The sequence below is a fragment of the Coenobita brevimanus genome, chromosome 92 (assembly GCF_032717465.1).
Source record: "Coenobita brevimanus isolate Jiangsu-jjx chromosome 92, ASM3271746v2, whole genome shotgun sequence".
In the NCBI taxonomy this organism is placed as follows: Eukaryota; Metazoa; Arthropoda; class Malacostraca; order Decapoda; family Coenobitidae; genus Coenobita; species Coenobita brevimanus.
In genome coordinates, this window is record NC_137045.1 from 546,941 (window position 1) to 619,029 (window position 72,089).

At 40.4% G+C, this 72,089-nt stretch overlaps 3 protein-coding genes across 4 annotated transcripts in view; 2 read left to right on the plus strand and 1 right to left on the minus strand.

The window, feature by feature from the left end:
* The first annotated feature begins 5,420 nt into the window (after nt 1-5,420).
* LOC145412055 (uncharacterized) lies at nt 5,421-30,472 on the plus strand. The gene is made up of 11 exons (XM_080281972.1): nt 5,421-5,472; nt 7,628-7,829; nt 13,890-14,049; nt 16,594-16,749; nt 18,972-19,118; nt 20,073-20,172; nt 22,477-22,616; nt 23,231-23,446; nt 26,020-26,135; nt 28,987-29,249; nt 30,231-30,472. Exons 1-11 carry the CDS (start codon nt 5,421-5,423, stop codon nt 30,470-30,472), a joined length of 1,794 nt encoding a protein of 597 aa, XP_080138098.1.
* A 2,760-nt stretch (nt 30,473-33,232) lies between these two features.
* On the minus strand, nt 33,233-42,904 carry CycE (cyclin E). Its single transcript, XM_080282064.1, has 9 exons — nt 42,885-42,904; nt 41,577-41,700; nt 39,671-39,762; nt 38,286-38,487; nt 37,437-37,548; nt 37,003-37,133; nt 35,550-35,711; nt 33,713-33,991; nt 33,233-33,373 (listed from the first exon to the last, which is right to left on the minus strand). The coding sequence occupies exons 1-9, from the start codon at nt 42,902-42,904 to the stop codon at nt 33,233-33,235; spliced, it is 1,263 nt and encodes a 420-aa protein (XP_080138190.1).
* A 13,781-nt stretch (nt 42,905-56,685) lies between these two features.
* Nucleotides 56,686-72,089, plus strand: part of AP-2mu (adaptor protein complex 2, mu subunit) — a 24,877-nt gene continuing 9,473 nt past the window's right edge. Inside the window, exons 1-10 of one of the 2 annotated variants that reach the window (XM_080282158.1) lie at nt 56,686-56,747; nt 58,638-58,824; nt 61,004-61,087; nt 62,292-62,370; nt 64,412-64,527; nt 65,381-65,483; nt 66,813-66,926; nt 68,344-68,488; nt 70,207-70,342; nt 71,197-71,294. In XM_080282158.1, the coding sequence (XP_080138284.1) occupies nt 58,648-58,824; nt 61,004-61,087; nt 62,292-62,370; nt 64,412-64,527; nt 65,381-65,483; nt 66,813-66,926; nt 68,344-68,488; nt 70,207-70,342; nt 71,197-71,294 (1,052 nt within the window). In that variant the 5' untranslated portion in view covers nt 56,686-56,747; nt 58,638-58,647. The remainder of the gene's footprint in view (nt 56,748-58,637; nt 58,825-61,003; nt 61,088-62,291; nt 62,371-64,411; nt 64,528-65,380; nt 65,484-66,812; nt 66,927-68,343; nt 68,489-70,206; nt 70,343-71,196; nt 71,295-72,089) is intronic. The other variant, XM_080282159.1, reaches the window with a different exon arrangement.

Consider the following 72,089-nt stretch of genomic DNA (forward strand, 5'->3'; position numbering starts at 1 on the left):
TTTTTTTTTTTTTTTTTTCCCGGCCACCCAGTTGGTCGCTGCCTCTTGAGTAGAGCCAGCCAAAAGTTTTCTGAGTCCGTGACTGATATTTCTTTTGCACCGATGCTATGATCGCTTCTGTCGAAGCGATTAGGCAGTAGGGGAGCCTGGAGTAAGCTCGGCAAGGAATACTTAGCTCATCAAGCACCAAGCCTTGACGGGGCCAGTCATTCCATTCTTGTGTCACTCTTTTCTTCATAGTAGCTCAACTCTGCTGTACAACTTTTTCCAATGATTCTTAGCCTCTTTTCAAGTTATTTCAAGCATCGTTCATGCCCTCCTCCCGTAATTCATTGTCGGAATTGGTAGTGTGTATTGTCGGCAACTTTACTCCAAGACTTACATTCCTGGCTCCTGATCTCGGTGTCTTTGCCACATTCCATGCATGGTGCCTTCCTCCATTCAGCTCATTCTTGGTCCTACGGTCTTTTGTACTCGTATACTACCGTGTACCATAGAATGTCCTCAACTTTCCTATTTATTCCCAGTGGCGTAGCCAAAGGGGTGGCCAGGGTGGTCCTAACGACTCCTAAAACATGCCTAGCCACCTAAGAGGCCACCCCAAATTTCCGAGGGAGTACCTCTGAACCTCCTTGAAGAGCATTCCTTGAACCGTCCCATTAGTGAGCTTGGCAACGCCATTTTAAGAATCCTAGCTACGCCATTGTTTTTATCTGTAAATGTGTTGGCTTATATCACTCTCCATTTGCATGCCTCTTTCCAAACATCATCTTGCTGTTACCCCACATTCACCTTTAGACTCTCTCTCTCTCTCTCTCTCTCTCTCTCTCTCTCTCTCTCTCTCTCTCTCTCTCTCTCATGCACACACATACATGCATACAGACACACACACGCTACCAGTTTATTTTTACCAGACCTTGCAGATTGTTTTTTTCCGTTATGATTGCTAATGAGGTGTGTAACCCTTCCCATTCCGTCGTCTCTTTTCATCACATTTTGCTTCTCTCTCAGTGCTCTTGCCGTCTTCTCCCTTTGCCATATTGACTAGGATCATTGGCAGTCGTGGTTATTTGGAAGGCCTCTGCTTTTCTCCCACTCCAACATTTATATTGAATTATTCTCGTCGACATGCCATCCACTTTCACTGCTGTCTTTGCTCTATCATACGTACTGTTCCATGAATGGCATTCAGAATGATACATTTCACTTTATATACTCTTAATACATTCCACAACTCTTGCTTATCTGTCCTCTCTGACGCATGTCTTACAGATTTTTTTTTTTCCAGACATCTTAGAGCACGTATTTAATCTGTGCATCCTGTCTTTCCTGGAGTCACGCTGTTCTTTCGTGTGTTTGGTTGGTCTTATTCTTTGTTGAGATTCTCGAGAGCCCTCGATCATTTTCCTTCCATAACCAATGGTGTAGCTAGAGTTTTTAAAATGGGGTGTCCAAGCCCACTTTTGGTGTGGCCCAAGGAGAACTGTCCAGGGGGTGGGGTCTGGATGTATTCCTCCAAAATTTTTGGTGGCCACGGGTGGTCAGGCATGACGGAAGGGCCCAGGGCCACTGTGGACACCGCTCTGGCTACGTCACTCCCCATAACTTTTTTTTTTTTTCTCCAGGGAAAGCAAGAGACTATGAAGCACTTTTGAACTTTCCCAGTCTTACAGCAACAGTGTTTGGTTACAACGGGGACGTGATAATACGTCTGTGAATCAACGCCCTGCTGTTAGATTCACAAACTAGTCAGTTCTCCCCCTCCTGACTACTTTTTTTTTTTTTTGGGGGGGGGGACGAAGCAAAGACGGTAAAAAAATCATCTATGTACATCGTTCTTTTTGCAAAAACAAATGTTTATTAAAATTACTCTCTTATTCTTCTTGCATATACAAGCGAGTTACGAGAGGGAAGTGATCATGATTTTTTTTTTTTTTTTTTAATCCTGGCCCTATTTTTTTAAATCACAAATTTTGCTGTAAGTAAAGGTAAGATATGTGTTACAGGAAGGTTTACAATGAGTCGTATTACGAGAAGGACATTTTTTTTTTAATCGATGCCTGATAACTTATCTTTCGCCAGCAATTGACACTGTTAGATGAAGCCCAGTGAGCAGAATACTCGTGTTTTTTCTAGTCCTGTGCGCAAAGACATCGGTGGTATGTGTCGTGTTTTACTGGTGCCGTAGGGGGTAAATAATCAAATTAAAGAAGTTGATGAAGGCAGTTTCTCTCTCTCTCTCTCTCTCTCTCTCTCTCTCTCTCTCTCTCTCTCTCTCAGGCCAGTGTCGGGCGCAGAAATAAACGAAAAACGCACAAGGTTTTAGAAGACTGTACTTACCCAGATTACTAGATACTGAGACCTGGAGAAGTGTTTATAAAGTATCCTAACAAAATTTTACGGCAAGCGAGTCTCCATAGCAGCAAATTATTATCAAAAACCATGTTTGGGGGTCATATTTTTCACCTGTTCCTTCCAGTTTGACTTTTCGGTGTTCGGTAGCCGTGTATGAAGATGCAAGTATAAACATTCTAACTCACGACTTATGCTTAAGAAAGTTTATGAATAAGGAGCAACCTATCTTATACATTACTTATGCTTAGGAAAGTTTTATGAACACGGCCCCTGGTATCGTATGCTTAGGGTTCTGAGCATAAGCCGTGTATAAGATAGTTTTTACTTTTATCTTCATTTGCATGGCTACTACACGCATAAAAAAACAAACGAGTGAATAATAAGTAGAAAGCACAAGACTAAATTCTTTTTTATAATAATTGAGTGTTGGCTTCGTCATGTAAAAAAAAAAAAAAAATGGTTAGGCTCTTCATGAATGCGGCCTCAGGTTTCATTTTGCTTCATCCCCGTTGAAAGTGTCTTGACTGAAAAACGAGTTACACTATAAATTTACCCATTAACCCTAACTCAGGGATTCCCTAAGTATGGTATATATTAAATATGTTATTATTGTAGTAAACTATTTTCAAGCTGATATTACAAGTTCGTTAGAATATGTTAAATATAATTTTGTTTAATTTCTTGTATATAGAATGTTCACTTTATATGTGCCTAAGTCACCCTGATTTATTGGTAGGTCTGGTCTCTGGCAGCCACATATATTTATTATAGATACGGGAGCGGAGAATGAATTATATCCAAAGTGGAAAAAAATCCTCTCTGATAACTTGTTGCTAAGTAGATTAGAGACGTTACTTACTCTTACCTGTATCACGCCAGTAGTGTAGGTCATGTAGTGCAGTGTGGAGGCAAGTCAGTGGTACCCTCACCCTTACACCTAAACCTAGCCCTAGCCTCTTGGATCTGGTTGTAACCCCCACCCCCCTCCGACTTAGCGCCCTTCCTGCTTCAATATCAACAAAAATATAATTCCTGAATAATTCACTGTGACCTCACTGTAATGACTCCCCCCCCCTACACCAACACACTTATTCATATCCTGCACCCCACTTTCTCACCGCAAACAATCCATTAACAGCTTATGAACAAAAGATTTCTAGGAGCGCCTCGTTGATTTAGCCGCTTTCCTGCATATTGAAGTCCAAATGAACCTGGAGCGGCAGCAACAACAATCCCCACTTCCCTAGTCTCCCCTCCCCCCCAGTGAAGGATCCACTGCCTTTGACTCAATACTGACATTTTTGTGCAACTGATGCAGGGACCTAAAGTTCTGTAATCCTAGTTCTGCTAGTCTTCCAGTGGCACTGCTCCGTGGTGCTCCTCTAATAAAAATTATCTGCCATTGCATCTATCACTACCCTAGAATTTGCTCTTGATTTGTTTTACTGATGAAACAGTGTGATTAACGAAAGATACGTAGTAAAAGAATCTGCTGATAACAGGACAGAAGAGTGTCTGCTGAAGCTAGAGGTAGCAGAGTAGGAGAGAAATGAGTGATGAAATAGTAAACTGAAACATGGGGTGCAGCAGTGAACTGAGAGAGGATGTGAGAGGTGGCTGGAAAATCTGAAAAGGGGTGGATGATGGGAACTGTGTTGTAGAAGTAGTAGTTCTTGTAACACCAGGTTCATTTGAATGTAAACCCAGTAGACAGCCGGCTGAAGTCGCTCTCCTCCTCTAGTCCACCATCCTCCTTTTGAGGGATAGAGAGGGATTCTGTAAATAGAAGGCCACCTCGTCCCCCACCTCTTACGAGACCTTCTCGAGCGGGGACGGAGGAGGAGAGGAGGTCACTTCAACCCCTGCCACTCCTGAAACCCTCATGAACCAGAGCCCAGTCGGAAAAGGTGGTGATGGCTTTTCGAAGGTAGAGACAAGGAGGGCACGGAGGAGGTAGGCCAGGCCGCCGCATACCCCACCCCCCTTCGGGGATGAAGGTGAGGTTGATCGTGATGTGCTTTCATGCAATGGGGAGCCAGCCAAGATGGGTAATACTGTTTTCTTCACAAATAAATCCATGTGGAATAGTTTGGAATAAGTTTATGTCCTGCAGTGGGATGTGTGTGTGTGTGTGTGTGTGTGTGATGTCATTACAATTAAGAAAATCATTAGAACTGTCACTCATTTAAAACCACCGGAAAAGGAAAGAAGAGTCGTAAAAAGTGACGGGAAAGATGCAACAAATAGGGAGAGAGGAGGGCAAACAGATAAAAATAAAGGAAGACGTACATTAGGTAGCACTACTTCAGATGAGTGGATGATGGTCTCCACCATCTACCACCAATATTAATGTATTTAAAATAGATAAATACCAATGAAAACAATGACTCCCAACCCGAGAGGTCACATAACACTGTCCTGCTTGAAGGTTTCCATTTTCCTGTGTCCCTTCCATGCAAAATATTTTGATAAAGTTAAGGTCACGTAAAGTGGCGAGAGGTTAATTGTCAAAACATGATTTCTCTAATGACAGTTAATGTTTAGTTTAATTTATTAATTCTCGGTGAAAGTGGCGACTGCCATACCTACCTTTTTTTAAATACAGTACGCTGGTTTAGTTAATATCTCGGAACCAGTTGATTTCTGTGGGCTGTTAGCAGAAAGCTTGTTACGATTTCTCGGTAGTGTAATGCAAACTTTATTATTATCATTATTATATTTTTTTGCTGAGTTTGGTGGAAAAGTAAAGAAAAAAAAATTTGCTCGAGAATGGAGTCTGATCCGGATTTTACTTTCATCTCCGTATTTTTTTTTTTTTTTTTTAATGGTTTTATTTCACATTCTTCATTTTAACTGATAATGTCTTACGACTAATTTTCCCTTGGTTGCCCTTATGTTTCTTCATCATTTTTCACTTTCTGCTGAGGAGGATTCCGATTCTGTCGTACTGGCGTGGTCGTAGAGATGAGACGAGCTCCAATAGGAAGAAGAAGAACCTAGCACTAGTAGGTGGGTCAAGAATTCGGCAACTTTCTTGTATTTTGTTGCCTGAAATATCTAGAAACATGAACAAGGCCACGAGGAAGAAGAATGCACAGCAGATAAAACCAGTGAATGGTATGTTTAGTCCGGTTTCTATGTATGTCAGCCTCACTTAACATGTAGCGCAAGTCCAAGACGTATACTGTATTTAAATGTTAGGCGGCTTAGGCCGACCAGTTTATTTGTTCGAAGTTTTTTACTTGGCGTAGTCAGAAATTGAAATTCTTTAGACTTTAGTATTAAAATTTGCGTAATGGTAAAACAACTACATGGGCGTGGAAGTTTCACCAGATTTCTTACATACTACAGTCATCACTAATTTTAGTACGGTATGCAGTAGCCAACAGGGAACAGCCAGTTCATTTTAGAGTACAAAACATACCGTATAGAACAAACGAATTTTAACTATTTTAGGGTATTAAGGAAACGGCTTGAACAGACGCGGATGCGCGTTAACTGACTATCGCGTCACGCAAACCAAACTTTAACGGGGGGGGGGGGGGCTTCGTCCCTCCAAACACCCTATGATGTTAACCCAAGGGTTGTCACAAAATCTAACGCTGGAAGACCCTAATTCCAAACATACCAAAACCCCAAACCTAACCTGTCTTAACCTGTGAAGGAATCATCTGAAGAAATTCTGAAGGCTGCGCCATTATGGTTAAGTAAACATCCCTACGTGTCAAGTGGGGTTGGTGGAGGATTAGTGCCCCTCCCTGTAAAACAATTAACTCTAAGCCCTTGGCCACCCCGTTTGGGATATATGGCGTCTGGCAATGAATGAATGAATGAATGAAAAAACCATAATCTCGAGGGGTTTAAGCAATGTGTATTTTGGTTGAGAATGAATAATGTGGTTTATGCCAGTTCCTACAAAATTGCTGCTCAAGTGAATCTTGAAGATATTATCTTTCTGCATTAGGAATCTTGCAAACAAGCCTAGAGAGGCTTTTCTGATGATTTCTTTCTTGAAGTACAGTAAACCAGAATATGATTCATACTCCGAAAATAATTGTAGTGCCACAAAAGTTAAGATTTTTGCTAAATCTGTACAGGAAAAGGTTGCTGTTGAAGGGATTCTGGTAAGCAATGCTGAAGTCCAACTGATTTGGAGGATTTTACCAAGGTTGTATGCCTACTTTGTGGCATAAAACTGCCATTCCTCCATTATGAATGGTGTGCTGTGATGAGATATACCACTGAATATTGTGCTAATCACATACAAGTACCATGGAAAAGGATGTAGAGCCATACCATAGTATTATTCTGGAATGGGGCAACGGGAAGTAAGACACAAAAGGCTGAAAATCATCACCTGGTTAAAATGAAAGCTGTAGGTGTAAGCATAGAATATGGTGCCAGTATAGTATATATTTCATGAAAGGAAGATAAAGCTATGAAGTTATTAATTTTGTTAATTAATATTCCCATTACATTTAATGCATTTTCTGCAAGAAGCCCCCTTTACAAGCTTTGGTGGAAGAATGAGGCACCAAATACGAGAAAGAATGGGAATGTATGTGAAACAGTATCTTTATTGCATCCAGTTCAGTATCCTTTGCTGCTATGTATTACCAGCCAAAATTGATACCAACATAATACAGTAGTGAGCAGGGCTTTGTATGTAAAAGGAAAATTTTTGTTTAAAAGTGCAAGCCAAGAGTGAGAAAAATGAAAAAGTGCTGAGAGGAACATGCAGAGTCACATGGAGAGACAGGCAGACAAATGAGGAAGTGAAGGAGCATTATGGTGTCAGTGTGGATGTAATTGAAAATGCTTTGAGATGGTTTGGCCATGTGGAGAGGATGGAGAAGGAGAGACTAACAGGAAGAGTGTATGTGCGTGAGGATGAGGGGAACAAGAGGAAGGGGAGGCCAAGGATGAGATGGTGGGATGGAGTGGAGAGATATATGAGGGAGGGGTGTGTGAGTTGGAGGGAGGGCAGCCAAATGGCTGAGTACAGATTGATGTGGAGACAGTTTTTTTGTGGCTGTCCCATACAGGATTAAGGTATCCTGCAATAAATAGATATTGCATTGTAGACCTTAATAGACTGCATGATACCCAAATCACAAAACAGAAATGCTGAAATGTACTGGGTAGTGAAAGCATCACTAGACAAACTACATACTGTATTACTATGACAATTGCTATTAGTAGCTCCAATTACCTTGAAAGAGTATAGAAGTATACAGTACTTAAACAGATTCAACAGCATTTTCTGTGTTAGTCAGTCCATTCAAGAAGGCCATTTCCTTAGTTCCAGATTTGTTTAAAGAGCAAGATATAAAGCGAGAACTTCAACTTTTGGATGACATAATTGGGCCCTTTATCAAAATGTTGAACACTAAAATTGAGCCAGCACCAGGTCCAGTGTACCACATCATTGGGAAGCCAAGATTGGAACCCTACACCCCAAGTGATGCTGATGGGTGAGTTGTGAGTTACATATTAGGGATGAAGATTCTGGTGTGACAAGTAAATGATGACTAGTACTGTACAGTATTCTTATTATCCATAAATTTTTATGTGCAGTATACAAGTACAAACTTAATGGTAGATAACAGTAGCTGATACTGTAATTGTATTCATGAATTCTGTATTTTTAGCAGTTATGTTCACTATGCTCTGTGTATATCTCTTATGCAATTTACTGCAGTTGAAATTTGCCGTTAATAATTGTGAAAGATAATAGCCTGCAGTATATTATGGTACATATATGGGTATGAAGTCACCTGACTTTATGCATCCTATTTGTAGGCAAACTCAAGATTCATTGACACTGAAGAGGTACACATATAATGCACGAGCATGCATTCATGCTTGGGTGGGTGTACGTCTGAACTGTCTTCACAGGAGTGCTGTCTCCTCTTGAGAAATAACAGGGTCTTTAAAATCTTGGAACTAGTCAGGGAACCAGAGATCATATATAAAGCCACTAAATGACAACAAAATCCACAAAAGCAGCTGCTAGTCATGAAGAACAATAAAAAGTTGCATTTTGATATAAAAATCCCCTTAGTTTCGTTGACTTCTAAGTGTAATTGTCGTTCCTGCATTGGAGAGAAAAAAAATCAGGAAAATCATTGCTCTCATTTGCGATAATAGCTCTAGTTTGGCAAGCAAAGGCAGAGTTCCATGACCAGTCCCTGCCAGTGTTAAACAACTAAGCTGCAAAGGTGCTTTGTCATGCCTGGTTGCGATACTTGAAGAGTCAGTAGACAAGGGGGAGTTACATCTGAACTATGTGGAAAGAAGGAGAGTAATATAGTTGCTGGTTAAATGATGGATTTGATGTAGAGCATATGTTCTTATTGTTGAGGCCCCAGGCTCATCTGGAAGTGAACCCAGTGAACTGGAGGCTGAAGTTCCTCTTCTACTGCCCTTCATTCTCCTTTCTGAGAACAAGGAGGGAGTTAAGGGATGTTTCTATAACCAGCTATATCATTGCCACCATGTGAAGTTTTCCCATACCAAGATGTCATAATCACAAAGTAATGCTTCAAATAATGCCATGTTGTGCTATTGAAAATACAGTTAAATTGATTTGGGATACTGAAAGTGTAACTGCGAGAGACTAGAGTACTGTGGGCCTCTAGTGGTGAGGCTTGTACCTGATGCAGGTTATTGCTCTTGTAACTGAAGTATAGTCATTTCTCCCAGGCTGCACTGTATCATGGCTAAGAAGAAAAGGTAGAGTAGTAAGACAGCAAGTGCAGAAGGGAGAACTAGGAAGGGAGGGATGGTTGAAGAGATGAAGGTATGCCTGTTGAAGATGGCAACTCTAACACTTACATATGGTGACATGGAGGGAAGGGGAGTAGCATCTCTGTGAGTTGTACATCATATCTACAAAGTCCAGATTGGATTTATGTACATAATGAACTTACACACACACACACACACACACACCTCTATAATTTGGGAGTGGAAAAATTTGTACCAAGAGTAAGAGGGAAAGAAAACAGGAAAAAGGAGTGGTTTAATAGAAGGTGTATGATAGCCAAAAAAGAGAGAGATAAGGCGTGGATCAATTGGAGAAAGAGAGGTAACGACAGAACAAAGGAAGAATATAAAAGAACAAGAAACGAATACACAAGAATACGTAGGGAAGAAGAAAGGAATTTTGAAAAAGGTATAATTGACAAATGCAAGGATGAACCCAAACTGTTTTATAGATTTGTTAATGGCAAACTGAAACAAAAGGAAGGAATCACCAAGCTGAAAGTAGATGGAGAGGTCTTTAATGATGCGGCAATGCAAGCAGAAATAATGAACAAACGTTTCCAGTCAGTTTTCACTAAAGAAAAGGAGCTTGTGGAAGGGGAGGGAGTGATTAGAAATGTTCCGGTGATGAAAGATATAAAAGTGGAGGTGCAGGAAGTGTATAAATTACTGGAAACTCAAGATGTAAGGAAAGCCCCAGGACCTGATGGAATTTCTAATTGGGTACTGAAGGAATGCAGAGAACAACTGGCGGATAAAATTCACAGCTTAATTGTATGCTCACTGGAAGAGGGGAAAGTGCCAAAAGAATGGAAGAGGGCAAATGTGGTACCAATTTACAAGGGAGGAAACAGGGAAGAACCCCTGAATTATAGACCAGTGTCTCTAACCAGCATGGTCGCAAAATTGTGTGAGAGAATCCTGAAAGACAGATGGATAAAATATCTGGAAGAGATGAATATTTTGGCTGAATGTCAGTTTGGATTCAGAAGTGGAAGGTCATGTGTTTCAAACTTGTTGAGCTTTTACTCAAGAGCGATTGATGTGGTACAGGAGAGAGATGGTTGGGTGGATTGTATGTACTTAGACTTAGAGAAGGCCTTTGACAAGGTACCTCATAAGAGACTAATGTGGAAACTAGAATATATAGGAGGACTAAAGGGGAAACTTCTGGAATGGATGAGAGACTTTTTGAGAGACAGACAAATGAGGACAGTAATAAAGGAAAAGATGTCTGGATGGAGGGGAAGTAACAAGTGGAGTCCCTCAAGGCTCAGTGTTGGCGCCAGTAATGTTCCTGATTTATGTAAATGATATGGTAGATGGAGTGAACAGTTATGCGAGTCTGTTTGCTGATGATGTAAAGATCTTGAGGAAGATAGAGGTTGAGGAGGATTGTAAAATACTGCAGGAGGATTTGGATAGGATACACAATTGGAGCCGGACGTGGGAAATGAAATTTAATGTAAAGAAATGTAAAATATTGGAAATGGGTAAAAGTACCAGGAGACCATCACTGAATTATTTTTTGGGTAATGAATTAATCACAAAAAGGAAAGAAAAAGATTTGGGAGTGCTGGTCCAAGATAGTTTGTCACCAGAAAAGCACATTAACAAGATAGTTGGAGAGACTTATAAGCTCTTGACTAACATAAGAGTAGCATTTCATTATATGGATGAGGAAATGATGAAAAAAATTGATAGTGGCCATGATCCCAGGTTAGAATATGCAGCGGTAGTGTGGTCCCCACACACAAAAGAAAAGATATAAACAAGATTGAGAGAATACAAAGAACCGCAACCAAGCTGGTCCCCAGTCTGACAGACCTGTCATACAGAGAGAGGCTGGAAAAACTGGATTTGCCTTCGTTAGAGGAAAGGAGAAAGAGGGGAGACATGATTGCGGTGTTCAGGACCATGGTGGGAGTAGATAAAATTGACAAAGAAGATCTGTTTGTATGGGATAAGAGAGCAACAAGAGGACATGGAATGAAATTGAAAAAGTCAAGCTGCTTGAAGGATATCAAGAAATATAGCTTTCCTTACAGAAGTATAGACTTATGGAATAGCCTGGACAAAGAGATCGTCCAGTCTAAAAACATAAACGAGTTTAAAGTTAAATTCGACTTATTGAGAAACAGCGACGGAAACCCACGAGCATAGTACATTCCGTGTATATCACAATTAGGTATATTCTTAAATATTTGGAACGACTTAGACAAAGAGGTGGTGCATGAGAAAAACATTCATGTGTGTAAAGGTAGACTTGATAAATGTGGATATGGAGACAGGACAACACGAGCATTGCTCAATTCCTGTATACTACAAATAGGTAAATACAAATAGGTAAATACACACACACACACACACACACACACACACATACTGCATGTACAGTATACAGTATATATATATATACTGTATACTGTATGAGGGGAGGAAAGGGCAGACATCCATGAGCAGCACTACATCAAGTGAGTGGATGGTGAGCGTCCCCACCTGCCCTAGTACAGTATTTACTTGAGAAAAATACCTCTGGTCTGTAAACACAACCTTCTCTGATTCAAGAATTCCACCACCATTAAAGTAATCAGTGACATGGTTGCACCTCATATATCCAGCACTAGCAGTTGATGGAATGATCTTTACATCACAAGGGATCACATGAGTGGCATATGAAGAATATACAGTATTTATATGTATTATTGCCTGTGAGGTGGAGCCAAGAATTTTGCAAGCCTGATAGTTTGCCTGTACTTGTATGCTCCTCATTTTGTATTCCAGGATCCTGCCTACCAAGTTTATTAGAGGGAAGAGGTGTGTGGTAATCACAGGGTCATTCATCCTCTTAGTGTAATAGGAAAAGTATGTGATAGAATACTTTGACAAAGTTAGGGAAATAACAGAGGAATTAGTTGGAGAAGAACAGGGAGGTTTCAAGATCAGATATTCATCCTACGATGTTTAATGGAGAAGTTTATAGAGAAAGGAAAGAGGTGTTAGGGATCCTTATAATTTCATAAGAATGTAGCCTTATAGCTTTTATCCTGAGCCTTGTTAACTCTGTAATGCCTTGCAACTGTTAAGATTTCAAGATGCAGTTGAAATTGCGGTTGAATAGAAAATCCTCAGTGTGTCGAACTAATTATGGGAAGACATGTAGTGCTGCCTACTTCTTCCTTTGCCTTTATCATTCTTTTTCTGTGTCTGCCTTCCTTTCTTCCTATTTCTCCCATCTTTCCTGTCACTTTTTATTATTCGTCTTTCCTTTCCAGGTGGCTTTACATTGAGTGACAAGCCAGATGTTTTCCTGTAAACCAGGAAGCCATTTATAACATTGGGTAGCAACCACATGCATGTTGCCTACATGTCAACAAGTGGGTTGGTGGAGGGTTAGTGCCCCTCCTCATAAGACAGCTAACTCATTGGCAAATGACCACCCCTTAGAGGATTATGGCATCCAGCTTTAAGATAGAAAGATGGATAGAAAGAAGTTGTATATGGCCTTCATGAATTTGGAGAAAGCATACGACAGAGTGGATAGACAAGGAATGTGGAAAATATTAAAAATATATGGAGTAAATGGGAAGTTGTTGAATGTCACAAAGAGTATACAGTATATGAGGGTGCCAGGGCTACATTGCATGTGGTTGGTGAACTGAGTGAATTTTTCTGTCTGAATGTTGGATTGAAACAGGGATGTCATGTCTCCATGGTGTTTCAGTTTGCATTTGGATGAAGTTATGAAAGAGATACAAGGTAGAGCAGCGGATGTTAGAGCGACCCTAATGAGAGAGGGCAGTGTTTGGAAACTTCCTGTTCTGTAGTTTGGAGATGATATTGTCTTGTTAAATGAAGACAAAAGGAAGCTGGAAGTCTTTGAGAATGAGTTTGGAAGAGTTTGTAAGAAATGGAATCTAAAAGTGAATATAGGGAAGAGTAAAGGTGTGGTCTTTGTGAGAAATGAAGCCACTGGATGTACAGGGAGGCTAGATAGTGAGGAAATGGAAAATGTGAGTGCATTTATGGGTGGTGTAATGAGTAAGAATGGAAGTTTAGAGGATGAAGTGCATGAAAGGGTACAACAGGGAAGAAAGGTTGCTGGTTCATTGAAAGCAGTGACAAGAAATAGGGAAGTGATTATTGAATTATAAAAGTCGCTGCATGATGGTACTGTATTGTGATAGCTACCCACTCCAGTATGGAAATGCAGCTTGTACTTTGTTGGAAGGACACAAGTCAAGAGTGAGAGCAGTGGAAATGAGTTATTTAAGTGGAGCATGTGGAGTTACATGGAGAGACAGACTGAAAAATGAGGAAATGAAGGAACGTTCTGGTGTGGATGTGGATGTGATTGAAAGTGTTAGGAGAAATACTCTACATTGAGGTGGTTTGGCCATGTGGAGAGGATAGAGCGTAAGAGACTAGTGAGGAGAGTGTATATGTGTGAGGTGGAGGAGGGGGGAGGAGAGGGAGAGGGAGACTGGGAATGAGATGAAGGGATGGAGTGGAGAAGTATATGAGAGAAGAGGTGTAAGCTGGGGTGGGGGGAGGGCATCGAATTGGTAGGGGATAGGGCAACATGGAGGCAATTTGTTTGTGGTCACCCCTTATGGGATTAGGGTGTCTGGCTGTAGAGAGATAGATAGAAGTAGGTTTAGGTTGATAATATTGATGGTGATTATTTACATACTTGAACTGAACGTTCTCTATAATATGAAACGACTTACACTATTACCATATTTAAGTGTCCATTGTGTATTCAGGGAGCCAGAAGGAGTGGAGGATGTTTGTCAGAAGAGTGGTCTGAGCAGAGAGATGGGGGTGAAGCTCCTGCAGGTGCTTGGGAAGGAAGCAGCTTTACTCACCCTGGATGCTATATCTTTCCAGCCAGCTGTCACTTTCCTTAGAGCAAATACATTAAAGGTAAGTAATGGTTGTAATTCCTAAATTTCTTTTTTGTGACAGGCTCTAAATCAGTGAAAAAAAAAAAAAAGTGGACCATCATAGTTACCTTCTGGCATACCTGTGTGATTGATATTTGTTTGAATCAGTGTAGTGTTGCAGTAGATCCTTGTGTAGCAAGTACCTGCACCTTATTCTGCATAGATGTTGTTCATTCGTTCATTTGTAAAGGTTCCAACATCCTTGCTTGTGATGGCCTTGGTTACCTATTGGCGGCTGTCCACGCCAGTCAGTCTCTGGCAGCCTCTGTATTCTGTCCCTTTTCCTTGAGGTCACACACTGTGACTTCATCCCAGGTCTTGTTTGGTCTGTCCCTTGTAACCCCATCCCAGTATTCACACTTCTCACCTGCATCCAGTTGTCATGCTCCATCCTCTCAACATGCCTAGGCCATCTCAGTCTACCCCTTCTCATCACAGTGCAATACATTCAAGCCCCATCCCTCCTCTCAGCTCTTCAATAGCAGTCCAAACCCCCCCCCCCAGGCCTTACATTCAAGGATGCATAACACATCCATCATTGTCATTTTTGTATGTTTTACGCAAAGATTATCTTCTTTTACTGCCCAGGTCTTTCTGCCATACAACATTATACTCCTAACACATGCCACATGCAAAGATCCCTTAGCACAGAGGGAGCATCCTCACATTGTTAGGAGAGGCCACAGCTCCCTAAATTCCTCCAGCCACTCCTTACTCTAGCCACAGAACTAGCTCCTGTCCCACCTCCAGCATAGTGTCCCCCAAATAACAAAATTTACCCACAAACTCAAGAGACTCTCCAGCTAGATCAATCCTTTCACCCCTGATAGTTTCCACATGCTCACCCCAGCACACCTCATACATAATATCAGCTTTGTTTTGCAGCCTACTTCTAATACTAATACATCTCTTATACACCCACTTATCACAAACACTGCACAAGATGGAGTTACATCTGAGACCCTTGTGGCAAATTGCACATTGGCACACTCCCTCTGCTTTGACATTACCACCACAAGCCCTTGATATTATCATTTTTGTTTTATCTACATTTACTCTCAAACCCTTGTATCCCATTTCAACCCTCCACTTCCGGAATATTTCCTCTGCTTCCCACTCATTCTCCACAGTCAACACTGAGTCATCATCATACAGCATCTCTCATGGAAGTCCATTTCTGAAGTCATGTGAGAGAGCTTCAAGCACTGACAAACTATAAGGGGCTCAAGATTGACCCCTGATGCACACTAACATTCAGTGAAAATTCATCACTCAAATCTCCATTCTTTCATCCATCTTTCTTGTCACTTTTTATTACTCTTCTTTCCTTTTTAGTCCTTTTCAGGCGGCTATACATTGAGTGACAAGCCTAATGGTTTCCCGTAAGTCAGGAAATGCTTACAGGAAACCATTTACAGCACTGGGTGATAACCATATAACCATCCCATACATGTTCCCTATATTTCAACAAGTGGGTTGGTGGAGGGTTAGTGCCCCTTCCTGTAAAGCAGCTAGGCTAACTAAAAAACAAATGGCCACCCTTTATGGGATTATGGTATCTTGCAGTAGATAAATAGGTAGTTCATTGACACCATTTAAGTAAAAAAAATGTTGAATACTCCAGCTTGAAATCAGAGTGCTTGTATGCTGGCCATGTGGAGATAATGGAGATTCAGAGATTGACAAGGAGACTGTTGTTGTTGTTATTTAACCCTGGTCTGTCTGGAGACCCATCTACCGCAGGCACACAGTCACCCCTGCAGGGCTGTCTCATGCAGTGAACTGATATTCCCTTACAGCTGACAGCACCTCACTATAGCAAGATGTGGGGAAGAGTGTGAAGGTTTGGTTCCTAGATAGACCCTGCATTTGCATTTCTCCACCCATTTAACAAGGGGATCATTTTAGGCTCCACATCACCGCATTCTTTAGTTATGTGGTTACCACCCAGCTTGGTAAATGGTTTCCTGGATTATAAGAAACCATTAGGCTTGTCACTCTCTGTAGAGCCACCTGAAGTGGAGAGAAGAGTATGTAATATGTTGTGACAAGCAGGATGGGAGAAAATAGGAAGGGGGGAGGGGGGGCAGACACAGAGAATGAATGACAGAGATGAAGGGAGAAAATAGGCAGAGAGGAGAGCAGACAGAGAAAAAGAATGATAGAGATGATGGGAGCAAATAGGAGGAAGAGAAGAGGACAGACACAGAGAAAGAATGAAAGGTGCAGGAAGAAGCAGGTAGCATTATATCAGAGTCAGTGATGGGCTTCCCCACCTACCACCACAAGGAAACTATGTGAGTTAGGTTTATGTGGAGAGGAGGAGGGGGAAACCAAGGATGAGATGGAGGGATGGGATGTTGTGACTTGGAGGGAGGGCAGTCTGATAGCAGAGAACAGGGTGGTGTAGAAGTGCTGGGTTCATGGCTACCCTTTCTGGGATTAAAGCATCAGTCTGTGGATAGATGCAGATTATACTGTAGTATGCTGTACTCCACTTTCATTAGTATGTTCTAATGAACAGGGTTGCAGGAAGCAGATATGGCAAGACCTTGAAGCTAGTGGTGTAAAAGCCTGGTTGCCTAGATGGTCCTGTACCAGCATCCTGGTGCTGTCACACCCATGCACCTTGGAGTCCATGCTGTCACAGATAATCTCTCAAGGATTATGTATACAACAGGTGAGCTTGTTTTATATTAGAAGAATCCATCCAGCCATGTCATTGAATCCTTTATTGCTGTATCAGGAGTGTTGTTTTTGGTGCTACCCAGGTTTATCTGATCATGAACCAGAGAACTACAGGAAACCGACTACTCTGAGAGACCTTTGTTAGGTTATGTTAAAGGATTGTCCATGTTGCGATAATGTGGTGCATGAGGTGAGTGTGATGTAGAAATTGTGTTGGACTGTGGTTATAGTTGATTTGTGTGTGTGTGTGTGTGTGTGTGTGTGTGTGTGTGTGTGTACTATAGCGTGGAACGATGATGGTCGTATCGCAGTCTGGCTTGATACGATTGTGTCTCTCTGGATAGGGCAGTTTCAGAGGGGTGAATGTCTGATGGTGGTTTCAGTCAGGTGCTATTGGGCTGGAGGTTTTGGATGCATGGTTTTAGTTGCCATGTATTTGTGTATGTGTTTGTGTAGTGTATTGTTGGTTGGAGGAGGAAGGATGTTATTGTAGCACTTTTTGTAGTATTATACAGTTGTTTGTTTTTTGTTTCATTGTAGAGAGGGATGATGCAATGTAGTGCTGTAACCAAACAAATTTGGCGAACTGATATATTGCCGATTTGAGCATTCTTGCAGATACTGAGCCAATACCAATGCTTGCTCTCTGAATCAGATAATCGGATATGAGAAAATGCCCTTATATGTCTCCAGGGTATTAATCACTATCTGGCCTTTGTGTGTGTGTGTGTGTATGTATTAGTTGTTGTTGTAGTATACAGGATTTGAGCTAAGCTCATGTTGTCCTGTCTCCATATCTTAAAATTATCCAACCCATTTTTAAACACACAGATGTTCTTTGCTTGCACCACATTGTCTTCCAGACTGATCCAGATGTCTTTACTTCTGTTTGGGAAACAAAGTTTCGTCCACATCATTAAAGCATCTAATCTTCTTCAGAATATATTCATGTCGTCATGTCCTTCCAGCATCATCCACAAACGGATCTTCTTTAACCACCTTTTCCAGTTTTCTACTTCCATTAAACATGATAATCAGATCTCTTCCCCCACTTCCCACACTGTGCATTGGTAACGTCAGCTTCTTCAGTCTCTCTTCATAAGATGATTCTCTCAAACTTGGTAGCATCTTAATCACCATCCTCTGTGCCTTTTCCAGCTTTCTTAATACTGTACTTCTTTAAATGGAGTGACCATATCACTGCTGTATATTCTAATTTCATTCTTATCATGGACACAGTTATCTCTTTCAGCATTTCCTCATCCAGACAGCTGAAAGCCACTCTAATATTGGCCATCAGTCTATATGCCCCTGCAGTGATGTTATTTATATTCCTCTCTGATGATAGATTATCCTGTATGGTCACTTCTAGATCTTTCTCATCCCTTGCTTTGCTGATCTTCGCTCTTCCCATTTTATACCCATATCTAGGTCTTTTGTCTGCACATTTTTCCCATTAAACTCCGTTTTCCAAGTCTGGCATAAATTGTACAACTTATCCAAATTATTGCAATGCCTCACAGCTGTCACCATTCGAAATTTGCTTCACAATTTTTGCACCATCTGCAGTCTTATTCACATAACTGCTTAAATCTTCTGGAACATTATCTGTATTTACATACAGTCGACCCTTGCTATAATGGACCAATTGGGGGAAACCAGGTTCGAGTTGCACTAATTCACACACAGAAATTTCTCTCTTGTTTTACTATCCCATACAGCACTGTTCACTGCATACTTGCAGTGTTGTTTGGCAGTGGCAATGGCATTGTGATGGCCTTATGCAAGTGACAATGTTTAATAACTTGGAGAACAAAAGGGAGACAGTCACAGGCACAAGATATGTGAGCAAGTGGGTGAGTGAGACGGGGTCTTCAAAGTGGTGCCACAGAGGCCGCCACCTGTGCAGAGGCCCAAGATGGGGGTTCTGCACGTGTAAAAACTGGACAGCCTTGTTGTGTCAGACATCTGGCTGTTGGGTTGCTTGCATCACCGCTTCCACATGAAATTCTTAGAGGCGGCTTTTGCAAATATCATTGTAGTGAACTCATGATCATCTTGCCATCGGTATTCCGAAAATGGGTCTAACCTTTCGTCCATCGTTATAGTGATTTATTGCATAGTGGAGAAACGTATAGTGAGACTCTTTTATATACTGTACTTCATAGATACACTGTACATATACATGTCATATATTGTTCCTTTTCTTTCCAGCATGAGCGACAGTGGCAGCGAGTTGAATCTACATGGGTTGGAGAAGTAGCCCCGGGGTCAGATTGGTTTACTGATTTAAGAACCAAGTCTAAAGATGATACTGCCAAAAAGAAGGTTCAACCTGTCTCAATATTTCACAGTGCAAAGGTAAAACTAGCATGATATATTGCATATTTGTTAGTATCCATTATCTAATGCAGTGTACTGTACTTGTACAACATTTATGTTACTGTTTCCATATCCAAGGACCAAAAAATTAAATAAAGTACAGTGGTCCCATCATTTATGCCTTACTCTTTTTAGTGCAGTTTTTATTGCATGTGAGGTAAAATGAGTTACCACACCATTATAGAAATGAGTCCTCAGGGGCCCTCAAGGAGGTAATAATGGATTTGCTGTGTTACTGCTTTTACATACAAATGTAAGAGAAATATCGAAAATGTGCCCAGTGAAATGAACCACACATATTCAGGCTCTCATAATCCTGGCTTTACAAGCACCGTATATCTGTGTGTGTGTGTGTGTGTGTGTGTGTGTGTGTGTGTGTGTGTGTGTGTGTATATACTGTATATATATATATCACTTATCTTAAATGTCGGTACCAACTGCCTAGTCCTGGGCTCCTGCGCTCCTCGTGGGGCAATGTAGGATAGGATGATGTGTATATATATATATACTGTATACTGTATATATAAAGGCACATAATTAAATATCCACATGTCGTAATTAAAAGCCACCTTCATGTTGATCAGTAGTCTGTATACCAACTTTTAATTGTCCTGTTGGCTAATATGGTTTTTTGGTAATAGGCCATCTTGTACAGGTATACCTGTAATCACTCTTATTTCGTTCTCTTCTTTTGCCTTACTGATCCTTTCTTTTCCTATTTTTTGCCCTCAGCTAAGTCTTTAGTCTCTCTCCCATTTCTAAGATGTGGCATTTTTTTGTGTGTGGGAAGCCATTTTCCAAGTATGTCTTCAGTTATGTAAAATGTCTGATTCATTTTGTATTTGTTTCTCATTTAATTATTGGTATTTAGCATCATTGACATGCCTTTCTTGTGCTGGTAGATATATTTTTATTTATTCTCCCCCCCCTCAGGGAAGTATAAGCTCTCTTGTCATTCTTGCACTGGGAGCTAAGGAGGGTGATGATGTGCTGGAGCTGTGTGCCACGGCCTCGGGCAAAACTTCACATATTGGTTAGTCGTGATTTATATTTGGTAATCTCAGGTTCTGTATAATGCAGTAGACCATTATATGATGAACCGATATGTGATGAGTTGCACATACAGTGATAAAAAAGTTAGGACCTTTTTTGATCTATGATAGTATTTTCACTCATGTAATGCTTAGGATCCCATTTGAAGTCTCACTGGTCATTATAAAATGGCGATTTTACTTATACAATTGCCATCACAGATGTTTACAGTCATTTACTTGTTCCAAGATGGCATTTGCAGTCATCATTATTGGGTGTGTTGCATCATTGATGAAACAGTAGTGTGGTGTTGGAGTTCAAGCAGCAAGTGAAGTGCAGTGAAGTTATAAAACTACCAGTTTATGTGAGCTAAAAACTTGTTTTGAACTTTTGTTTTGTGGTAAGCAGCAAGTGAAATGCAGTGAAGTGAAGTAACAGCTAGTTTAGGTGAATTGGAAACTTGTTTTTAGACTTTGTTGGGTGGGTTACCCTTGACCAAAAACATATCCCCAATGAACCCATGTTATAACAGACTCACCCACAGAAAATTGTAAGTCAGTTATGTGTACAAGCAGGTGTAATAGCATGGGATGTTATCTCAGTCCAAGAATACCTTCGTCATCATCATCATCATCATCATCATCATTCGTGTCATCATCTTTGAGGCCTTCTTCCCTCCAAGGAGCCCTCAAACAGGGAATGGCCCTGACAGAAACACTTCCAGACTACCTTATCCTTACACACCTCTCTCACCTTCAAACTTTTCTCCTCCTCTTACTTATCTTTCACCAGTATACTGCTTTATTCTCTTCATCCATACCATATAAGGTCTGTCTCTGTCAGCACTACTCTTGGGCTCAGATGCCAGAATGGGGCATGAGCTGGACTCAGAAGTCTGGCTTGAGATGGTCTCAAGTCCAGGCTCACAGTTTCTGAAGTCGGGCTCAGTCAGCTTGACATCGCCATATGCTGAAGCAAGTCCGACATAACAAAGTCAGGTTCAAGTTGCATATTTTTGGCAAACTTTTGACTATTTTCAAATCAGCCAGTGACAGTGCTGACTTTTGAATATTTTGAAATTTAGCAAATAAGGCAAGATAAGCCAAAAGGTACTTTATTGGAACTTTAGATAACTGATAACTATAGTCAGTTGTCATCATCTGCATTGGTATTTCCTTACTGAGGGTTGGTTAGGTCATGTTTTATTTTCAAACATTACATAAGCATGACTGTAGCCTATGTGACTACTTTTACCCAGTAAGTCACAAGAATTTGTTCATTCATATTGTATCATTTATAAAGGTTCCAACACACTTGCATACTTCATCCTCGGTCACCTAATGGTGGCTGCCCATGCTGCTTGACCTCTGGCAGCCTACCTATTCCGTCCCTCATTTCTGAGGTCACAACCCAGGTCTTTTTCAGTCTGCCTCTTGCACCCCTACCCCTGATGTTCACACTTCTCACTTTCTGTACCCTGTTGTCATCCTTAATCCTCTCCACATGCCCAGGCAATCTCAATGTACCCCTCTTTATTAAAATCCAATACACTCCAGTCCCATCTTTCCTCTCAACTCATCAATTGTAAATCTGGTTCCCCAAGCCTTGCATTCAAGGATGCCCTACACAACCATCTAATCATTATCATTTCTGTATGCCTGAGCTAACAAATATCATCTTTTACTGGTTAGGTCTCATTACCATACAAGCATTACAGTCCTAACACATGCCACATACAAAGATCCCTTAGCACAAAAGGAGAGTTCTCTCAGTGCCAGGAGAGACAACAGCTCTCTGAACTTCCTCCAGCCACTCTTTACCCTAGCCACAGAGCTAGCTTCAGCCACACCTCCAGCACATATGTCCCCTAAATGAAAAACTCTTCCACGCACTCAAAAGACTTACCAGGAAGATCAGTCCCTTCACACTTGACAATCTCTACATGCTTTCCCTGACATACCACACACACGAAATCAGCATTATCTCACAGTCTGCATCTAATACAGTTCCACTACATCACTTTTGCATCCATTTATCACAAATACCACACAAGATGGAATTACTTCCCACACCCTTGTGGCAGACCACACATGGCCACTGTCCATCTGCTTTGACAGTACCCCCACCTGCCAAAGATGGCACAACACTATTCTGTGTAGCTATACTGAATCTTGCTAAGGCTAACTTCATTCAAGACTAGAGTGTTGAGATTACCAGGAGCATTTTCATTCAGTGAATCTTGTGGAAGATTAATAGAATTTTAATTGTGAAAATTTTTCATTCATTCTGTAATTTTTTTCACCAGCTGCCATGATGATGAATTCAGGAACACTGGTGGCCAACACTTTAGAGCTGTGTGAAGCAAAATATCTAGAGGATAACCTTAAACAGATGGATATTAAAAACTGTGTTGTGACTTGTGTGCCTCCTGCTGCCATTTCCCAGGTAAGGTGCCACATTTCATATGCTAACCTTCTCTTGAAGTATCCAGTCTTACTTGCCATAAGTGCTTGGGATAGATTAAAAGCATCTACTCACCAGAGTGCCAGGGGGTTATCTCACCCTCTTGAGGCCCACAGTAGGGGCAGAGGGACATTGGTTATAAGATTATGACAGTGTGAGATAACTTTTACCTGGCCATGGCGTAGCGGATTGCTGCCTGGCTCTCGTCTGAGAGTCCCGGGTTTGATTCCCGGCATAGTGGTAATATATTGGATGATTTTTCCTGTGTAAAGTACGGGTTTCTCTGTTCAGGGTAGTAATATGATTAGTTTTTTTTTTTTTAGGTAAATTGTTCTGTAGCAACCCTACAAGACTCACATACATTACACTACATATATAGCAGTAAGTTTTTATACACTTTAGAGTTATTCTTTATCCTCCCATGGATTCATTTGTTCTTACTTCTGCTTTAGGAAATTTGAATAAATTATAACTTAGTTTTATTGCATGGAGGAGTACATATATATATATATATATATATATATATATATATATATATATATGGAGCTGTCCCTTCCCATCAAATATATAATGCTTATCTCAAAACATTCCTGCAGAAGAAGAAACATTCTTTCTGCCGGGTGTTGGTTGATGTTCCAAGCTCTGGTGTAGGCGTGGTTCCTAAGTCCCAGTTGCATCATCCCTGTTTGTCATACCACCATCTGACTCAACTCACTAGTATCCAGAGGGAACTGATTATCAATGGAGCAGACTGTCTGAAGCAGGATATTCATCTCAACTCTTATCTGGTGTACACAACATCCTCTCTTCTGGTTAGTTGAGGTTTTGATTGGCAAACTTACTAGGGCTTCACCTCCCCTTCCTCAAATCCCACAAATACTCAATGAAGTCTACAGATTTAATATAAAGAGATGTGTGTGTAAGTAGCTTTGGAAGAGTAGAGTAGATGGATGTCTAAATGAGTAATTCAATGTCAGTGATTGAGGGAAAGATGTGTGATGTGCTCATGGTTGTCTGGTACAGTATATAACTTTATTATTGATGTATGTACAGTACAGTACCTATATCTTTATCCACATTAATATATGTTTGTCTCTTCCATGCAGTTTTCATCCTTTAGAGATAAAATTAGGATTCATTACAAGTGTATTTCTTATTTATAATTATTATCTGTACAAACCATGAGTTTGATGTGAGGAGTGGCCATAAGTACTGGTTATTTTTGTTCAGACTGGCACTGTTTATCTGCTGATCAGAGTCCCCTGATTGTGTGTGTGTGTGTGTGTGTGTGTGTGTGTGTGTGTGTGTGTGTGTGTGTGTGTGTGTTGTATCACTGGGTGTTGTTGACAAAAAATAAAGACCGATAGAAAAGCAGTGGGGTCAGCCTAGAAAAAAAAAATGATGATCATTGAAGTCTTTTCTGTTAACTCTTGGACACTATCTATCTATCTATCTATCTATTGCCAGACGCCTCAATCCCGTTTGGGGTGGCCACAAACAAATCGCCTCCAAGTCGCCCTGTCCCCCGCCATTTCACTGCCCTGCTTCCAACTCACACCCCCCTCTCTCATATACCTCTCCACCCCATCCCTCCATCTCATCCACGGCCTCCCCCTCCCTCTTTCCCCCTCTTGGACACACTGCAGCATATAAATTGTGACTCTGTATCTGTAAAGAGTATCATCAGAACTCATAAAAATAAGCCAGGAACTTCAGTATTAAAATTCCCCAATAGGCAGAAGGGGGACTCAGATCAGCAGAGAAACAGTGCCAGTCTGAACAAAAATAACCAGTACTAATGGCTGCTCCTCTTGCATATGAAATAGTAATTGCTGAATACACCAAACTCATGGTTTGTCAGCAGGAGGAAGGGAGAAGCTATGAATAATGTTATCACACAGGTAAATACTATACGGTAGATCCTCAGTTTGTGCAACTAAATATTCAGGAATTTTACCACGCAAATTAAAATGTACAAATCACAGCGTTGAAATCCCATGTTATTCGGCTAATTGGTATAGTGAAGTCCCAAAATTTTCCCAAAGGCCAAAGCTACCCCTTTGGCCTTCTTGAATTTTTTTTTCCCCTCCTGATCATACCCAGCATTCATTGTAGTACACATATAACCTCAAGGAACAGCACTGGGGATTAAAAAGGGTTAATTAGAGTGGTAAATAAGTGGTGATCACGTGCCATGACAGAGGACAGAGTGATGTTTGGGTGTCTGGGAAGGGGACATTCAAGGCCGGGGGACAAGAGGACCTTGGAATGAGCAGTGCCTCTAACTTCTCCATGGCTGAGGCCCCTCATAATTGCTGCCCTGATTGTCCTTACTGGCAGGTTGTGAGGGTTGGACACTGTGAAGGTGCTAGACTGGGGAGATTGAGATGGTGGGGCAGGCATCAGGGTTGGGGCTGGGACAAAATAGGCAGTGATGAGAGTTTGGAATGACTCATTATTATTCTTGACAAACTGCTCCCTCAGCTCTCATATGATGTAGTAATTGCACTCTGGAAGAACTGCAATTTTTCTTTATTGTGCACTACCATCATTATGGTGTCCTTGAGCTGATCGGCAATTTCCAGATCTTGGCTTAGCTGCTGACAAGCATGCCCCTCAACGTGCTGTGACTCAGCTGCTGCCAATGCCTGCTGTGTGGCCTCAGGTCCAAGGCGCTCGTCCTTCTTAGTCTTATTTCGAGAGCAGTACCGATAAAGTGAAGACCGTCATCATGAGTGATGGAAACAAAACTCTCCCCAGTCATTTGCTAGGCTACCTTTGCTGCCTGGCATAGCATATCAGTGATTAACGTTGTCACCGCAGCTGGTTAAACGTGAGGTAGCAGCTGTTGCCACCTGTGCAGAATAGCCTCTTTGCTAATGTCATCCTAGACAGCAGCATTTCATTTTTTTTTTCTTAGTAAATAAATTACATTTGTAATATTAAATGGCAATGTGTCCCTGATCCCCTGCCTGAACTTGAGGCTGTGTGTAGGGAAACTCGTGTTTCATCTCCTCCTTTAACTGTCTATATGACAAAATTGAAACTAAGTGCTGTAAAAAGCAAGCCTGAGAAGAACAAATCACCCAAGGGGTTTAGAGTGGCATCTTGGAATGTTTGTAAAAGGCTTATGTTATGTAAAACTCTTATGTGTCGAAGTGTGGCTGACAGACTCCAGGAATGTGTCAATGGTGAGGGCGGACACTTTGAACACTTACGAGACTAAAAGTGTGTCTTTTGTGTTGGAAGAAATGGTAAATGTCAACCTACTTTTGCACCACCCTGTATATTGTTCATTTTCTCACTTATATAAATTTGCTGTAGCTGCGCAGTAGGAAGCAGTTGCCACATATTCAAACCAAATGTTTTTATCTTGTTAATTCAGGTTGAAGAAAATGAGTGTATAGTGGAGTACTTGTTGAAGGAGCGACCACAGTTCCATCTGGTACCAACTGGGATTGACATTGGCACTCCAGGTTTCACATGCTATGGTGAAAAAAGGTAAGTCTATTGGAATTTTGATATAATATAAAACAAGTTCAACATACACAGAGAGTGAAATTTATCACCAACACCTATACTGTACCAGACAACTCAGATCACCACCAAAATTTTACAATCTCTTCTTTGACCCATTGTGCACATATCCACAGAACTTTCAGATATTGAACGGACAAAGAAACAAAAAAATAGGTCTGAACCAGGACTCAGACTCAGATCACCACCAAAATTTACTCACTTCATCCTTGTTCCACGACCCATGTATCCACAAAATTTCATTCAAGTCCATGTATAACTTTTTGGGATATCTTGTGGACAAACAGACAAACAAGGGTGAATACATAACCTCCAATTTGGTTGGCAGAGGTAATTACCACATACTGTATAGAATTATTGTAGTATCATACCCATAGTAAGGTGCAGTGAGAAGAGCCATATACTGTAGCTGTTACAATCGTTTTCACATGAAATACATGTACAGTCAGAGGCAGAGGTTATTTACAAGACCAAAACATGTTGTCCTGGGAGAAATTAATCTTCAACAGTTAGGACTTATGTGTCATCTAGGTGTAGGACCTCATACTGCATCGATAGTGGTAATCACATTTTTCTCATGTGTTTGGCACTGTTTCATTTACTCAGTTTTAAACATCTTCTACTGGTACCACCATCTGCATGGACCCCACTTGCATTGATTCCATAGTCCCCATAAACGTGTCAAAATTCAGCAAGGTGCTTCAGACTTCCTCAGACTACCTATGCAGTGATGTCTAGACTGGCAGCTTGACTGCCATCTTGACCTTTATCAAGGATTTGAGGGATTTTGTCAAGAATTTTGAGGAATTTGAGGCAAGTAACTAGGATCCCAATAGAAGAGTTGAGGTCACAGAGGGTTTTTGTCAGCAAGTTGAAGTCTGTCATGGTGAGATTTTTCCCACTTTTTTCTTTTTTCATTCTTTAACCCGCCCCATCCCGATGTTTTCTGGGCAGTGGTATGCCCCAGTCCCGACGTTTTTGGACCTTTTTTTTTTTTTTGCTCAAACATCCGCTTTTGGTGAGAAACATTGAAAATTCATAGAGAAATCGCTCACCTGAGGTTTAAAATACTCGATTTAGGTACGAGTCCTTCCTTACCTGACTGGGTTTTCTAATAGGCTGGCACCAAAGAAAACGAGTTCTATGGGAGGATAACTATTTTATCCACTCATAAACAGTATTTATTTATTTACTTGGTACGAATTTATATGTAGTACAAGAGTATATTGGTTTTCAAACAGTAATATAGGCATTATAAGCATTGTTTCACTCACTAACTCATCAGCATTCATGACCTTTTTTTTCCCACATTACCTGATCATCATTTCTGACTGTTTCTTCCTCTAATGATATGTAAACCTTGTCCTCCACATTGTCATCGATTGGGGAATCACTCTGGCCCTGAATGTCCTTATTGTCCAGGTCACTGGTAACAGGTGAATTGCCGAGACAGTGGCGTGCAGGGGGGGGGAGAGGTTATGTGGTGTAAGGCATTGTCCCTGCTTGGCATCTTGTAGAGGAATAGAGGAAGGTGTCCCGTGTATACGTGCCAAAAATCACTCGCGAAATCTCTTGCGAAAATTGAAAATTGTGCAAATTAGGGACCTTGCAATGTTGCCGCGTTAATTCACGTCGCCGGGACATGAGTGCACGTCATGTGCAGACGTTAATTCACGTCGCTGGGACACCAACTGTCCCACAGCCTTGGAAAGCTTCATAATAACAACTTGAACTGGACAAGTAACCAGTTGACTTGAGTTGGAAACTTATTCTTAGAACTATTTTTGGTGGGTAACCATTGGCCAGGAATGTATCCCCATTGAACTCACGTTATAATATGTTCGATGTATGATCGATCATTATCCAATCAGTCTTCCAGGAAGGCAAGGTGATTATTTAATGAGGTTGGCATGTATAGGTGAATGCACTGTTATGCAGAGAACAGTTTTGTGCCCTTATTGTATTTGGATAGTTAGCAGAATTACCATCTGATAGGCCTATGTGCAATGCATCTGTAAAGGAAGATTTTTTTTTTTAAGTATGGCTTAGATAATTGTGCTTGTGAAATCGAGCCAGGATTTCAAGCGCTTAAATGATAAGTGAATGATTGTACCAACTTGCCTAGCCCCGGGTTCCTACGCTCCTTATGGGGCAACATAGGATTGGATGATGGATGGATGGATGAATGATTGTACAGCCTATCACTGGGCATTCTGTCGATAGTTCTCCTTATTTAGTATTTTGTCTTTTCATGCCTAACCCTATTTTGTTTTGTTTTGTTTTTGAAGGATCCAACATGCTTGCATGCATCAGCCTTGGTCACCTTATGGCAGCTCTCCATGTTGCTTGAGCTCTGGCAGCTTCCCTGTTTAGTCCCTTATCCCTGAGGTCACCAGTGACCTCGTCCCAGGCCTTTTTCAGTCTACCTCTTGCAGCCCTACCCCCAGCATTAACACTCCTCACTTTCTGCACCCAATTATAATCCCCCATCCTCTCCACATGTCCAAATTAATCATCTCAGTCTACCTTTCTCATCACAGCACCAATACATTCCAGTCCCATCATACCTCTCAACTCTTCCATCGTAAACCTAGCCCTCCCTCAGGCCTTGCACTCAGGGACGCACTGCACATCCACCTCATCATTGCCATTTCTGTACGTTCAGGCCCATTTGTAGGTGGAAGAAGTATCACAATGATGATAAAAGGTCTAAGTTTCTTCTTCTAAGTTTATTCATACACTTGTACAGTGCATGAGGATAGGGGATATTGGGATGAATTTGGTGGTTGTGATGCCTTATTGCTTCACCCAACAGATTTACCCGTGATATGACCTACACACAGCGCATCTATAGTCACCAGCGACACTTTGATGGCTGTTTCATTGCCAAATTCGTGTTGGAGAGTAAAGTTAAAGCTGAACAGACTGCTTATAATAACCTAATCCTCCAAACTCAGGACAAAATGAATCTTATGAAGGATATACTCAGCCCTTTTCAAGAAGATGTAAGTGCACCAAAATGGAAGAAGAAACCAAAAGATATGAAGGGAGCTCAGAACTCCAATAGTAATGATGGAGGTAAAGCTTCAGAAACCCTGCAAAATGAGAGAATCAAATCCAATTTATCTTCAGTGGAGAAAAGGGGGAAAAACAAAACAAAAAATGAGCCTGGAAAGGAACCTGAAACATGAAACCAGTACTCCTATGTTACGTAGGAAAAAAAGGGTAGCAGATACTGTATGTAAAGGATATTTATTGGGCTAGCAGAAATTTTGTATTGCACAAGGATTTGCATTTAGAAAAAATATTTTCTTTAAGAAATTGTCCTTTGTTTCTCAGTTTTAAACATAGAGAATATCTTCTTGAAATCCTTATCTCATTTTTCCATTAATGTTTGTAGTTATACAGATTCTGTCTCTCAGGCTCCTGTGATGCATGGTTATCTGGATAAAATTGCATGGTGTTAACTGGAGTAGAATGCTAGAGTTGGTCCAACCATGACAGGGCTAATGGTGACATTATAAACTCATTCAAGGTTGTATTAACTCGTTCTCACCTAAATGAAATTGTATGGGGTTATCTGGAATAAAGTATAGTACTCAAGGAGGCAGCTACGAATGGGTTAAGCAGTTTCTTGTATTTCAGTTCTTTTTAACACAAAAATATCTCTGATAATACTTGTGGAGTGAATTTTTTTTCCAGCTATCAAACTACTGTATACAGTACTTAGACTGAAGTGTGACCTCTCTCTGTAGGAACCTCATGTGCTGTTTTTTTTTTTTTTTTTTTTAGTTGGTTCACTTTGGTATTTTACTCAGGCCGACCCCAGAAAAATTTGTTCAGTGTATAAATATCCTATTGGTCAAAGGCTCCTCAAACCACCTGGAGTAACCCCTTCTTTGCTAACCATACACCATGTAATTTTATATAGGCTAACACCAAATGATCTTTCCATTCAAGAGAAATCTTAGCAAAGGGCTAATTCATTAGTAAATGATGTAAATATCATTTACTAATGAATTAGTATACAGTAGGACTCCTCTCATGTTAGCATCACAGGCAGTGAGATCACAGATCCTGTTACACAGATGGCCATGTCTGGATCATCCTCAGAGCCTGTGCTTCTCTCAGAAGCTGCACATCATCTCCTGACAGTTGGGATGCTGACTTGGGGTTCACTTTCCTGCCACAGGATTGAGGCTATAACCGCATGGATTCATCTAATCACCCTTGGGCCTGTGTATCTTCCCATATCCCAGATGTGGCACTCACCAGATTGCCCATCAGGCATATTGGCCTAGCCTGTCATCTCCAGTGCTTCATACTAGTCCCAGATCCTTATTGCTAGTGGAGCAATTGCCCTAGGAAAAACAAAGATCTCCCTCCCAATGCTCCTTAGTGGGGTGGGCCTGAGCCATCAGCAACATCATCCTTCATCACATGTGTTCTTCATATCTGGGCTAGAACACTGTCCCTAGCTAGGGAGTTCTCTTCATGAGCCCCTGGGAGAGCTCCTACAGGCCTCCAGCCAGTGACAGCCCTTCAGTCAACACCAAGACCCATGCTGTAGCATGCTTTCTTCAGTATTATTCCTATCAATTTAGTCGCAGGAAAAAGTATGCATATTTTTTTCGTCCATCTTGTAATAGTTAAACTAAGGCATTTATCATTCTGAAAATGTAAAGAATGAAGCAAAACAAAAAACCACTTGATTATCAGAAGCTGGTATTGTAAATATATTCTGACAGAGCAGATTATTCATTACTTTATTTTTTTCTTTTTTACTGCCATATGAATCAGCCTTTTAGAGTGCAGGCAGCAGCTCATCTTGCAAACATGTAATGCAATTATCATGCTGTAGTACTGCTAAGTGTCATACAAAATGTATATGGAAGAATGTATGAAGTACAGGTATTTTTAAATCAGGTAAGGATGAACAGGGAGTGGATGAAAAGACAAAGAGAAGTATTATAATAGTTTTTATGCATGTTATGTACAGTGTGAATGGAAGACTGTTAAATTCTACTTAGAGTGGTGAGCCATGTATTAATATGCTACAGGTCTATAGTATGTCAGAGAGGGTGATTTAATACTAGTGTTGGAGACAGGTGTTATTCCCATTGCTGTTCAGTACTGTATGTGAATGGATAAGGTTAGAAAAGTTGAAAACTCAAGTAGTGGAGAGTGGATTGAGGATGGTGATTAATGGTGAAAGTGGAGTATGTGAAATCTGGGCAATATCTGCTGGTGAATGGAGAGGAAGACTAGAATTAGTGATTGAGAGTACGAGTCTTGCTACAGTAACAGAAGGCGTAAATGTGCAAAGAAGTAGAACAGCTCAGGTCAGACTGGTGACTCTTAATTTTTTCTCACCTAAGGTCCAGAAAGTACTGAAACAGAAAGCATGACTGGAGAGAGTAAAGGCTTCACCAAAAGAATGCAATTAAAAATAGTTTTATTTTTTTATAATCTGCACAATCAAAAGTGCAGTAGTTATGCAACAACTGGTCGCAGACACCTCATACAAAATATATGGTAAAACATAATATGGTCATCATAGTCCTGGCTCACAAAACAGTATAAGCTCAGCTATTACCAAACAACCTTTGGATCACTGTTGGCAATGCCTGATAAAATAATCAGGCTTTAACAATATGATCCCATAAGTAAGAATATCCATAATACCCAAAGCAATAATTGAAATTCCAGGAATTAGAAATTAAGATCCCCATTACATCATGGCATATAAATTGGCACTTGTATCTGTCGACTAAATTTACTGTCCCATCTATAAAAGAGTTGTGTGACCTTTCTAAATAAAACATCAAAATAAAATCACATTAGGTAACTTTTGTACAAAAAAGCATTTTGGACGATAATATGCAAGCTCAATATGTTGTTAGCTCCAAGTGAAGCAACAGGCATACTTTAAAAGTCAATATGACAGACAAAATCCTGGAAAAAGCATTTCGTAGAGTTATGAAACACCATTGCACTTGGCATTACTACAATAAAAACACATCCTCTTACAGAAAAGACTAGAATGTTTTTTTTACAGGCAAGGCTATATTATGTACACTGCCTGTGAAACGGAGTGCTTATCAACCTTGAACACATCCTTATATTTCTTTCATATCTCAGGTTTAGGTTAACCAGCAAGCTAAGTTACATACAAATATATGTACCTAAATATGTACAATAAGTTAAGAATAATTAAAACCTCAACTAGTAAAAAATATACAGGCATCAGCAATTAATAAATTATCCCCCAATTACATTTCAGTCCAGTAATATAAAACTGTCGACTGTCAAATTCACAACTAGTTTGCATAAAGAAAAAAAAAAATTAGTAAACACATACATTCTGCAACATTCACAACTTAGACTATTGTTGCACAGCATGCATATTAATGAGCAAAGCTTTTTTTATTTTTAATATCCTATATTTATATTGCCTTTAATAGTAGCAAGACACCCTGATATGCATAAGAAGGGCTAGATATGCCTGATATGTATGTATATGGCCACTAAGTTTAACAAATCATTGGAGTATTCATTATGAAGTCAAAGAGGTATTTCCTATCGACCTCATGTCAATTCCTATTCTCATTAAGTACTGTTCACTTTTACTAGAAAATAACAACGGAACAGCTTTAAAAAAAAAAAAAAAAAAAAAGTAATGGATTCAAACTAGAGGACAACTAATTGCTAAAAATTATCTTAAAATTGTTTCCTTTCTGTCCAACAGTTTCAATTAGTCCTACATTTTCAAATTTAAATATACCTACTTTCCAAAAAGTGTTAAAGTACTCTCACCTAATTGAGCCCTCGACAAACTGGCCTCTAAAGCACTTCTTTTTCTTTTTTTTAGTTGAAGCATTTCAGTACCAGAGAGCTACAGTTTTATTTTTTATGTACCTTCCTCTTGACTCATAATACCCATGATAACGGAAGTTTCATCCATTGTTAATACTCAGGATATAATCACCAGTACCTTGGCCAAATTACTGTACTTCCTGGTCCACTCTGCTTTCATTACTGTTCCCTAGGGTATAACAGTTTCAACCAGCATACTCCATTCCTACTCTTGCCTTCTCATCTGTCTTGGGAGGTGTCAGCATTGCAACTGAAACCCCCGTCATCTCTGGACTCTTTCTAGATGAGGATGAACGAATCTGGCTCAGTCTGATTTGTGCTCGTTCCTGCAAATATAACAAATTAATTCATTATAATGGAAGATTCATATACTGTATATCCTGTTCAGTGTGACTCTGCTAACTGCTTTGATTTACATTTTTGTCAAGTTCTGTTGTAGTATTATTTTGTGATGTGTTTCAGGTAATGGATTCCAACTTGTTAGGGCAATATGGACAAAAATTTGATTTCTGATACAGATTCATTAGTAGTTAATGAAAAACTAAAATATTGTTTAAAAATTAAGTAAAACACTGAAAATTTACATTCCTACACATGAAGAAATGCTTTAAAAATTACTAACAGAACTAATGTGCAAGAAAAAATTAGTTCATACACATACTAACCAAAATTTCAAGGTCCACTGAATGAGTTTGAATATTATGTACATCATCTTGTGGCACTTGACTGAAAGACTTCAACTGAACAGGATCCATCTCATGTACAGTGACAGCAAAAGCAGCCATCCAATCATAGCAATCTTTCATATCTTCTAGAGAATATCCAGAAACCTTGGTGGCCAACTGGGGGGACAACATATGACACAGGGCTGTAGCAGCCACCATGCTTGAAGAAAAACTTAAACTGGATATCTCTAATGTACAGAGATCAAGTAGTCGTGCCACCTGAAAGCAAATTTTGTGTCATTAGCTCACAATCTATACAGTGAATTTTATTAAATTGTGATTAGTCTTATTATCCTATCTGGGGTGAGCTGTTTTCTTTACTGTTATACACCTTTCAGATCATTCTTAGAAATTTTCTCATTACTTATACAATCCATCTTGCTTCTGGCTACAACAGTTCTAAAATGGTAATTTCTACTGCTTGTAACCTAGAATGCTCTCCATCACACACTGCCCAGATTTCACTCCAAAATGAGCTTCCACAATAAAATTAAGTGCTCTCTTAACCCCTAAGTGCCGGGTGAAAGGTTATATCTGATAAATAAGTGGATCAGGGGTGCCAAGTGACGGCTACAACCACAAGTGTTTTCGAGCCACAGTTTGAAGTGGCTGCCACTTGATCTTGTCACCAAAGGGTGGGGATGGCCTCCCAGCACCCAAGGCAAGCATACCTCAGTCGTCTCTGTGACTGCCAGATGTACGACAATGTTTTCTTACGTCTCCCATCCGATTCTGTTCTGGCCCTTGCATCATCCGTCCCTCCCAACGCTCTTTCCAAGAATACTAGAATAGGGCTCAGTGATAGTGCCATATGGCATGCCTTGGATGCAAGGGTCTAGTTTATCAAGTAGTGGAGTATGTTATCACGTTGAGAGCAAAGCCACAGTCAGCGTTACAGGCAGATGCATGAACACGTCCTGCTCTCATGCCGCTCTCACGGTGAAAATTAACTCTCTTCCTCAGGTCATTACTCATCAATGCAACAACCTAGAGACCTGGGGATGCTTTCATTCACAAGAGGAAGAGCTGATGAGTAAAATGGGCATTAAATCATTTCCATAAGTGCTATACTTTCTGAGATATTAAGGTCTGAAAACAAGCAATTTTCAGCAGTTGAGAAATTGCCCATAGTGAGGTGACGATTGCATTAAATATTGCCTGGCGTGTGGAGGTTAATCTCCATATTAATCATCCTACCCTTCAAAATATACCCAAGTTCTTCAATTACTTCCCTCTCTCCCTATCCTTACACTTCATTTTGTCATGTGTGCAAAATTGTGTACACACAGCCTGGACATTAAAAATTACCAACATCTTCAAGCATCTGACCTCTCACTGTTACTGTGCAAGTCACTGCTTTCTCTCTCTAACATCCAAATAATAGCTAAAACACATTTTGCTGGTAACACTAAGAAAGGAAGCTCTACTTTTACTGGCTACCATTTCTGTCATAAAGTACCCCTATTCAGTATGTCAATCAACATTCTCTCCTCCCTTACATGTTTAAATATCCAGTGCAATACAAAACATTTCAGCATCTCCCTTCCTCCCCCCCCCCATTCCAGGATGTTATCCTCTCATTTTTTTCAATAAGAAATAATCTCCTTTCAACAGACCTTACCATCATCTTCCCCTGGGTCACTCCTAAAAACATTACTGCTACATTTATCACAACATTTGTCGGATAAATGATTTTTACACAATAATACCGTAACCATTTCCTCTGTGAAATAACTAAGTTTATACAATTAGCCATCACATATAAAGCATGACATACTTGTACAAAGGTGAGTGGAGAGTAGCACGGGAAGACAAAATTGTGGTCATCAGGGCTCCCCTCCGCACCTGGGACTTCCTCTTGTGGCAACTCTTTAGCCAGTTGCAAAAATGTGTTCAACCAGTTGTTGGAGGTGATTGGTGACAAGTCCCAGTTTAATATCTGCAATTAAATGAACATAAATTAACACAAATGTAATCTGTCTGATAAGTACCAGTATCTAAACTCATCAAGTGTAACTACAATTACTGCAAGAAAATTACTTCTTATGCCTGCCACCACCACCTCTATCCTCTGATTAGTCTATTCTGAATCCATACAAAAATACATCCTTGTATCCTTTGCATAACAATTCTAAGGTGAACTGTACCAGCTGCTCATCATCTAAAGTTGGATCATTATTATCCCATAAACTGCAGCACTGAGTTCTTTTACCTTTCCTGTAGTGTATACAACACATTAGTTACCAAACTTTTGAAAAAAGTTTTATTCTCTTCACATGAAATAACACGTAGATTTTTGGGTACCGTATTTCTCAGCATATAACACGTTTTTTTTTTTTTTTTTTTTGGGGGGGGGGGGGGGTCGGATTTCCTGGCATATGACACTTTTTTTTTTTTTTTTTTTAATGCTCTTAAATGGGGGATGAGTCTGCTATAGTGCTAGTTGCTTGAAAAACAATTTGCATCATAAAGGATGTGTACTGAATGGCAGTATGAATATTGTAAGAGTGGAGAGGTCCCTTACTCAAAAAAATATTTAAGTTGTAGTAGCAATTATTTCCACTGAACAAATACCTGTTTGAATAAGCTCAAAATTATATTACATTAAACCAGCTGTTAATCTACAATGAGTTACACCAAGAAAGAACGATGCATAACTTATATCAAATGCTATTCAGATTAGTTAGTTGCAGTGAACAAATGCCTGCTTTAACATATACTACCGTACTTCAAATTTACTTGTTAGAGGCAGAGCAGACATCCTTGTCAAAAGTATCTTAGCCACGTACTATACCTCTGTAAACCTACGCAGTTCCTAATCTATCTACTTTAATACATAACACCCTCTCACCTATCATAGTGTCTTCCCTGTTAAGTTCAACAGGATAATTCCACAGTGTTAACAATGCATATAATTACAACCCATTTCACACTATAGCAAAAACTTTAGACTTCCCTGAAAATCTGTATTACATGCATGAACTGCCTGATGCCTGAAATTATGCATGATCTTACCTTTTTGATTCTGTATATGCATACTCATGCCAAACTTAAAACTTTTCCTTCCTAAACCCAAGATAAGTGGAAGTCCATTAAGAAATTAAGAATCCAAAGGAAATAGCCCTAGTACCTCTATGAAACAGCCTACCACACAATGCTCGGATAACAATACATGTAACATACTGCAAGACACATATAAACTTCACCCAGATTATTCACAAGCATATTACCTTCACTATGACTAGCTCCTTTTCTAGGATTTCATTCTCCAAACAAGCTCCATCAGTAACATAGGCAAATTCTGATAAATTGCGAGGGTAGATTTCTTCTATTTTTGCAGCTATGAACAGGCACGTAATACCTGGAAAATATTAACATATCATTAGGAATACATTTCAATGCAATATTGTATACAGAGGGATGACTCATGTACACTGAATAATGGAAAGATGGATGCGTGTGTGTACACATACATAATAAATATATTACAGTATACTATATATATATATGTATTACCATATATACTGTATTAATATAATTCATAAATTACATGTATCATATTATATATACTTATATATACAAACACACACAGTACTATGAAAAGTTCTGACACAAATGATTTCACACACACACACTATCATTCACAATTTAAGCATTATCTTACCTATAAGTTGGAGTTGCTGTTTTGGGACATTTTCTGATGCTGTCAAATAACGATCTATGTAGTCTGTTGCCAAGTAATACGTCTCACGATGAAATTTGAACACTTCACACACCTGTTAAGAATACAACATGTAGTGCTTGTTCCCTGATAGAATTAAAAACACCATCATCCTAAACTTTATTCCCTTCCAAAAGGATGGGGTGAAATTAAATGCAATGTTAGCAAAAGCATCAGGTGTAGGGGGGCCACAGAATTTTCATACCATTCACACCTTTGGAATCCTAGCCTCACCACACAGACATACCCAGAGGCATACTTACTATTGTCGTGCTTTGCATACACCTCTTAGACAGTCATCACACTAAAGAAAAAAAAAAATGTGGGGGTGGGGGGGATGCTGAACCCATCACTGTATTACTCTCCATACTTCATCCATGCATCCTAATTCACTGTCAAGTAATAAGCTTCAGCACCTTCTCTATCCCACTTTCTCATACACAAATTTAATGTATCAAACCACCATTTACTTGGCCTACTACAGCTTCTCCCACCTTCAAACCCACTTATATTTATATCACCACCATACCTATACATTTTTGTAGCCATCAACAGGCTTCCTTAATCCATATCATTCATAAAACACTTTATTATCCTATCTACTCTTCAATAACATTATCTTGATGGAATGATGGCCAACTGCCAAATAAATCCCTTTACTGATGTTCAATATATCTCAGCCTTTTATAACCTGTAAATTTTAAGAATTAAGACTTTATTTTTAAAGTCTAGAAGACTCTGTGGCTCTTTTACCTCACTGATATGAGTGAATACTGGTGCTGGCCACATTACCTCTGTTAACCAATCAAGTAGTATTGCCCTCATGCGTGCCTGTAGTGAAGGGTGCAGTGCAAGGTAGTCTGAGTTCCGTAAATAAAGTCGATCCTTGCGACACATCAGTGTCCACACTTGCTCTTGCTCTGCCCAGCTCAGTTTGGGTAGTGGTTGTTTTCTTGTGGTTACTGGTGATGGTATACATGTCACCCTACGAAACCTGCAATGAAGGAGTACCACTACAGAATCTTTGCCATTTCATTTTTTTTTTTTTTTTTCATAGTTAATCCCCCCCCAAAAAAAAAACATTTATTAAATTTTAAGTAACTTAAGAAGCTAATCTGCTGGTTTGCCCAATTTATAGTTGCAGCTGTACTGCATAAAGTGTTGATATTTTAGTACAAATTACTGTACAGTACCTACTTATCAGTGGACTTCCTTTAGCTGTAATTACTAGTAAGTTCAACAAGCTTTTATGCTGCATTTTTCAGTTGTGCAATATAATGATTATTATATTATACATATGCAAGATATCAGATATTTATGCCCTGTCTGTTGAAGGTAGTAGATGGTTGGCTACCATTTATCATGTATGGAACAGTAATACCAAAAAAGTGAATTATGGCCTCAAGATTGGTAATCAGTTGCAAAAACATCAATCATACACAGTAAGATCAGCCAGAGGTACACTGTAGTCAAAATGGAAGTTCAGACTCACATCACTGGAAGTTTTCACACATCAGTTGTACTGGTGCTGGAGCATGGTAAGATACTGACCAACCACATGGAAGTTTATTTTGACAACTTGTTTGTCATTTCCTTCATTGATCCATAAATATCTAAAAAAAAACTGCTTAGCTAGTTGTATTTGCAAGAGCTGAATGCAGAAGGCCAGCTGGTGGTTGGAACACACTAGCCAGAGGTAACCTTCCAGATTGGAACCCAAGAGGTGACTAGAGACTCTTTGATCATGCACACTAATGCTATCAATTCAGCTTGATCAAACTGCTACACTAAGGTAGCCTAGCACCAGGCCCCTACACCTCACTTCTATTTACTGAATACACTGTGCCTTGCAGTGAAAAATTAAAAACTCCTTTACACAGCATACTGTCCTGTGGCAAGAAGCCACCAGATGTAGTCAAAGCCTTGCCCTTTCAGTGTTACAAACTCACAGTGGTGGACAGCTCACAATGCTACCTGAAAATGTTCATGACTATGCCAGTCCTGCCTCAAGCTGCTACACCTCAGATGAGAAAATTGGGGACTGGCTTGTTTTTATTACAAGTAACTGTGGGAAGTGGGGGTAAAGTAGGTCTGCATGAGATAAATTATTTCACCTTTTCCATCATTTCAACTGGAAGAAACAGTTCAATACAACATCACATTTCTGTTTAACTTACTTGTGCCATGTATCTGGAGTTGGGTTATCGGGGGTAAGGGATCGCTCTCTCTCCACATTCAGACTTGAAGTCACATCGCCCAGTGGCTTAGGCTGTGGAAAAAGCATCAAGTAGGGTACATATTACAATAACTCAAATATCTCACATAAAGAGCACATACAGTTAACCTCTTAAAGTTGCTTCATTACTGAAGTAGATGACTTTTTTTTTTTTTTTTCACAGAGCTGTTAGTGTTCCATCATCCTGTCTCTATTTCCCACATGCAAGTGAGGTGAGGCAAGATAAAGAAACCCAATAAAAGGAATGAAAACAAGAGAACTAAACAACAGCATGCCCAATGAAATGGGCCATACATCCATTCATTTACCTTTCAAGCCCCCAGAATCCTGGCTCCAACTGAAAGGTATGGTTATTCTATAAGTAGCTTCACATTTACCTATCCAAAAGTCAATCAAACAACTGTCAAGTTCAAAAGGGATGCCAAACCCTGGTCATACAATCCTTCATATTCATCCAGCCAGCTCAATCCCTTGTCAGTTCCCTAGCTTCATCAGCTTATATATATCTATCTATCTATTGCCAGACGCCATAATCCCGTAAGGGGTGGCCATTTGACTTTGAGTTATTTGTTTTACGGGGAAGGACATTAACCCTCCACCAACCCACTTGGTGACACGTAGGGAGCACATATGGTTTGGTTACATGGTTACCACCCAGCGTTGAAAATGGTTTCTTGGCTTACAGGAAACCATTTGGCTTGTCACTCAATGTAAAGCCAAGAAAAGGAAAGAAAAGCAATAAGAAGTGACAGGAAAGATGGGAGAAATAGGAAAAGAGGAGGGCAGGCACAGAAAAAGAATGATACAGGTTAAGGAAGAAGTAGGTAGCACAACATCAAGTAAGTGGATGATGGTCGCCACCACCTACCACTATATATATATATATATATATACATAGAAATCTGTCACAATAATGCTTCTATATTCTAGTACTCATGCACCATGGTTTGAATTCAATAGGTGGCATGAAGATTTCATATCAAGCCCAGCACTGCCAGAGATATAGGGAGGTCTCCTATAGTTTAAGTGACAGGTACACACCAGCAGCAGCCATGTGATCAGCTATCCAGGGCCCATAAGTGATACTGCTGAAGGATTACCAATTCTGCCAAGCAATAGCAATCAAATACTTTTTAAGGGGGTCACACTAGCCATTCTATTCCCCCCACCCACCCATTCCCCCAAAAAGGCAAGCTCCCGTAATGCCACTCAGGGATGAGTGGCATTACGGAAGCAATAAACCCCAACCATCCCTTGGATATAAACCCGTACTAGCTCAGTCCGATTGGAGTGCCTTAATTGCTCACTAAACCACCAGGTACCATAATCTGGTTATATGGTTACCACCCATCATAGAAAATGGTTTCCTGGCTTACAGGAAACCATTTGGCTTGTCACATAGTGTAGAGTCAACAGTGACAGAAGAAAGAGGAAAGAATGAAGGAAAGAAAGACAGAAGAGGAAAGATGGAAAGAAGGAAGAGAGGAATGGGCAGGCACCTGAGAGCAGCATGACATCCTGTGAGTGGATGATGAGCACCCCCACCAACCAGTAATAATATACAATGTGATGATTAAGCACAAAATGAACATTACAATCTATATAACTGAATATAAAAACAGAATGTATTTGGCTGTGATTATTGCTGGAAGTCTTTCATGTTTAGATGGACACAAGCTTCTGAGAATCTATCCTAAATACTGTACTTAATTGCTCCAAAACTTTAGTGTTCATATATTAAGGAAAACAGCAATGCTGAAAGCAAGTGTGCCTGAAAATGCCCTGTGTGACCATGACTATAAACATCAGACAACAGACAAGGAAATGACTAATAGTATACTCCTGACCATCTCTGAGGAATCGATACGGGGCTGTTTCACTTGCCGGTCTTCTTCATTCTCCGAATTCTTTCTTTTCCTTGCTCTTAGAATTGCAGGTTTAGTTCTTGAAGATAGTGCACCATTTCTGAGTCTGCAAGAGAACACATTCTGTTCTTCATCTATCCAAAGTATAACACTTTCATTCTGAGTTAGAAATGTTCATGGGCATATATGGTACAGTACCGTATACTTTTTGTATATATATATATATATATATATATATATATGTATATATATACATGTGTGAATATATATGAGAAAAATTTGCATAAAGTATGGTCATTTGTGCACCAGGTGTGTGATGTTTATAATAATACCAAAAATACTATAACAGAAAAATACAGTAGTGATCTCTTGGTTATCACACATAATTAGCAATGAGCATGGCAATTAACAAAACTGTGCGATAACGAAAGCACAGAAACTATGGGATTTATCCTAACTGGTCCCAGGTTCCCCAAGTGCAAGCCACAAATCTGCGACAATGGCAGGAGTGTAGATTTTCATCTTGCAGTGATAATGAAAACAGCTACAACTAAGTATGGTATATCATAACCAAGAGGTCACTATACTGTGAATCTCAAGACACCCTTACCGAGCTGACTCTTTGTTAGGTAGTTTACCTCAAGTTGATATATAAGCAAAGTAAAAATGTACTGTTTCATAGAAAGTACCTCACATGAGGCTTAAAGCTTGGCCCATTCAGACTTTCATGGTGTTTCATGTGAGGCATAAAGATTGGCCCATTCAGACCTTAACAGTGCTTCATGTGAAGCTTAATAACTGGCCTGTTCAGACCTTCAGTGACATATGAGGTTTAAAGTCTGGTCCATTCAGATCTTCACTGTCTCATGAGACTTAAAGCTTAGCCCATTTAGACCTTCACTGTGCCTCATATGAGGTCTACAGTTTGGCAAGGATTAATAGTTACCTATAATCCTTCCTTGTTCAACTCTTCTAAGGCTTGCCAGATCCAAATATGACAAATATCAGTGTCTCTTCCACATACCTTACTGTAAGCAACTGATCCACACAGCCCACAACACACCAAACACTACCCTACTCATCCTCCCTCCCACTTAAGCACCTGTATTTGTTACTTTGGTACAGTATAAACCAAAGTTGCCTGACATACCTTAGCTAATATTAAACAATTTATGGACAAAATATCAATAAATATGATAGTTACAACAGGACAGTGTAGTTACTGGCCTAATATTATGTATACAGAATGCATACTTACAAAACAAAGAAGTAGTATATTAGTAACAATACCTTCTCTGGGTTTGCGACATGGGGATGTATGGTGCTGACTGTGAGCTAGTGAAGGTCTGGTGCAATGCACGTTCTGCCAATATAAAACATCCCATCAAACCATCTGGGTTAAGCATAAGTAGATGCAAACAGCCAACTAAATGAAAATCATGTGACAGACAGAAATAATGGGTGCAGTGAAGAAAATTTATCCTGTTTACTCAATAAATGGCTAGCCAATATATATATATATATATATATATATATATATATATATATATATATATATATATATATCATTCAAGCTAACGCCACTGTACTGTCCAAATCCTACAAAACTCCACTGTACTGTCCAAATCCTACAACCTCCCTCAGTGGTCTTGCATACACTAGCAAATGTGCAGGTCACATACAAATGCAACAGACCATATGGAAAAACACACATTAATCTCATTTGGCACAAACTCTCATAATGCTGCCAGTGGTTCTGAGAGGAAAGTGCCCACCAAATTTATCCCACTTCTACTAGCACTTGTACCACCATCACAACTGAAATTAAGGCATGGCTGTTCAGCTGGCCTTACTGTTCACATTTTTACTGTGCACCATCAGGATTGCTAATGGATATAAAAGTGTCTTTCCAAAGCCACCAGCAAAATTAAATGACCGAAAATCTTGTTAAAACCGGCCAGGTGTTTACACGTCTAGGAGGCATGTTTGCCCGCCAACTCGCGGGACCCCCCACCGGCGTCCAAGCCTTCCCTGCACGTTCACAACTATTGATTCGTAAATATTAATATCTTGGAAGAAAGTTAAAACATTAAGCTTTCTGCAAGGGGTACAAATATAACCGAAACTGTTGGTTCACATGGATATCATGACATAATGCTCAGGTACTCTTTGTAGCCTCACGAAAGCTGAGAACCAGCTACTCCTGCTTAAAGTTAGACTTCGTTTAATAATAAAAATTAACACAACTTGTTACTTGGAACATCATTAATCAATCACGAAACCACTTTGATTGAAAGTTATTATATTTAACCAGTTTTCAAGGTGGAAATATAAACCGACCCGCCAAAACTTCCTCAGGACTGCCATCCCAGGATAAGCAGTTGTCCTGGGCATCACTTACTTACCTCTGCGATGCAGGGAATATAGCACGGTTATTCACATATTTTTTCACAGCCACTTATTAGCAGAGTATTTTCCCATCCCATACTTGATTTTCAAGACGATATATCCAAGATTACCTGGATAAAACTGCTTCAAATGATCAGAGTTGTTCCACCATGGTCGAGGAGGCTGGGTGGTGTATGAGGGCGCGCGGGCTGGAGAGGTGGCCGCCAAATCAGCTGGGGAGGAGCCTCAAGGATTCTCGCACTCTGATTGGTGCTCCCTTCATTGCCTGCTCGTGAAACTCTTGTGAAAGCCACAAAAACAACTCCGATGTAAACATTGAGCTTTTACATCTTATCCTAGAAAGATGCCAAATAAAACCTATATCGATGGAATCGTCGTATTTTATTACGTAGAGTTAATCTTTCCGCATTTAAATCTGGAAAGAAGTAGAAGAGAAATAAGGATTGGTTTAGCGCCAGGGAACAATGACCCTAGCAAGCATTGGAATCTGGATGAGAAGTGCCTCCTCTCCATTGGCTACTACTCGTGACGTCAAAGCGCGCAAAATACAAAATTTGGGGTTCCTCAGCCAGCTGATAGCTGTCCCCGCACTTACCAGCTGGTCGCGCGGAGGGGTGCTGTTCCCGTACGCGTTTTGGTTAAAATGCCGAGCTACACGAAATTTCCGATGAACATATGTGTGTGTTTTTACTGTGTTCCGGCTCAGACGTGATACATGATTTTCCGCTGACCAGAATGCATTTTGTTCGCAAAGTAGCCGTAATAACCGGTATTCAGCTTATTCACTCCAACATTTATGATATACACATGACTGGCCTTTTCATCTTATTTACTATATGTTCATTTGACAGTTTAAATGACTATGGCGCTTCCCTCCGTAAAAGACCTTTACAGGGACGCGCGGTTACCCTGTCTATTTGGCGCGCATTTCCCCCTCCCTGCCCACTCCTCTATTGGTAGCCCAGTCAGCTGCTGAGCTGCCACCGCTACCCTACCCACCTGATTCCCCTTGGAGTTATTACCACCATGTGCTGGTTTTTTCTACGGTGAAGAAATCTGGCTAGTTTTAATTAGCTGGATCACTAAAAGGGGCATATCATTTCATAATTGTGAACATGAGAGGATAACTGCAGTAGGCCAGTTGACCCTTGCTAGGCAGCTGCTACCAGAATGACTAAACTACAAGAATAAGACAAGGATAGCGAAGAAGAAGGCTCTCCCCCACCCACCAAGCCCTCCAGCGGAAGCCGGCAGGGAAAAAATCAGAAAGAAAACCACGCAGTATAGTAAAACTGGCGTGGACATTTGTAGGAAAGTGTGAAAGGAGGAAAGAGACTTTCGTAGTGAAACCTGAAAAGGAAAAAGGACGGTCATTTCACACTCCACAATATCTCCATCTTCATCCTTGCGAAATACATTGAAAACGTTACCGCATTATGTCGTTTCTCTCCCATCGTACTGCATAAAAAGAATTCGCTATGACGTTTTTAGCTGTACTGCAACTCTGGCCAGTTCTCTGCATTTATTGCTTTATTCGCTGTTTTCTTCTAAATTACCATCCAGAGAGAGAGAGAGAGAATCAAATTCACTTATTTTCAAGTCATCTGCATCAGTATCCGAGTCGGACTCCCATGGCAATGGCTTGTTGCGTTTTGGCTGTTAGGTTTCCTTCTCCTCAGTCTTTCTGAATCTGTCATTATAACAGTCTGCATTGAAATCCAGTGTCTATTCTGAGGTTGAGCAGGGACAGAGCTTGGACTAGGACGCGACTTGATAACAGTCTCAATTGTTACTTCACGTTCTTAAGGTGTAAGTTGCACTGCATATTGCATTCCAGGTGGTGCATGTGACTGCAACTGTTTTATCGGTGCGGATGAGAAAGTAACTAACTGATGAGGCATATATATATATATATATATATATATATATATATATATATATATATATATATATATATATATATATTGAAATCGAGACAGCGATTTGCAGTCCTGGCTGCGCTGGCTGAGGTTGATGGTGTTGACTAATCAGGCATGTATGACTCTGGCTGGTCTTCTTGATCTCCTTTAATGCTGCTACCGTGTATACATTCATTTTATAAAGCTGAGGTTAATAAAATCATGCTTGGGACAAAAAAAATTTGAGCTCAAATATGGATCATTGGTATGTGGTAAAAAAAAAAAAAATAGTTTCACACTACTTCTGACACATACTAGGTTTTATTTGCTATCATACATTAAAAAGCCACATCTTTACACATCCCATCACCTTCTCATCACAGCACTAATACTTTCAAAACTCCTCCATTACTCTCAACTCCGCTTGCAATATATATATATATATATATGTGTGTGTGTGTGTACGCTCCATTGAAATGAACTGATCAAAACCTTAACCTTCGCTCTTGCAGCTAGATCTGTGTAAACTTGTATGTATGTAATTGGAAGACTGAACTAATGAGTCAGTAAGAGGTACGGTGGGTACACTTTATCTCTTCGCACGAGATAACAGTCAGTTACTTATCGACAAGCTGCTCAGAATCCCTTGTCATCGCGCTATGATTAAGAAATAAGCAATATAAGATGCCATAATGTTACTAAGATGTGTATAAGTAAGGTGAAAAATGTGTGCATGGAAAAAAGAATATTCCTTTGTTTACAAGAATGTAAGAAAATGAGATTAATTTACGACTGTAATTCAAAATAATGAACAATTACAACTTTTGAATTAAAATGCTCAAACTCAGTGTGTAGCATAATGCTTCTGCTTGGCGTTTATTCGAAAAAGCTGACGAGAAACAATCTGATTTACCCTATCAGTAACGCTTATCTAAAATATCTGGTCTTCCAACAGTTGGATCAAAAGAACAGGATAACTCTTGTATTCTATTTTACCTACTTCAGATGATTTTATTCAGCTAGGAGTGAGTCATAGGAACCAGTGAATGTTTACTGGAAGATAATGTTTACGCTTGTTTTATATAACTGTGAAAGGATAAAGGTCTTGATTAAATCTAATATACTATAGCACTAGCCGTGTGTGTGTGTATGTGAGTATTTTGGGCAGCCGAAACTACACATTCAAATCGCACCAAAATTGGCACAAACATCGCAAAAAATTCGCTGATGTGAAGAAACTTTGTCCCATCACGGTTGAAAAACTTTTACTATATTTAATGAGCGATCACATTTTGACCAAAAAACGCCGTTCCTGGCGCCCGACATAGGATATCCGAAGAATTTTTTGCCCACAGGTACAACTAAAGTATTTCGGACTTGCGTTCGGACAACTTGGGTTCCATTCCCGAAGCTGCAAATAACACGATCAGTTGGTTAGCTGCAAAAAATCCAAGTGACAACGTTACACTAGAACAGCACATAAACGCGAGAGCCCTCCGCAGGAGCAAGTGCGAGTGGCCCGAAGGGCCCACGAGCACTCGTTATTACTATTGTGATTTGATGTCTTGCATCTTCGTAAATTACGGCGGGAGGGAAGGTTCTTCCCTACGACTCAATCACCGTATCAAGTACGCCGCTGAAACAAACATGAACAGACACAGCCAGGTTCGGTGTGAGAAGGGGATGGGGAGGGGATCCAAGGAGAGAGAGAGAGAGAGAGAGAGAGAGAGAGAATCATCAATATTACCGTCACGGTTTAGCTAACATACTTGTAAAGTAATTCATTGCCCAGACACTGATAAACTCCATGAACTAGGTAGGAAAAAAATAATCGTAGTGAAGCGATTAACTCTTTCAGCCCAAGGATGTATATTTTAGTTTGTTCTTACTTCTTCCAGACGATTTTGTAAACTGGAAAGACCGTTTGTAGTGGTGAGGTTGTAAAGAGTCTCCATTAACCCGTCCTTAACCTGATATTGCACCTTAATATCCTCTAATATGTCACTGATACGAATTACAGTTCAGAATGTCGATATTAAAATTATGTAAATTACATTCTATACTGTATTAAAATACAGTAGGCAAAATAAATCGCTAGGAAAGAAGTGTTAAGAAATCTCCAGAGCAACTTAAATTTCTGCCCCATATCCGAGAACTTTGGGCCACCAGCATATATAGGCTAATATAGTCTGTTGTAGCTGTGGTGTGGATGTGGATGTGATAGGAAACGTTAGGAGAAACACCCTGAGGTGGTTTGGCCATGTGGAGAGGATGGAGAGTGAGAGTGACAAAATGTGTATGTGAGTGAGGTGACGAAAAGTGTATGTGAGTGAGGTGGAGGGGGAAGGGGGAGGGGGAGGCCAAGGATGAGATGGAGGGATGGAGTGGAGAGGTAAATGAAGACGGGGGTGTGAGCTGGGAGCAGGGCAATGAAATGGCGGGGGACAGGGCGACATGGAGGCTGTTTGTTTGTGGCCACCCCTAATGGGATTACGGAGTCTGGCAGTGGATAGAAAGATAGTAGTTATCTGTAGCAATTACAGGGTTAAAACAAAATGAGAGCAAGTTGGCTCTCATGAGGCAGAATGACATCTTGTTAAACTCACTCAGACACTGCTGTCTGGTTTGCCTTTATTTACTACGCTGTGGAAGGTGTTCGTGCGTTACATGATAACAGAATTTAATCACATGAGAGGAGCTGCCATCAACCCCACTGTGCGGGTTCCATTGCTGCAACGCCCTCATACCAGCTCACCAGCTTCCCGCGACATCAATTAAAAGGAATAAATCTGGGCGTGTTGCTTCGTAGACACTCCCACGTCAGTGCTCCTTCCTGTTCTTGGCCAGGTATGAAAACGACCCTCCTCGTTGTTAATATCTTCATTACGATGACCTTTCACTTTTAATGTTGCTGCTACCGAACGAGTTTATTCAGCCTAGGAAAGGACCCAATTAACGACGTTAACCCTAGGTAGGTCTATCTATCTATCTATTGCCAGACGCCTCAATCCCGTTTGGGGTGGCCACAAACAAATCGCCTCCAAGTCGCCCTGTCCCCCGCCATTTCACTGCCCTGCTCCCAACTCACACCCCCCTCTCTCATATACCTCTCCACCCCATCCCTCCATCTCATCCTCGGCCTCCCCCTCCCTCTCTCCCCCTCCACCTCACTCATATACACTCTCTTCGTCAGTCTTTCACCCTCCATCCTCTCCACATGGCCAAACCACCTCAGTGTATTCCTCATAACGCTTCCTATCACATCCACATCCACACCACAACGTTCCTACCCCTAGGTAGGTAATCTTGATTTTGTTACTATATTAGGTAACGTGGGGTCTGACGGACCCCACGGAAAAAAAAAAAAAAAAAACTTCCGTTTGAGATATTTCAAAATGCTTCAATACACAAATAATTCAACCCCTTATCTTCAAATAGGGCCAGAAAAAATAAAGTTTAATTGAAAAAAATATATATTTTTTTAAGTTTATACAAAAATGATTAAATTTTAGGTATACAAATTTTAAAATTTAATCTTGCAAAATTGAAAAGTAATATCATGATTCCTTGGGTGGTTTGCAGTAGACCGATGTTGGGCACCTTCTGTATACAAAGGGAGAAAGACAGCAAATTGAAATTTAAAAAATCACAAGAGGGCTCAACTGAGATTACATTATAGGTAATCTGGGGTCTAACATACCCCAATGGCTCTATAGAGCAAAATCAGAGCCGGGTACAGCTATGACCCTATCATCCCCATGAAGAGCATCATTAGGCAGGAAGGTAATGAGACGGACAGATCTGTAGACATTATGCTCATATTTTTAAAAATTAAATTTCGGGGACTGGGGTTTCTGAGACACCACATTACCTATCTATGAAGGCATTATCTAACCCCTAAAGAAGGGAGAAGAGGGGGGGGGAGAAAGGACTAAACTGTTTCGAGAGGCAAAGATACAATAATGAGTATCATCGGATGGATGGGGTTAATCTTAAGACACCTAACTACATCCTGACATTAATGATATCCAGACGTCCGTAGATGGCGTATCCACCTTTCATTCTTTCTCTCTCTCATACAAAGATGCTATACTCTAATCACTTCCTGCACCCTCCTGATTCTGTGAGATGTAGCATAATATTGATTTTTACCGCTTGTATACTGTGGGTAGGTTGGGGCTTTGCAAAAAAAAATAATAATAATAATAAGTGCCTTCCTTGATGATCATCTTGTAGTCGACAAGCATTGATGCTAAGCCTCTTCATTGGTTCATTACTCCTTCACAACGGTGGCGTATTTTTTTTTTTTTTTTTAACCAGACGATTCTATACACCCGAAGAAGTTTTTGTAGAGAAGAGATTAATAATAGCTCATTCTAACTCCTTCTTCTACCAGGATCTCCCCAAAATTAAAGCCACGAATTAAATTGAAAAAGTCCTCGTAGTGAAGTGGATAACTCCTTCAAACCAGATGACGTATGATGCATCTTATTCTTACTGCTACCAGACAATTTCATTCAGTTGAAAAGTGCCTTCTAGAAATGGACATATAATCTGCATTAACCCTTCACTGCCAGAGTGTTATGCGCTAAATAAATTCGTCTTAAGGGTGCACAAATAAATATGAAAAACGTGTTCGGTCCGAAGACGTAAAATCTTTTCTAATCTTGTTGCTGCCAGACGATTTTCGTCATCTTGGGATGGTCTCCGAAGAGAGAGGATAATGAAGGCAATATCTGACCCTCCGGTTCAGAAATTTTATCATATTGTAAATAAAATCGTGTGAAACAGCTAGAATAACATTCGAAATCACGTCACCGAACTGAAATATTGTAAGGTAATAATTTCCTCGGACAGTTATTACAGCCTCAGTCAGTGCATTTCCTAACTTTTAAACTTCCTCGTGTTCTCGCCAGTTTAGGAGGCTCCGTAATACCTCTTCTTTGCCAGTTCATTCCTGAGTATGGTTTATTGAGATTTCTTTGTGTAGTATATGCTGTTTATGCAGTCATGTTCGATATTAATTTATATATATGGTGTGTTCTAAAGGTTATGATGGTATGTTCTAAAGGTTATGATGCTGCGTTCTAAGGGTTATGATGGTGTGTTCTGAGGGTTATGATGGTGTGTTCTGAGGGTTATGATGGTGTGTTCTGAGGGTTATGATGGTGTATTCTAAGGGTGACGATGGTGTGTTCTAAGTGTTATGATGCTGCGTTCTAAGGGTTATGTTGGCGTGTTCTAAGGATGAGGGAGGTGATGTGTTCTAAAGATGAAGAGGTGTGCTATGGTGGATGTGGTGTGGTGTGGTGATGGTGTGGAAGGGCGACAGGTATTTGGTGTGGTGTGGAGAGAGGTGGAAGGGGGGAGGAGACTTGTGTGTGTTGTGATGTGGTTTGAAGTGGTGTGGTGAAGGAAAGGGGAAAGGAGATATGTGTCGTATGGTGTAGTGTGGTGAGGGAGGGAGACAGGTGTGTGGTGTGATGTGGTGAGGAGTGATGTGGTGAATCGGGAGGGAAGAGGGAGGTGAAGGGAGCGTATGTGCGGTGTGGTATTCTTATCATGAGGGTGGTGTAGTAGGGTGAGGGTGGTGTGACATTCTCAGGGTGGGTGTAGGAGACAGGGACAGGTGTGTGGTGATGTGTGGGGGGGGAAGAAGGGAGGGGGTGAGTTAGAGGGCGAGGTGGGGAAGGAGGACAGGTGTGGTGACCAGAAAGGCGGAAGTGGAGAGAACCCCTGTCCAGACGCCATCCTCTTGCCACAAAGAGTTCACAGTTTGCCGCTCTCACTTTTATTTTTTCATTCCTGTAGCTTTCAGAATAATCGTTAACTGCAGGCTTATGATGTGGGGGTTTTAGCTTGGTATATTGATTTTTTATGATGCTCAGTGTTATGTGTGTGGGACGCCAAGGTCTTGTGTAAGTTGTGACATTTACAGACCGGAAGGATGTATGAGTGAAAGGAAAGTGGACTTTCATTCAAAAGTTTTGCTCCGACCTAACGTTATTATATTGAAATTTTGTTCCTCGTAGATGTATGTGCACGTTGTAAAGAGATCAAAGAGTCTTTTGCTTTTCAAAATTATGTGCAACCTACGAAAAGGCGGGGGAAATGAAGTTTCCACATAGTTGTCCCCTGAGAGTTTTTGGCGGGCAAGGCCGCTTTCCCGCCAGGGCCGTTTTCCCGCCAGGGCTCAGAGCTCTCCCCACACAGACGCTGGGTGGGGGAGTTATGCTGCATGGCCATAGACACACGGCAGAATTACATTTAAAGAGCTATTAACTATGGCGTTATGGTCTTGCTGTACTGCAATACCCGTGCAAGCAATTAACGATTGTCCTATAATCTTCTAAAAGGTAGTTGGATGTAGTATTAGGAGAGAGAAACTGCTGGGATACATAAATATAGATATATCTGTCAAATCTAAATGACATGAGTTATAATAATTTGACCGTTTTACAACTAGTGTGAAATTGGATGTGCCGAAGTCGTGAGGTGGGAATGAATCTCATTATTATGACTACATCTGCAAATTAATTGAGCTGAAAGGTGTTAGGAATCTTCTCCAGTTAGGTTATATAAATCGCGTATAATGAGAGTGAGTGGGCGTGGCAGGTGAGGGAGTGCGACACCTGTCGTGGCAGCAACCGGCCTCCCTCCTGAGTTCACGCAACTGTCCACTTCTTCACCTGCCCATCGCACACTACACCTGTCTCATCCACACCCACGCCTGTTATCATCCCCTTTACTGTGTCTGTTCTCACATTCTCATTGTCTCCCCTCGTCTTTGTTACTTTCCTCTCTCCCTGTTTCTTCAGTCTTATCGCCCTCATTCCAACCCTGTTTTTTTCCGTATTTCTTTCATTTTCTACACTAGATGTGTTTGTCATCCTTCCTTACCTCTTTTTTTTTTTCCTTCCCTATTTTTTCTTCTCCAGCTCCTAGTTACGCACGTCTGTCCCATCCTTCCCCACCCTTATTATCTCGCTATCTGTTTCTCCTTTCCTTTTCTTAGTTTATCCATCCTGTTATCTTTCTTTTTCTCCGTTTATCCATCCTGTTATCTTTCTTTTTCTCCGTTTATCCATCCTGTGATTTTTCCACCTCTGTCAGCCTCCCCTCTCTCAACTTCTTATGTCTTCTCTTGCTGTCCCACACTGCTACTACTACCTTTTCTCATTTCTCTTATCACCCCACTCCTATCGGCCTTCTCTCGATGAATTCTCATATGTTTTCCAACTCCTCACACACTACGTCAATTTCTCATCCTCCATTCCTCCCCACTCGTCTTTCTTCTTTTTGCTTTTTCTTTCATTTCCCTCCTTTTATTCTATTATCCCTGTTCATCGCTCTTCTCTCTGTTTTCTTCTTTCCCCTTCTGTTGTTTCTCCCCTTATCTCTCTTCTTATTATTCCTGTTATTCTTTTCTCTACCTGTTCCTTCTTTCCTCTTTTTCTTCTACACCTTCTTTTGCCTCCACATCCTCTCATATTTTCTTTCCTCACGTTCATTCCCTAATGAATGAGGGTGAGATTTGGAAGCTTCCGGTGTTGCTGTTTGCTGATGATACAGTATTGTTGAGTGAAGATGAATGGGAGTTGCAAGGTTTGGTGAATGAATTTGGGACAGTGTGTAGGAGGAGGAAGCTGAAAGTTAATGTAAACAAAAGTAAAGTTATGGTGTTTGAGAGGAATGAAGTCACAGAGTGTGCAGTGAGGTTGGATGGTGAGGATATGGAGAATGTGAGTGCATTCAAGTACTTGGGTAGTGTGATGAGTAAGGATGGAACTTTGGGGGATGAAGTACGTGAAAGGGTACAGCAGGGAAGGAAGGTTGTTGGCACACTGAAAGCAGTGATGAGAAATAGGGAGGTGAGTATGGAAGTTAAGAAGTCACTGCATGATGGTATTGTGATCCCTACCCTGACGTATGGAAGCGAGGCGTGGACCTTGCAAGAGGGGAACAAGTCAAGAGTGAGAGCAGTGGAAATGAGTTACTTGAGAGGAGCATGTGGAGTGACATGGAGGGACAGGTTGACGAATGAAGAAGTGAAGGAACGTTGTGGGGTAGATGTGGATGTGGTTGAAAAGATTAGGAGAAATACACTGAGGTGGTTTGGACATGTGGAGAGGATGGAGAATGAAAGACTGACTAAGAGGGTGTATGTAGGTGAGGTGGAGGGAGGGAGAGGGAGGGGTAGACCGAGGATGAGGTGGAGGGATGGAGTTGAGAGGTATATGAGGGAGGGGGGGGTGAGTTGGGGGGAGGGGAGTCAAATGGTGGGTGACAGAGTGACTTGGAGGCGTTTTGTCTGCGGCCACCCTTTGCGGGATTAGGGCGTCGGGCTATAGATAGATAGATAGATAGACGTTCATTCCCCCCGTCTCTCTGTATCTGTCTGTCTGTCTCTCTCTCTCTCTCTCTCTCTCTCTTTCTCTCCCCATTTCCTTGCGGTATTTTCCGCTTCCCCTCACTCCTCCACCCCTACATCCTTTTTTCTTCCCGTGTACCCTCCTTTCTCACTGCTGCTGCCTGCCTCTCTTCCTCACCCCTCTAACCCATCTCCTCCTCCTCCTCCTCCTCCTCTGCACCTGTTCCTCATCCCTTTATCTTCTTCCTTCCCACCCACCCCGAGCCCCCACTTCATTTTCCCTTCCATCCGCCTCTTGCTTCTCCTCCCTCCTTTCCACTCTCTTCCTTCCTCCTCCCATTTTCCCTCTTATCGTAGTTTTCATTCTGTTCTTGCTTTCCCTGTGTTTTATTTTATTTGTAAGGGAGTTTTCGCACAGGATTTGGGGGGAGGGATGTATAGCTTGTGTTAACCCATTTTTACTACACTCGTTTTACTCTAACTTGTCTTTAAACTGCCATCTCTCTGCCCTAATAACTGAGTCGTGACAATAGATTAACACCAGGATATGAAGCCAGTCACGAAAATGTGCTGTGCGATGGATGTAGAGCCGTAACGTTGTTTTTTTCTGCTCTAAGCAAAAAAGGACGCAAATCCGGCCCAAATTAGAGTAAAAGAACTACAACAAGACATCTCCCCTACGCTGAGTAAAAGAGCAGCAAGAATAAGCTAGAGAGACGGGGAGAGAGAGAGAGAGAGAGAGAGAGAGAGAGAGAGAGAGAGAGAGAGAGAGAGTGCGTTATCGTACAGAAGGGACTGAATGGTATGTGGCCCCGCGTCATTGTTAGGAGTTAGGGGAGTATTCTATGTGGCTTTGTAATTTTGCAACACCACATCCTTGGCGACTTATTCTCCATTACCGATGCAAACTGTAGCGATATTAAAACTATATAAATGACATGTTAGTGGATGTTAAGGTGTAATAAGCAAAATTAATAGCTAAGGAAGAGGTGCTACCAAGGAGGATGAGTAGCTTGAATGTTGTGGGTGGAGTGCAGGTGGATGGACTAGTGGAGGAAGCAGAATGAGTGGGTGGGTGGTCAGAGTGGATGAGCTTTGTGGGTGGGGGGCTGGATGTGTGGCTTCCCGGAGGACAAGACAGGAGATGGGTTTACTCAAGAATCGTGGGTTTACTAAACTGGGTGAGTGGGTATGTTGGCTGGTACTGTACGTGGGTGGGTTGGTAGATGGGTAAAATTGGTCCATGGTTAGAACAGATCCATGTGAGAGAACAGGATTACGAGCGAGTCCTTGAGGAAAATGTGACCACGAGAAAATATAGAAACAGTGGGTCCATAGGGAAATTGATCCGTAGGAGAAAGTAGGTTCATGTGAGGATTCGGTGCTTATCCACGGGGAGAAAAGAGGTCCATGTTGGAAAATGTGTCAGTGGAGGAAAAACTAGTCAAGGGGAAAATGGTTTATTGGAGGGATAAGTGGAAACATAGGTCCAATGGGTAATAAAATTGGAGGGGAAAAAAAGTCCGTGGGGGAAAATAGGTCCATGTGGGGATTCGAAATTTCCCCGTGTTCAAAAGACGTCCATGGGAAAATTCTGTAGATAGAGAGAAAATCGGTCCATGATCGAGGGAACAGGTCCATGAATGGAAACAGACCCATGGGGAGCTATAGGTCGGAGATGAACATGGGTCCATGGGGACAATAGGTCCATTGTGGAAATAGGGTTATGTGGTAAATAAGTCCATGGGGGAAATAAGCTCATGAGGGGGTCCTTCCCACGGCAAGGTGCAGGGAAATATGAGGTTTGGCTCCAGGGTGGACGTCGCAGCTGCTGCACCTTGGGTGCATACCACCAAATATTAGGCTTCTCGTTAGCGCCTGAAGGCAGCTATACATCAAGTGAATGGGTAGTGAAATGAGCGCCCCCTCTCCCCTCCAGCTCAGCATGTGAAAATCCCTTATTGTAATGGATCTTTCCGAAACTCATTTATGGCTTTATAATAAACTATTAATATATATATATATATATATATATATATATATATATATATATATATATAGATAGATAGATAGATAGAGATAGATAGATAGATAGATATGCCGTAAAACGATGAAAAAGTTTTATACCCCCCTTTTGGCAAATGCTGGCGAAGCACAGCAGCAACTTTTTCTCGCAAGCTCTTTAAGTATTCCGCACTTTACCTGTCCAAGAGTCTCAGGTAGGTCTTTACATGTCCAAGAGTCTCAGGCAGTGACGTCACATTTCATTAACAATTTTTCTCATAATGGTCAATAATGTAAAGATATTATTTATACAAATATTATGCATTGTGGAAATTTGTATAAAACCGTAAAATGCCTACCATGCATAAAATCGCAGGTGGATCTTCGTACTTGGATGGCAGACGTTGATAGTAGATTGATCCGCCTACCGTGAGTTACAAGATGATGTTGTGAAATACTCATTTTTTAAAGGTTAGATATAATTTTTATTGATTTTATGTACGTTCTAGTATATTAGATATGTATGTGAATACAATTAATGCTTTTAATTATTAGAATTAAGCCCCAATGTGAGAAACGGCCGACTTGAATAGGTGTTTACGCCCCCTTTGGATGTCATCAGCTGGGCTGAAGTGTCATTTCTCGCACTAACAAGTATGATTAGCGCATGATGCATGTGGTAACATTGTTTATGGTAAGAAGTAATCAATAATCAAACCTTGAAAGGCTTAAATGGAATAAATAACGGGAAATGGTCTCTTCACTGTTGTAGTAGAATGAACGCATGAAACTTTGGTATTTCCATTTTTTGTTTTTGCTTTTTAAAGTGTTGAGACACTTTTTGAAGTACGACTTCGTATAGAGAAAATATTACTCTCTCCGTAAGCTGCAAAGTGGGGAGGGCTATGATGGTTACAAATGAGGGAAGGGGTTCCATGAAACACTGTCAGGGACTGGTTTTGGAATATTAAAAAGGAGTGTGGGAAAATAGGTAATCCATGCAAACATTTTTTTACACCCAGACTTAAAACAATCTATGTAACCTATCAAAAATTCGTATGGTCCTAACTGGGGGAGTCTCATGCATAGGGCAGAGTTGAGAGTTGTTTATGTTGCCAAGGTTTTTCACATTTACTGAGAATAGTATATAGGGTAATCCCTAAGGTATCTCGACCAGCTTTTAAAAATTATAGTACCAAAAGTTTTCACCTACCTCTGAACTGAGTCAGTGAATTTGTAAAGGTGTACAAAAATGTATTTTTGAGTATGAAGATGATCCATCCATAAACAAGGAACATATGATTGCATAAGGGTTAGATAAGGTTAGGTTGTTAGGTAAGGTTATCCTAAAATAGGTTAGGTTGGTTTAGAGTTATGGGCTCTGAAAATTTAAGTTTGGATAAAGAGGCACTGATAAGGGTAATTTCGTTCAAAAATGACATTCTAAGATGGCATCTGTCTGTTTTCACTCACTTTAAGATTGCATCCATCTGTAAACAAACACTGCTTTTTATAATGCTTTTCACCACTTGTAAAAGATATAAAAACATTGAAATTTTAAAATGTCCTTTCTACAGAATTTGAGGGTTATAAATGAGTTGTATAGTTATGAAACCTACTGTACTCCCTGTTGTAAAATTTTCATAATTCATTAATGTGAGCACTGTTACATTTTGTCCATGTATGGCGGTATCAGGTTTTAGACAATGCATGTATCAGGTCGAGGAATCATTTGGGTCGAACTCGGTACACCTGTAGTAGAGTCCCCGGCCGCCCCACCTTACTCTGTGTCAAGTGGGGTTGGTGGAGGATTAGTGCCCCTCCCTGTAAAACAATTAACTCTAAGCCCTTGGCCACCCCGTTTGGGATACATGGCGTCCGGCAATGAATGAATGAAAAAATGATGTATCAGGTCAAATTTTGGATGTTCTGAACAAGCAACTTTTCATCCACACCTCCATCATAAAGCATTAGCTACAGTACTTTTATGGGAATAGGCCTGTGTTCCACATTGGTGGTAGCCACACTGTATTGTACCAAGAAGTGTATACAGTATATGTTTGGTGAATGAGAGTTCATTGGATTTCTGATTTTTTTATATTCTCATTCACCAGTTGGATTTTTAAAGAGAAATAGAATTAGGAGGATATTACAACATAGTACTGAATTATAGAAGGTTCATTGTACAGTACAGCAGGTAAAAACAGTTCTGTGCAAAATCAAGTGATTTTTAAGGAACCAAAGATGAAATAGCAAAGAGAATGCTGAAATATTAGAAGGCCAGTTGAATGGATCAAAACATTGTTCTTGTTACAGAGTGCTTGTTATATTAGTTGAATGCCCATATAATAATATTTTCAGGACCTTCAAGATGTTGGGTGGGTTGTTCATATACAACCACAAGGGGGAGGTGCTCATCTCACGTGTGTATCGTGATGACATTGGGCGTAATGCTGTAGATGCCTTCCGAGTGAATGTGATCCATGCTCGCCAGCAGGTCCGTTCACCGGTCACCAACATTGCACGCACCAGTTTCTTTCATATTAAGGTAAGTCATACGTAGTCTTTTTGGAATATCTACACATTAGTGACTACTTTTACAAGAAAAGTACAGTATAGTACAGTAGCTTCTCCCTTTCTGTATGGCCTGCTCTTGTCTGGTGTGGCTGTTAACAGTGAGCAGGTGGTCATTTTTCAGAAACATTTGAGAAGTGCCAAAAAGCATCATTGTAGTTCCACATGATGCATTGTTCTTGCCCGCATAACCTTTTCCTGCATTCTTATGTGGCCTGCACTCCAGCTTCCCTTGTGTGTCCCTCTTGGGCCACTCCAGTATTGCTAGCTTGATGGAAGAGTCACAGTATCTAGCAACTTGACGTTTATAGTTGCTACCCTAGTGGAGTCATATGAAACTGTTTATCATATAGTGTACCATAATTCATAAAATTATACCATCCATCCATCCATCATCCAATCCTATGTTGCCACATGAGGAGTGTACAGTAGGAGCCCAGGGCTAGGCAGTTGATCCTGACATTTAAGATGAGAGTGACCCACCTCACTCATCCCTGAGTGGCATTACATGAGCAATAAACCCCAATCACCTCATGGATATAAACCTTCATCGGCTCAATCCGATTGGAGCACAATAACTACCCACTAAACCACCAGGCACCAAAATTGGTTATATGGTTACCACCTGGCATAGTAAATGCTTTCTTGGTGTACAGGAAACCATTTGGCTTGTCACTCAGTGTAGAGTCACCCACAGGCAGAAGGAAGAGGAAAGAATGAAGGAATGAAAGACATAACAGTTCAGCCCAAAGAACATAGTGTATGCACATTATGAGATGATGGTGATGACGTCAACATGACCATGTATGACATCAGTCCTGATAATATCCAGAGGTTCTGTAAGTTGCTGATTGAAATGAGTTAACAACTATCTTTGCAAGCGTTCTCAGAGACAGTTGTGGTGTTGGAAACTTGAAAGAGCCGATTTTGCAGAGCAGTGTGATAAGATTCTGAAGTTCTGTGGCAAGTGAAAATACAATCAGTATCCCATAACTGTGCAGTGGCACTTGTCAGATGTCATTATCTGTTGTTTTTTACTCACATTTAACAAAAGCTGAATTAATGGTAAGAAGCAGTCTCCTAAAATATTTAATTTGCATGATTTGTGTCACGTTAAAGCACAATGTAATCGACATTTTAGTGAATTATGATGTAACCACTTTAAATATTAACTTCAAACACACATGCTGCATTGTATGTGCATTGTTTGTTTGTTTTTGAAGGCTCCAACATGCTTGCATGCATTGGCCTTGGTCACCTACAGGCGGCCTCCATGCTGCTCAATCTCTGGCAGCTTCCCTATTCAGTCCCTTATCCCTGAGGTCACACTCAGTGACCTTGTCCCAGGTCTTTTTCGGTCTGCCCCTCGCAACCCTACCCCTAACATTAACACTTCTCACTTTCCGCACCCAATTATCATCCCCCAGCCTCTCCACATGCCCACACCATCTCAGTCTACCTCCCCTCATCACAACACCAATACACTCCAGTCCCATCCTACCTCCTCAACTGTTACATCATAAACCTAGCCCCCTCCAAGCCTTGCTCTCAGGGACGTTTTGCACATCCAATCATTGTCATTTCTGTATGTTTGAGCCTGGGAATACCCTCTTCCTTTACTTCCCAGGTCTCACAGCCATACAGCATTACACTCCTAACACATGCTGCATACAAAGATCCCATAGCACAGAGGGAGAGCTCTTCCATTGTCAGGAGAGGCGACAGCTCCCTGAACCCCTCCCAACCACTCCCCACTTCAGCCACAGAGGTAGCTCCAGCTTCACCCCCAGCACACAACATGCCTCCCAAACAACAAAACTCCTCACACCCAAGAGACTCACCAGCAAGTTCGATCCCCTCATCCCCGGAAATCTCCACATGCTCTCCCCGACACACCGCTCACACGAAATCAGCACCATCCCACAGTCCATCCCCAACACCACATCATCTTCCTTGCACCCACCCATCACAGACACCGCACAAAATGAAACCATGAATGTACTGTGTTTTCTTTTTTATTCAGCTGTCTTTGGATGAGATAGCCTGTTTTGGCTTTCATCCTTTTGTTCTTTCTTTCTTGGGGGGGGGGGGGATATAAACTCTCACTCAGGTAGAGTACAGAGTAGTAGTTTATTAATTTTAATTGTTTTCAGCGGGCCAACATCTGGGTAGCAGCAGTCACCAAGCAGAATGTTAATGCTTCTCAGGTGTTTGAGTTTTTGCTCAAGATGCTTGAGGTAAGGATAAGACTAATTTCTGTGTTTATAATGTACTCAGCCAGCTCCATCTTCATTTAAATTAAAGACTCCCTAAGGATTACTGTGCTCAATTTGTAATTACTTGTTTTTGTATATGCTAGCCTACTTTGTGTTTCTAGTGAACTGTTTATACTAGTATCCCTCTGTGAATAAGAGATGAAATTTTGGTATTGTAGTGACACAGTGCATAACGTACCGTAAAAATTATTTCTATGGCTTTTTAGGATGTTAAAGACTAATGTACCTTAATTCTCATATTATTCATAAGGACTTGAATAACATAATAATACGGTACTGTACAGTACGCCAAAACAGTTTACCGTTATCATTTAACCCGTTAACTGCGCATGGCGGGTTTTTGGAGGTGTCCGCGGTGCGCAGACATAGGGGTAAAAATGAAATTTCCCAAACGCCAAATTTTCTCTTAGGAACTGGGAGAACACATGCTAAAGTATATAGTAACTAAATATGAGCTCAATATTTACCTTGGTAAAGCCATGGATGAACATCGAAGCTTCTGATTCCCTATCGGAATGTATGGTTTTCGTTTTCTTTTTTGGTGTCGGTTTCAGTATCGGTTTTGAAGGGTCAAACATGCTTGCATGGGTCGGCCTTGGTCACCATGACACTATATTCGAAATTCACCTGCACAGCCAGGGCTGTATTGAGCAGTCGCACTCGGAGCAGCCCAGGCTGTATAGAGCAGTTAACGGGTTAAGAGTATTGTAAGCATATATATACAGTACACCATCGACCCAAGATGGCTATGTGTTCTTCAGTTTTGTGATGTTAAGTTGTTTGTTGCATCATGGGTCCTTTATTTCTGTTGAATCAGTACAAAAAAATATCAGTGCATTCTTGACAACATCCATTTCCACTGCCTTCCTGCCAATATATTATCAAATGAATGTTTACTCACTGTTGGATTGTTAATACAGGTAGCAGCATACAGGCTCTTATGTTGTGGCAGTGTTAACAAGTTTAAGATATTAAAGCTGGAATGAGTCAATCAGCTGGAACATACGGAACTTCAAGTTGTTGCTTTCATCAATCAGATAACTGATGTGTTTGTTCGTATTTCTGCCTCTCTAACATTTTAGTTATCATGTGTTACCTTCTTTTATTATATTTGGTTATTATATATCAGTACTTATCGTTGGTCACAGAGATATTCTTGTTACAGGTGATGAGTAGCTATTTTGGCAAGATATCTGAAGAGAATGTGAAGAACAACTTTGTACTCATCTATGAACTCCTTGATGGTGAGGCTTAATGTTTTTTGGTTGACTGCATGCACTATGTACAGTATATGTTTCCAATCTTTAATCCGTGTACAATTTATGCTTTTTCTTTAATCATATATTGTTGTAACCAGCAAAGGCATTGTTTTAGTATATATGTTACTTTGATATGGAGCCATGGTTTGAAATGGAACTTGGCCCTTAAACCATGGGCAAATTTTTCATTTTTGCTCATATTTTACTCCTACCCTTTTTTTGTTGGATGGGACACAATATATAACCAAGAACATAATAAAATACTTTATTCTTCCATCTGCAGACACCAGAAAGACCTCTGTAGCTTTTGTCATTGTACTGTAGTAATGGTGCCATTTGCAGTTAGAACTTACAATATTGGAGATCAAAGGGCCTCTGAGATTTTACAGAGGCAGAGCCAGCTCTCCTTACTGTTCAGTGGCTCAGCCAAGACTGACCAGAATTACAAGGCTAATGGTTTCTTGTAACCCAGGAAACTATTTACAGTGCTGGGTGGTAACTGTGTATCCAGATAATGGGATCATGTGGAGCCTGCTATGGTGCCTTTGTTCACCAGGTGGAGAGAGACAAATGTGGCATCTGTCCTAGAACTACACCTTCACACTCTTCCCTGTACCGTGCTGTGGCAAGGGTTCTATGTGCTCCAAGGGAACATCAGTTCACTGCATGAGACGACCCTGCAAGGGTGGTTGCTTGCCTATGGTAGATAGGTCTGCTTGGCCAGATTAAATGGGGTTATGCAACAACAGCGAGAGCCTTGATATTATATAGTATAGTAAGAGTTGAAGAAAGTGGAAAAATAGAGGGAAAGATGTGTACATCATATTACGTCCCCCAGGGATTAACTGGTAACCTGCAACATACATCATTAATTTGTACATGAAGGAATGCAGCATACATTACAGAAGGCAAGCTAATTAAAAATAAGAAAATGCATTGGTGTGAATAGGTGACTGTTGACTATACATCAAATGATGGCATTTGGAGCTTTTTTTCCAGTTGCTTTCCTTTCTGATCTCTCCGCCTGTACTCATTCTGTATTTTTTGTTGTAGTCTGGGAATGCTTGCCCTGGTTATGGATATTGACTTAAACCTGGCATACCCATATTTTAGAATACCCTGTGTTTTTCACCTTCTTATGTTAAGCATGTCCTGTGTTTAAAATAAAGATTTTGTTGTTTTACAACAATGGACAAAACCTCTGGAACTTAACTGCATTATGCATTAACTAGGAGAAACACAGTATTGACATTATATTAGACACCACCATATTTCAGGATGTCATTCATATCAAAGGGAAAGAAAAAACATTAGCATGAGAGGTAGGGAGCTGTCATGTGTGGACATGGCTGGCAACTGGCACTTGAAGCTGTTGCAGCTCGAAAATTAAAGTACATGTAAATTTTAAACACTGGAGAGTTAAACCTGCAGTGACTAGGGAAATGGAAACCAATCCTGATGACAGCACCACATTTTACTCTTACGCTTTGAAAAACTGGTGTCCGGTCTACACTTTGGTATCAGGCTTTTGGGGATTTTTATCTTGCCCTTAAGACGGCCAGAACAAGGAAGAGAGGGAGCAGAGAGGCGGCCAGATAACAGATAGGAGGAAAGAAGCCCGTTTCATACTGGTACAAAACAAACATGCTTCAGAGGTTAAGCAGAGACGAAATAAGTGAATGTATATATAAAGTTCATCATGATAGACACAATTATTCAGGCTGTTTCAGAGCTGTATACTCTGTATGGTTTGTAAGTAATAAGGAAATTTACATGATTTATTTCCATGTATACCATGATAGGAAAAACATGTACAACCTTAAGTGAAAGAAAAAAAAAAAAAGTATGACAAAGTATTCCATTTTGATATTTGTTTTTCTCCCTTGAGTGCTTGGCATTCAGTAAATTGTATCCTGGAGCACCTCAAATGTTTGCAATGTAGTGTAGTTACTGTAGTATTTGCGCATGCTAACTGTCTCTACCTTTTTTATTTTATTGAGATCCCCTTTTTTTCTGCTGCTTTCAGAGATCCTTGACTTTGGGTACCCTCAGAACACAGACACTGGGGTGCTTAAGACATTCATCACTCAGCAAGGCATCAAGACAGCCAGTAAGGAGGAACAGTCACAGATAACTTCTCAGGTGAGCAGAGTTCTCTCCCAGGATTTTTAAAAATCATGTACTTTCAGGTGCCTGATTGACTAGTGGTTAGGCTACCTCCATTGAAGTGATTACCTTGCATAGGTGTGATCTCCTAGAGGTGACCAGAAGTTTTTCAACCATGTACTCGTAATTACACCCAGGAGAGTAGGTTGATCATCCACCATACCCTTAAATGCATTGGACAGCAGCAGCCTAGCCTTGAGCTTGTGCATCACAAAAGGGGTGAAATTTATTTGTGTTACTTATTTACTTTTTGGTGGCAGTAACTTTTAAGACAGGGGCTTATTTTTAAAACATGAAATTAACATAATAATGATGTGGTAGATGGGGGTGCTCATCATCCACTCACTGGATATAGTGCTTCTTTGGGTGTCTGCCTTTTCCTCTCTTCCTTCCTCTTCTGTCTTTCTTTCCTTCTTTCTTTCCTCTTCCTTCTGCCTATGGGTGACTTTACACTCCCTCTTCTGTCTTTCTTTCCTTCACTTTTTCCTCTTCCTCTTGCCTATGGGTGACTACACTGAGGGACAAGCCATTGGTTTCCCATACACCAGGAAACCATTTACTACGCTGGGTGGGAACCGTATAACCGAATTATGGCGGTGGTTGATTTAGTGGGTAAATAAGGCGCTCCAATAGGATGGAGCCTGTGTAGGATTATATCCAGTGGGTGGTTGGGGTTATTGCTCACATAATGCCACTCAGGAATGAGTGAGACTGGTCACTCTCATCTTAAATGTCATGACCATCTTGCTCCACTTGGGGTGGCATAGGGTAAGGTGATAGATGGATGGATGGACAGACTCATTAATCTCACTTCTTCATGTCTTTTCAGGTGACAGGTCAGATTGGATGGCGGCGAGAGGGGATCAAGTACCGCCGCAATGAACTCTTCCTAGATGTCATTGAATACGTCAACCTGCTTATGTCTCCTCAGGGTAGGCTACTGTTGAAAGATAAATGAGGTATATTGTTTAGGAAGGAAAAGTGTCTGTGTTTCATGAAGTTATGTTGACTCACATTCCATTGCTCTTATGATCTCTTATTGATACTGTTGCCTACCTCCCCCGTTATGGTGGGCATATAGTACTTTTTTTTTTCTTTTTCATACATGCTGTGGCTGACTAGGGTGGTTATAGCCATGTATGTGGCACCCAGGTAAGAGAATGGATATTTGAGTGATGAGTTTTCTGTGAACATTCTATGCAGAGGTCAGATTTGAGTCCCTTGTTGTGTATCATGGTACTTGAAGCCTTTTCACGTGACTTCAGAAATGGACTCCTGTGGGAGATGTTGTATGCTGATGATTTGGTGTTGATTGCAGAGAACGAAGGGGAGACGGAGGAAAGATATAGGAAGTGGAGTGATGATAGGGGTACAAGGGCTTTAGAGTAAATGCAGATAAAACAAACATGATGATATCCAGAGTTGGTGGCAGTACTGTCAAAGAAGAGGGAGAGTGGCCATATGCAATTTGCATCATTCTATCTTGAAAATCAACATTGTCATGAAAATTGTGTTTACACAGAGCAATCAAAGAAAAATATTGCACGACAAATATGTGGGTCAGCGTGAGAGTGGCTGACTCTTGCACAGACATAATCTGCCCAGTCCAGAAACCTGATAGGGTTAATACTGCGGTCCTCTGATTACCTTTTGATACAAATTAGATTGAAGAATGTAAAAGTTGCACAGCCTGAGGTGTGGCAAAACAGTTGTCAGGTTAAAGTATCCAGTAAAAGAAGTCTGTTAAAATGTAGTACAATCCAATATATGAGGTTTTACTGTATGGTAGGTGGGGGTGTCCACCATACACACTTTTGGTGTGGTGCTGTCTGAAAGTGATTACACTGACAAGTCATCAAAAGGTTTATTGGAACTGATGAAATCATTTACTACACTAGGTAGTAAGCATATAACTATATGATGCCTAGTGATATACAGTAGTAGGGTAAGACAACCTGCTGGATGGGGCCTGCAAAAGTTTACATCCAAGGGCTGGTTAGGGTCAGTTACTCACATAATGCCATTCTGGTAGACGAGGCTGGTCACTTACCTTAAAGTCCTGAACTGAGTAGACCATCCCCAGGCCACTATGCATCTGATGGGTAGAAGAGGATTGGATGATGAATGGATGAATGTAGAGTATCAAATAGAAAGAGTTTGTTGAGGTTCTTGGAAATTTACATGTACTGTATGTACTAGAGAAACTGTTAGTGCTGTATTTGGTTTTTAGGATAACTAACTAACTTTTGTGTGGTGTGCAGGTCAGGTGCTGTCAGCTCATGTAGCTGGAAAGGTGGTGATGAAGAGTTATTTGTCAGGGATGCCTGAGTGCAAGTTTGGCATCAATGATAAGATTGTCATGGATGCAAAGAGAGGTGGGTACTGGTCTGTTAATTGTACTGTTCATTGGTTTTCAGTATCAATTTATGTTTTGTTTTTTCCAGTATGATTGCTTCATTCAGTCTGGGTTTAGTTGGGACTGCTCTTTAGTAGCTGAGAGATGCGTGGTATGTTTCTCTGCCTATAAATGATTCCCTTTGTAGGGAGGGAAAAGAGATGGAAATAACCAAAAGTGTGAAATAAGCACATTGGAATAGTAAGTGAACCTTTGTCCCAGAATGTTTATAAAAAATGTAAGGACATAAAGTATCACAATCTATCCACTGATAACTTCTAAGCCAACATATGTGTGATGGAAGAGCAGCTACCCATGCTGTCATTACCAGCAACTGTTCAGTTGGATGGAGTCTTTTGCACTTTGTGTTGGGCAGGCCAGACTGTTGCTGTAGCCAGTAACTTCAGTGATTTGGGGAACTAGGCAACATGAGTAGTTGAACTTGTAAACATTTTAGTTTGTAGGAAGAGTTTTCATACCTCACAATACTGGATCACATTTCAATTTGATTTATTCCTAAAGTACTAACCTGAGCACTACTAATCACCTCTTTTAAGAGGTGAAGAAAGTTCCCACTAGAAATTCAGAGTAAATTTGATAGTTGGCTTCTCTGGCTTCATGATGTACCTTATGCAGAATTTTATTATACACTGTAAGTACTGAATATATTGTACTCAGTTTTTTTTCTCATTTCAAAGTTAAAGTACAATGAACTTGAGACATTTGTCAGTATTAAGCAATGGTCTATGCGCTAGGTTCACAGCAGGATATTATATGTTGAATACAGAATTTATTCTGCATGTAACTTCTGAGTATAATATTTCACTTTTACTAGACTAAACTACAGTAGTTTGACAAACCCTTATTGACATCCCCCCCCCAAAAAAAAAAAAATAATAATAATAATACATATCTCAGGTAGTAACTAGTTAGAAAAAAATAAAAGATTTCATTGCTGTAGGAGTTAAGCTCATACATTTTTATTTCAGCATGCAAACTGTGAGAGAGGGAAGATCTGTTGTGCACCCATTGTGCAAAATATGTTTCCCCAAACTCATTTTTCCTCATACCTCTTGATAGAGGATGTGAGGAAGCATATGTCTGTCTATTTTTAGATTAATATGTGCCATAGTTTAGCAGCTGAAGTGTCTTGAAATTCAATATTTTGTGGTGCAGTGGGGGGGGGGAGAGGTGGGGGAGGTTGGGGATAGGTCAGTAAGAAGTGGAAGGTGAGTGGGGAGGGAGTGAAGAGAGAGGGGAAGGGTGAAGGTGTGGGGGAGCTAGGGGGAGGGTGTGCATTCTGGAATGCCATTTTCAGTTTATGGGTTAAAGTTAGCTGTATCCTTAAGTTGTTTTGTATTTATTTTTGAGAATTAAATTTTGTTGCATATTTTTAGGTTCGTCGGATGAAACACAGCGCTCTGGAAAAACAAGTATAGCCATTGACGACTGCCAGTTCCATCAGTGTGTCAAGCTGTCAAAGTTTGAAACAGAGCACTCCATATCCTTTGTTCCTCCTGATGGGGAATTTGAATTGATGAGGTATTGTATGTGAATACTGTAGAGAGAGAGAGAGAGAGAGAATGTATATATATATATATATATATATATATTTATAGCCTACAAATATAAATAGATATAGATAGATAGATAGATGGATGGATAGAGAGAGAGATATAGATAGGTAGATGGATGGATGGATGGATAGATAAATAGATATAGATACATATTCAGTAGCCTATGCAGATTATGTATGTTTTTATGTATCTGTACTTGTGCAGAGTATGTGGGGGTTGAAGAGAAACAGTGAATGGTTTCAAATTCAAGTCATGCCTTAACGTCTCACCCATAGAGTGCCATATTTTTGGGGTATATAAGATACTGCATTATTTAAGATGTACCTTAATTCTGGAAGAGGAAATGTGAGTTTTTTTTTTTTTTTTTTTTTTTTTTTTTTTTTTTTACATCCATCACGCACTAAAACCATAGCTTGGTATAGTCATATTCACAATGTACACTCACCTTTCAGTATCCCTGTTCAGTGCTATTCATCAGTCAGTAGTTTCACCATTACTAAATACAAAAACTAAAATGGTAAAAATCTGTACCACAGTCACGTATATAAACACCGCAAATTACATCTGTCTGCCCTTCTGCAAATTTACTATGTTTGAACCAGGTGGGTTAGTAAGTACTGTGCATATTCACCTCTCAGTATCTCTCTTCAGTATGATTCATCAGTTTACCATATAAAAATGAGAATCTGTAAAACAGTCCTATATGTAACATGTGCACACTAGATAATGCTTCTGTCTATTCTTCTCCTCCTCTATTGAGTTTGGCCCAATTGGGTTTGTCCTCAGTTACCATGATTGCATGTAAAATATAAGCATTATTTATGAAAAGAGAATATGAAATTACAAAAATTAATGGCCAATAAAAAGTTACAAGCACTTCATCATCCTAAAAAGCCATGCATGCATTGAGGACTCTTAAATTATATTCACCACCAGACACCAGATGGCAGCATAGTCACCATGTAAGAGTTGTGGTTGTCCTTGAAGATTTTCCCTAAATCAGGTTCATCTTGTTTTTCACAAGTTATCAACAGTTTTCATCATCATCATCATCATCATAATCACCATCATCATCATCATCATCATCATAATCACCATCATCATCATCATTATCATCGTCTAATCTTGTGTTGCCCCATGAGGAGCATAGGAGCCTGGGGCTAGGCAAGTTTGTCCTGACATTTAAGACGAGAGTGACCAACCTCACTCGTGTCTGAGTGGCATTACATAAATAATAAATCCCAACCACCCCATGGATATAAACCTGCACTGGCTGAGTCTGATTGGACTGCCTTAATTGCCCACTAATGTGGGCTGCAAGCTTGTAGTCACATTTTACTCATGATAATACGTCACAGGGTTGATGGTGTCCACCTTAATACGGTACAGTAGTACCTCATGAGAAGCAAAACTATACAGTGAATAGGTATAGGAAGCTTTTAGTTTGTAAATTGGTTGAATTTAAGTTTATATTATATGTCTAGAATATGATGTGTTTCTAGCTTACTATACTCTGCACTCATGTTGTTTTCTCATCTAATTTTTTTTTTTCCCAATTTTTTGATAAAGTCAAAATTACTTTATTGCTGATAGCAGGAAATGGTGCTTGATCCAATTGATGGATAAAATGAAAGCACGGATTGATTGTCTGATGAATTCGTGCCTCTGTAACTCTCTCCACAGATACCGAACAACTAAGGACATCTCATTGCCTTTCCGTGTCATACCTCTGGTACGTGAAGTGGGGCGCACAAAAATGGAGGTGAAAGTTGTGATCAAGAGCAACTTCAAGTCGTCACTCCTTGCACAGAAAATTGAGGTGAGATTCTTGCTTCACACAACGTTCAAGGAACCTGAAAGGCATGTATCTTTTAGCATGATCATACTCCTCTCTAAACCATTGAGAGAGTAAAGATATCCATCATCTGTTTCTCTTGACTGTCTGTCTGTCACTCTGTCTCATCAGACTACAGTCAAACCACCTTGATTGTTCAGTGTTTGGTTTTTCTTGATTGTAGACATATAAAAAAATGGAAAATCTACCATCCCATGGGTAAAATTGCCTTGATCACAGCTAGGCTACAAGAAAATTTCAGAATATTCAAAAGGAGTGCAGACATACTGCCTGTCAACCGTCCTCACAGGCTACTGATGTTGCCCTAAGAAACAGTGTTCTCACTGATCCAGGTGTTTGTGAGTAGGGAAGCTTGATTCTCATTGGATTGTTCTGTTAGCCACGAGTAAAAGGAAGTGGCCAGTCTCAGTCTTTCTGCGGTTGTTCAAGGTAACAGTTGAACAGTGGCCTTGTCTGGCTTTGTACTCAAGAAAACATTTGTTTAATATGTAAAGCCCTGGACACACCTGAAGAGTTGCGTGAGTTAGAGGCAGAAAGCGATGACAGTGAGGACATTGAACCAGAAAATGAACAAGTGAAATGAACTTTCCCCAGAATAGAACTTTCACTTTGGAAATTTCATAGACATAGTAATCTGCATTGGAGATTGACTGTACTGCAGGTGGCATCATTGTTGTTTTTTCCTCCCAAAGAAATAAGAAAAAGACTTTCTCTGAATCTCCCCACCCCTTGTGAACTATGGATTTTGGATTAGGATAATGATAAGAAAATAAATTTTGATTTTAAGGCACTCCATTCTTATGTGTCCCATGTTCCAGGTTCGGATCCCAACACCACTCAACACTTCTGGAGTTCAGCTGATCTGCATGAAGGGGAAGGCAAAGTACAAAGCTTCAGAAAATGCTATTGTCTGGAAGTAAGTGAAAACTTTGTTTTATACAATTGTGTCAGTTCAGTCATTAGAGTGTCATAGAAATGTTAAAGGGTGTAAAAGTTTTATAAACGTTTAATTACAAAAACACACTATATATTGTTTTTGAGGTAATCTTACATATGGAATGATTTTGTAGAACATTGTCACATGTGATGGAAACAAAATCTTACCTTTGGTTAATAGTTCTTTCACCGAAGTAATATTGCACTTCAAGATAAAGCTCTAACAAAAGTATTGTTGCAAATAAAGACAAAGCTCTAACAGAAGTAATCCATCCATCCATCCATCATCCAATCCTATGTTGCCCCATGAGGAGCGTAGGAGCCCGGGGCTAGGCATGTTGGTCCTGACATTTAAGATGATGTGACCAGTGTCACTCATCCCTGAGTTTCATTACGTGAGCAATAAACCCCAACCACCCCTTGGATATAAACCTACACAGGCTCAATCCGGTTGGAGAGCCTTGATTACCCTTAAAACCACCAGGCACCATAGTTTGGTTATATGGTTACCACCCAGCATAGTAAATGGTTTTGTGGTATACAGGAAACCATTTGGCTTGTCACTTAGTGTAGAGGCACTTGCGGACAGAAGGAAGAGGAAAGAAAGAAGGAAAGAGAGAGAGAAGAGGAAAGAAGGAAGGAAGAGATGAAAGGACAGTCACCCGAGGCACGCTACATTGAGTGAGTGAATGGTGAGCGCCCCCACATAATGCAGCTAAAGACAGTACTCTCACAGAAGTTATATTGCATGTAGACATAGTACTCTAACATAAAT

Excerpts from the sequence above, each read along its gene's own strand:
- LOC145412055 (XM_080281972.1), top strand. The coding sequence starts at position 5,421 with ATGAACAAGGCCACGAGGAAGAAGAATGCACAGCAGATAAAACCAGTG. Across the intron at positions 7,830-13,889 it reads ACCCCAAGTGATGCTGATGG|GGAGCCAGAAGGAGTGGAGG; the intron begins GTGAGTTGTGAG and ends TTGTGTATTCAG. Across the intron at positions 14,050-16,593 it reads TTAGAGCAAATACATTAAAG|GGTTGCAGGAAGCAGATATG; the intron begins GTAAGTAATGGT and ends TCTAATGAACAG.
- CycE (XM_080282064.1), bottom strand. The coding sequence starts at position 42,904 with ATGTCGCAAACCCAGAGAAG. Across the intron at positions 33,992-35,549 it reads CTCCACTCACCTTTGTACAA|GTGGCACGACTACTTGATCT; the intron begins GTATGTCATGCT and ends ATTTGCTTTCAG. Across the intron at positions 33,374-33,712 it reads CAGTGGACCTTGAAATTTTG|GAACGAGCACAAATCAGACT; the intron begins GTTAGTATGTGT and ends TTATATTTGCAG.